Source organism: Enhydra lutris, unplaced genomic scaffold, assembly GCF_002288905.1.
Source record: "Enhydra lutris kenyoni isolate GAN:26980312 unplaced genomic scaffold, ASM228890v2 scaffoldscaffold21, whole genome shotgun sequence".
NCBI classification, from domain to species: domain Eukaryota; kingdom Metazoa; phylum Chordata; class Mammalia; order Carnivora; family Mustelidae; genus Enhydra; species Enhydra lutris.
This window is the reverse complement of record NW_019154105.1, coordinates 7,423,291-7,495,379: the sequence shown is the minus strand read 5'-3', so window position 1 is coordinate 7,495,379 and position 72,089 is coordinate 7,423,291. Positions and strand designations below refer to the sequence as shown.

General features: G+C 38.0%; 2 protein-coding genes across 8 annotated transcripts; one reads left to right on the top strand and one right to left on the bottom strand.

The window, feature by feature from the left end:
- Positions 1-29,756: 29,756 nt before the first annotated feature.
- Positions 29,757-51,077, bottom strand: LOC111148970 (ring finger and CHY zinc finger domain containing 1). 5 transcript variants are annotated; one of them, XM_022505822.1, is made up of 9 exons: positions 50,915-51,077; positions 45,454-45,573; positions 45,106-45,221; positions 36,521-36,599; positions 34,246-34,290; positions 33,384-33,442; positions 33,266-33,292; positions 32,121-32,241; positions 29,757-30,439 (listed from the first exon to the last, which is right to left on the bottom strand). In XM_022505822.1, the coding sequence occupies exons 1-9, from the start codon at positions 51,002-51,004 to the stop codon at positions 30,311-30,313; spliced, it is 786 nt and encodes a 261-aa protein (XP_022361530.1). In that variant the 5' UTR covers positions 51,005-51,077; the 3' UTR covers positions 29,757-30,310. The 5 variants fall into 5 exon arrangements, with proteins under 5 accessions (XP_022361530.1, XP_022361534.1, XP_022361532.1 ...); XM_022505826.1 differs by lacking the exon at positions 50,915-51,077 and adding an exon at positions 46,167-46,778; XM_022505824.1 differs by lacking the exon at positions 45,454-45,573.
- Positions 51,078-51,180: 103 nt separating this feature from the next.
- Positions 51,181-67,561, top strand: LOC111148972 (THAP domain containing 6). 3 transcript variants are annotated; one of them, XM_022505827.1, is made up of 5 exons: positions 51,181-51,240; positions 52,118-52,220; positions 53,380-53,587; positions 59,696-59,821; positions 66,556-67,561. In XM_022505827.1, exons 2-5 carry the CDS (start codon positions 52,141-52,143, stop codon positions 66,808-66,810), a joined length of 669 nt encoding a protein of 222 aa, XP_022361535.1. In that variant the 5' UTR covers positions 51,181-51,240; positions 52,118-52,140; the 3' UTR covers positions 66,811-67,561. The 3 variants fall into 3 exon arrangements, with proteins under 3 accessions (XP_022361535.1, XP_022361536.1, XP_022361537.1); XM_022505828.1 differs by lacking the exon at positions 51,181-51,240 and adding an exon at positions 51,609-51,661; XM_022505829.1 differs by lacking the exon at positions 51,181-51,240 and having other exon boundaries at positions 52,008-52,220.
- The last annotated feature ends 4,528 nt before the right edge of the window (positions 67,562-72,089 follow it).

Below are 72,089 nucleotides of genomic sequence, written 5' to 3'. Positions count from 1 at the left end.
AAGCGTATGGCGGCCTCGAGCAGCCGCGGAGGGAGCCCACCTGTTTCCACAGCTGCCGCGGGGGCGCCCTCCCGGAGCGTCCGCTGGGTGCCGCGGAACGTGCGCGGGCAGCCGGCTGAGGAGGACGGGCGTGCGCGGGCAGCCGGCTGAGGAGGACGGGCGTGCGCGGGCAGCCGGCTGAGGAGGACGGACGTTCGTCCCTTCCTGAGCTGCCGGAGCAGTACCTCCCTGGGCTCATCAACAGCGCTTGACTCGCCCTAAATGAAAGGCAAGTGCGGATGTTTAAAAAGCAAAAGCCTGCTCTCAATTCAAAAGGGAGGGGAGCAAAGGGAAGATAAGATTCTTGCTGTAAAGATGGGGAGGAAATCATTCGGGGATCAGCTGGGGGTGTTCCACCGCAGGGGGTTCCCCTGAGTGACAGGGTCCGGGCTCCACGACAGCAGCGATGTCACCAAGACTGAATTCCTCGTCCAGTAATCAACTCAGTGGGTCGCAACAGCGGTTTTTCAGTGCGATAATGAAAAGAGAAGACACGTGGGTCCAGCTGGCCTACGCAGGGTATTGTGTCTCGACAGTATCTTCCCTTCGTACACACGCACACCGGATTGTGAGGTCAGTTGCGCTTCCCACCGAGTAGTTGCAGGTCACGGAACCTCAAATGCCATGGTCCGGGAGGACAAAGATGGTTAAATCACCCCAAGTGACTGCAGACCCCCATGGCAAAAAAAAAAAAAAAAAAAAAAACAAAAAAAACTGGGGTTTCCTCTGAAAGCCTAGAAACTCCTTTCTGCAAAAATAATTGTCCTTTACACAACAAATAAGCATTCACAATGGGTCCCGTCCACAGGGAATTGTTCAGGCCAAAAACATTTTTAAAGCACTTAAAAAAAAAAAAAAAAAAAACTTTTAAAAAACGAAACAAAACACACATTTGAAAGTTTCCCAGTCGATCCCTGGGGCTCCTACCTGTGTCCTGGAGGAAATCAAGGCAGGTCCACATTCCCCAGAATACCCTCTTTGATCTGTGGGCCACCCATGCATCTCAGTTAATAAGGATTTACACGAAAAGCAGAACTTAAGGAAGTGTGAGAAACAGCATAAACGGTTGAGGGGTCTGGCGACAGAGTGCTCTGCTATGACAGGGATGCCAAGGTCACAAACACCGTGGATTAAAAAATACTAAGTGCAAAAACATTCGCGTTTATAGCTTAAGACTTCTCTCTCTCCTCACGAATGCAGCAAGAATACAGCTGAAAAAAGCTGGCCTTTTCATCTGTGACGATTGTGTCCCCTTTTTGCTTCCCCAAAATTAATGGGGTAGGAGTTTCCTCAAGATCTTATGAGTTCAGATTGCTTAGACTCAAAATCCTCCCTTTTGCCAAAAGGTACTCTGGTGTCGGGGTTTCTCCTTCTTTCCCTCCCACCCTTCCTGTTTTTTAAAGGAACAGGCGAACACACATAATTTACAAAGTATCAGACAGCATTCCAACCATATAAACTCATTGAATCCTTGCCACATCCCTATGAAGTAGGTGCTCTGTGCCTCCATTTTATAGATGAGAAAACTGAGGTATGAAGAAGTTCTGTGGCTTCCCAAGGATCACACAATATACATAGAATGCTTCCAGATGCCACGCTATTAACCAGGCCAGTCTGACTCTCACAGTTATGACTTGCTAATAATTGTGCCAGAACCAAAGGTCTTTTGATAAAAAAAAAAAAAAATGCATTGTTAATGTTTATTATGGGAAACATCATATATATAAAAAAGTAAATAGTATAATGAACCCCCTTGTACCCGTTTCTCCACTTCCACAATTATCAAATCATTTCCAGTCTTGTTTCATCTAGAACCTTATTAATGGATTATTCTGAAGCAAATTCCAGGCGTCATAGCATCCCATCTAAGTGGAATGATTTCCTGAGGTCAGTGCTAGCAGATCTTTTTTAATAACAGCTTTATTGAGATATAACTCACACACCATAAATTTACTCATTTTAAGTATACAATTCAATGGTTTTTAGTATATTCACGACATTGAACGATAATTACCACAACCAATTCCAAAGCACTTTCCTCACTCCAAAAAGAAGCCCCATACCCATTAGCAGTCACTGCCCATCCTCCCTCTCCCCTCCCCCAGCCTCTGGCAGACATCAGTCTCTCTGGATTTGTGTGTTCTAGATATTTCATATAAATGGAATCACATAACATGTGGTTCCCTGTGACTGGCTTCTTTCAGCTAGCAGAAGGTTTTTAAGGTTTATCCAGGTTGTAGCACAGATTAGTACTCCGTTCCTTTTTATGGCTGTGTAATATTCCATTCTAGAGTCACACCATAATTTGGTTTATCCTTTCATCAGTTGATAGACGTTCACTTTTTGGCTAATGTAAAAATGATGCTGTGAACCAGCTTGTTCAAGTTTTTATGTGGATCTGTGCTTCCATTTCTGTTGGGTAAATACCTAAGAGTGGAATTGCTGCTTAGTATAGTAACTCTATGCTCAACCTTTTCAGGAATTGCCACATGGTTTTCCAAAGTGACACCATAAGTATTCCTACCATCAGTGTATGACTGTTCTAATATCTTCACATGCTTACCAACACTTGTTCTTATCTTTTTTTTTTTTTAAGATTTTATTTATTTGACAGAGAGAGATCACAAGTGGGCAGAGAGGCAAGCAGAGAGAGAGAGAAGAGGAAACGGCTCTCTGCTCTGCAGGGAGCCCGATGTGGGACTCGATCCCAGGACCCTGAGATCATGACCTGAGCTGAAGGCAGAGGCTTAACCCACTGAGCCACCCAGGTGCCCCTCTTATCTGTCTTTTGATCATAGCCATTCTAGTGGGCGTGAAGTGGTATCCCACTGTGGTTTTGCTTCTCATGTCCCTGATAGCTATTGATGTCATGAACCTTGTTCGTGTGGCCAGCAGATTTAAACCTGCAGGCTCTCTCACTTGAGGATTCTCTCTGGAACATCTCTTTTAATTCTAAAATGTTTGTTCTCTCTTTCTTTTACCAGTGAAATGTTCATCTGCTTTGGTGTCCTACTTTCTGCCTTTTTCACCCCACTCCCCATACTGGCAACTAATCCAAATATAGTATCTAGTCAGAGACCCCCCACAAAGAACTACTTTTTCTGAGTAGCTGCTGCATGTTTTATAGTCTTTGCAGTATCTATCACTGTCTGAAATAATCTTGTTTGCCTGTTTATTGTCTGTCTTCCCATACTCTTCCCAGGAGGGAAGAGACCCTATTTTTTTACCACTGTATCCCCCGTGCCTAGAAAAAAGTCATAGCAGAAATTCAATAAATATTTGGTAATTGAATGAACAGTCTCTAGATTGTAGAGTTCGTACTTAATTTTGTTCCACTACATTATGTGTACATTTGTGTACTAATCTTTCATACCTTTTTAAAATAAGGTGCATTTCCTAAGGATTGCCTCTGAAATGCAAGAGTGAAATATGTCACTCTTCATTACAGTACATTTACAGATGAAAAGCTATCAGTAACATTCTAAATACTTAGCATCTGTAATTTAAATATTATGCAAGACAGGTAAACAGTGTTTACATAGAGATTGTAGTATACAGGGATGTGTTTGCTCTACTATATGAAAAAGAATAAGACACAAATATGTGTGTGTTAATTATGATCACAAATGCGGGGTTTTTTTAATGCTTAAAGAAGAGATTGTGAAGAAGCAAACTAAAATGTTTACAAGGTTGTCTTTGGGTGGTACAATTAAGAATCCCTGTTTATCTCTCTTCTTCTACTTTTCCACATTTTCTATCATGAACATGTGTTACTCTAATGATAAGCAAAACTAACTTTATTAAGAAAAACTAACTATAATTTGCATAGTACTCTCACCATAACTTAGAAATTGGGGTTTTTTTTCTGATTTTTACTGATTTTTATGTAATTCTAGGGCAGTAATTTACTGGGCACCTCAGTGGCTCAGTTGGTAAAGCGTCTGCCTTCGGCTCAGGTCATGATTCCAGGGTCCTGGGATCGAGTCGGCATCGGGCTCCTTGCTCAGCCGGGAGCCTGCTTCTCCCTCTCCCTCTGCCCCTGCCCTCCACTCCCAGCCCCCGCTTGTGCTCATACTCTCTCACTCGCTCTATCTCAAATAAATAAAAAAAAAATCTTTTAAAAGAAGTAATAATTTACAAAATAAAAGCATCAGACCACAATTATTATTTATATTACCAAGTTGATTAAGGGAGTTTTCTCTTTATGGAATGTTCCTGCAATAAACAAAAGATGAATAATAAAATAATCTTCAGCCCCTAATAAAGTAATGGCTCTAAGACTATGACCGTCAATGGCTACCAGTCATTATGTGTCCCCTAATGGAAGAAAACAACATAAGCTACAATTACTCTTGACAAGAGTTTATCCTAAAACTGATCCAACTTAGAGATCAAGTAATCTGTTTGCAAGAAATACAAGGACTAGAAGAATATGACAAATCATACTACAGGGATGCAAGCAGCAAAATCGAGAAAGTGAAAAACTCTATAAAACAAATAACACATTTTCTTTAACAAATAAATTAAAGGAATAAAATGAGGCAGCTCTTTCTGCCCATGGGTCCTGTCCCCATGCTTTAATAAAATAATCGTTTTACATGCGCATGCGTGTGCACACACTCACACACACACACACAAAACATAAAGGAGTAAAATGAATAGGGAGGTAGGGGGAAGGCTCTTATAGATTAAAAGTAACATAAGAGACATATCAACCAATTGTAGCAAATAGATCTCCACTGTCCAGTTTGATAGTCTCTTGCCATTTGTGGCCAGTCCAAATTGAGGTGTGTAACTCCCCAGTTTCAAACTACATTACAAAGCTATAGTAATCAAAGCATTATGGTACTGGCAACAAAACAGGCACATAGATCAATGGAATAGAAAACTCAGAAATAAGCCCATGCAGGCAGGGGTGGTCAGTACTCATGAATCAATCTACATGGGGTGGTCAGTATTCATGAATCAATCTACATGATACACCACAATAATAAAAGAAGGGAAAAGAGCAATATGATCCCATCAATATATGTAGAAAAAGCATTTTAAGAAAATACAGCATCTATTGCTTTTTTTAAAGAGTTATTTTTTAATTATTCATTTTCTTAAATCAGAGAGAGAGTGAGCACAAGCAGGGGGAGCAGCAGGCAGAAGGAGAAGCAGGCTCCCCCGCTGAGCAAGAAGCCCTACACAAGACTCGATCCCAGAACCCTAGGATCATGACCTGATTCAAAGGCAGCCACTTAACCAACTGAGCCACCCAGGTATCCCTCATTTATTTATTTTAGAGAGAGAGAATCCCAAGCAGACTCTCACTGAGCACAGAATACAGCATCCATTCTTGATTAAAAAACAAAAACAAAAAACTCAACAAAGGAACATAATTCAACATCATAATAGCCATATACAATAGACCCACAGCTAATATCATCCTCAATGGGAAAAGACTGAGACCCTTTCTCCTACAGTCAGGAACATGACAAGGATGTCCACTCTCACTATTACTATTTAACGTAGTACTAGAAGTCTTAGCCTCAGCAATCAGTCAACAAAAAGAAATAAAAGGCATCCAAATCAGCAAGGAAAATCTCAAACTTTCCCTATATGCAGGTATGATACACTGTGTAGAAAACCCAAAACTACCAAAAATCTACCAAAACACTACTAAATCTGTTGCATTTTTAAGACTTTATTTATTTGAGAGAGAGCGAGAGCATGAGAAGGAAGAAGGTCAGAGGGAAAAGCAGACTCCCCATGGAGCTGGAAGCCTGATGCGGGACTCGATGCGGGGATTCTGGGATCATGATCTGAGCCAAAAGCTTAACCAACTGAGCCACCCAGGCACCCCTGTTGCATTTTTAAAAAGATTTGTTTATTTAGTTATTTAGGGGGTTTTTTTAGTTTTATTTATTTTTTTTCAGTATTCCAGAATTCATGGTTTATGCACCACATCCGGTGCTCCATGCAATACATGCCCTCCATAATACCCACTACCAGGCTCACCCAACCCCCTACCCCTCTCCCCTCCAAACCCTCCGTTTGTTTTTCAGAGTCCACAGTCTCTCATGGTTTGTCTCCCCCTCCGATTTCCCCCAACTCACTTTTCTTCTCTATCCCCCAATATCTTCCGTGTTATTCCTTATGCTCCACAAGTAAGTGAAACCATATGATAATTGACTCTCTCTGCTTGACTTATTTCACTCAGCATAATCTCTTCCAGTCTTATCCATGTTGATACAAAAGTTGGATATTCATCCTTTCTGATGGAGGCATAATACTCCATTGTATATATGGACCATATCTTCCTTATCCATTCATCCACTGAAGGGCATCTTGGTTCTTTCCACAGTTTGGTGACTGTGGCCATTGCTGTTATGAACATTGGGGTACATATGGCCCCTCTTTTCACTACATCTGTGTCTTTGGGGTAAATACCCAGTAGTGCAATTGCAGGGTCATAGGGTAGCTCTATTTTTAATTTCTTAAGTAATCTCCACACCGTTTTCCAAAGTGGCTGCACCAACTTGCATTCCCACCAACAGTGTAAGAGGGTTCCCCTTTCTCCACATCCTCTCCAACACAAGTTGTTTACCGTCTTGATTTTGGCCATTCTAACTGGTGTAAGGTGGTATCTCAATGTTTTTGATTTTAATCTCCCTGATGGCTAATGATGATGAACAGGGTTGTGTTTATTTATTTATTTATTTATTTACTTTCTTTAGAAATAGTGCAAATGGGGAGAGATGGAGGGGGAGAGAGAGAGAGAGAATTTCAAGCAGACTCCATGCTGAGTATGAAGCCCAACACAGGGCTCGATCTCATAACCCTGAGATCATGACCTGAGCTGAACCAAGAGTTGGACACTTAACTGAATGTACCACCCAGGCACCCAATCTGTTATGTATTTATACACCAATAATGAAGCAGCAGAAAGAGAAATCAAGAAATCAATCCCATTTGCAATTGCATCAAAGCCAATAAGACACCCAGGAATAAACCTAATCAAAGAGGTAAAAGATTTGTACTCTCAAAACTATAGAACACTTATGAAAGAAATTGAAAAGGACACAAAGAAATGGAAAACAATTTCACGCTCATGGATTCCAAGAACAAATATCATTAAAATGCCTATACTACACAAAGCAATCTACACATTTAATGCAGTCCCTATCAAAACACCAGAAGAATTTTTCACAGAACTAGGACAAACAATCCTACAATTTGTATGGAACTACAAAAGACCCTGAATAGCTAAATAGCAATCTTGAAAAAGCAAAACAAAACTGGAAGCATCACGATTCCGGATGTCAAGCTGTATTACAAAGCTGTAGTCATCAAGACACTATGGCACTAGCTCAAAAACAGACACATAGATCAATGGAACAGAATAGAGAACCTAGAAATGGACCCTCAACTCTATGGCCAACTAATCTTCAACAAACCGGGAAAAAACATTCAATGGAAAAGACAGTCTCTTCAAAAAATGGTGTTCGGAAAAATGGACAGAACATGCAGAATGAAACTGGACCACTTTCTTACACCATACACAAAAATAAATTAAAATGGATGGAAGACCTAAATGTGAGACAGGAAATCACTAAAATCCTAGAGGAGAACACAGGCAGCAACGTCTTTGATCTTGGCCACAACAACCTCTTATAAGACACATCCCCAGAGGCAAGGGAAACATAGTTCAAAAATGAACTATTGGGACTTTGTCAAGATAAAAAGCAGCTGCACAGTGAAGGAAACAATTAACAAAACTAAAAGGCAGTCTAAGGAATGGGAGAAGAGATTTTCAAATGAAATATTGGATAAAACGTTAGTGTCTAAAATCTATAAAGAAATTATCAAACTCAACACTCAAAACACAGATAATCCAGTTAAGAAATGGGCAGAAGACATGAATAGACATTTTCCAAAGAAGACATCCAGATGGCTAACAAACACATGAAGAGATGCTCAACATCACTCACCACAATGAGATATCATCTCATACCTGTCAGAATGGCTAAAATTAACAACATAAGAAACAATAGGTGTCGGTGAGGATGCAGAAAGAGTGGAACACTCTTGCACTGTTGGTGGGAATGCAAACTGGTGCAGCCATGCTGGAGACCAGTATGGAGGTTCCTCAAAAAGTTAAAAATAGAACTACCCTACAATCCAGCAACTGCACTATTAGGTATGTACCCAAACGATATAAAAATACAGATTTGAAGGTGTACATACACCCTGATGTTTATAGCAGCATTATCAACAATAGTCAAACTATGGAGAGAATCCAAATGTCCATTGACTAATGAATAGATAAAGATGTGTATGCGCACACACACACACACACACACACACACACACACACACCACTAGAATATACTTAGCTATCAAAAAGAATGAAATCGGGGCGCCTGGATGGCTCAGTGGGTTAAAGCCTCTACCTTCGGCTCAGATCATGATCCCAGGGTCCTGGGATTGAGCCCTGCATTGGGCTCTCTGCTTGTTAGGGAGCCTGCTTCTCTCTCTCTCTCTCTCTCTCTCTCTCTCTCTCTGCCTACTTGTGATCTCTCTCTGTGTGTCAAATAAATAAAAATAAAATCTTTAAGAAAAAAAAAAAGAATGAAATCTTGGGGCACCTGGGTGGCTCAGTTGGTTAAGTATCTGACTTCAGCTCAGATCATGATCCCAGGGTCCCGCATTGGAATCCCTGCTCAGCAGGGCATCTGCTTCTCCCTCTTTTTCTGCCCCTCCCCCTTGCTCATGCTCTCTCTCTCAAAATAAATTAAATAAAATCTTAAAAAGAATGAGATCTTGGCATTTGCAACAATGTGGATGGAGCTAGAGTATATTATGCTAAGTGAAATAAGTCAGTCAGAGAAAGACAAATACCATATGCTCTCTCTCATATGTGGAATTTAAAAAACAAAACAGATGAACATATGGGAAGGGGTGGGGAGAGAGGGAAACAAACCATAAGAGACTCTCAATGACAGAGAGCAAACTGAGGATTGATGGAGGGAGGTGGGCAGGAAGATGGGCTAGATGGGTGATGGGCATTAAAGAGGGCACTTGTGTCAAGCACGGGATATTGTATATAAGTGATGAATCACTGAATTCTACTCCAGAAACCAATATTTTTTTATTAACATGTAATGGATTATTTACTTCAGGGGTACAGGTCTGTGAATCATCTGTCTTACACAATTCACACCACTCTCCATAGCACATACCTTCCCCAATGTCCATAACCCACCCACCCTATCCCCACCCACCCCACCCCCCAACAACCCTCAGTTTGTTTCCTGAGATTGAGTCTCTTATGGTTTGTCTCCCTTCTCAGTCCCATCTTGTTTCATTTTTTTCCCTCCCTACCCTCACAACTCCCCACCCTGCCTCTCAAATTCCTCATATCAGAGAGATCATATGATAATTGTCTTTCTCTGATTGATTTATTTCGCTTAGCATAATACCCTCTAGTTCCATCCATGTTGTTGCAAATGGCAAGATTTCAGGGGGGTTGATGGCTGCATAATATTCCATTGTGTATATATATACAATATCTTCTTTATCCATTCATCTGTTGATGGACATCGAGGTTCCTTCCATAGTTTGGCTATTGTGGACATTACTGCTATAAACATTCAGGTGCACATGCCCCTTCAGATCACTACATTTTTATCTTTAGGGTAAATACCCAGTAGTGTGATTGCTGGGTTGTAAGATAGCTCTATTTTCAACTTTTCAAGGAACCTTCATACTGTTTTCCAGAGTAGCTGCACCAGCTGGCATTCCAACCAACAGTGTAGGAGGGTTCCCCTTTCTCCGCATCCTCACTAACACCTGTCATTTCCTGACTAGTTAATTTTAGCCATTCCGACTGGTGTGAGGTTGTGTCTCACTGTGGTTTTGATTTGTATTTCCCTGATGCCGAGTGATGTTGAGCACTTTTTCATGTGTCTGTTGGCCATTTGGATGTCTTCCAGAAATCAATATTGTGCTATGTATTAACTAAGTAAAATTTAAATTAAAAAATAAGAGAAAGAAAGAAAGAAAGAAGCCCATGCATATGGTCAATTAACCTATGACGAAGGAGGCAAGTATATGCAATGTAGAAAAGATGGTCTCTTCAATACATGATATTGGGATAACCAGATTGCTACATATAAAGGAATGAAACTGGGCCACTATTTTCCATCATATACAAAAATAAATTCATAATGGATTAAAGACATGAATGTAAGACCAAAAACCATAAAACATCAAGAAGAAAACATTAGCAGTAAGCACTGCTTGGCAATATCAGTCTTGGCAATATTTTTTTGAACCTCCACAAGTAAAAGTAACAAAAACTAAATAAATGAGATTACATCCAACTAAAAAGGCCTTGCCATCAACAAGAACAGCAAAAACAGCCATCAACAAGAACAAAGGAAGCCATCAATAAAAGGACAACCTACTGAATGGGAGAAGATATTTGAAAACCATATATCCAATAAGACATTAACATCCAAAATACTAACTTACACAATTAATATTTTTAAACCCAATTAAAAAATGGGCAGAGTACTGTCATTTGCAAATATCTTCTCCCATTCCGTGGGGTGCCTCTTTGTTTTCTTGACTGTTTCTTTTGCTGTGCAGAAGCTTTTGATTTTGATGAAGTCCCAAAAGTTTATTTTCGCTTTTGTTTCTTTTGCCTTAGGAGACCTATCTTGAAAGAAGTTGCTGTGGCTGATATCGAAGAGATTACTGCCTATGTTCTCCTCTAGGATTCTGATGGATTCCTGTCTGACGTTGAGGTCTTTTATCCATTTTGAGTTTATCTTTGTGTACGGTGTAAGAGAATGGTCGAGTTTCATTCTTCTATATATAGCTGCCCAGTTTTCCCAGCACCATTTATTGAAGAGACTGTCTTTTTTCCACTGTATATTTTTTCCTGTTTTGTCGAAGATTAACTGACCATAGAGTTGAGGGTCCATATCTGGGCTCTCTACTCTGTTCCACTGGTCTATGTGTCTGTTTTTATGCCAGTACCATGCTGTCTTGGTGATTCAGGTAACGTGATGCCCCCAGTTTTATTTTTGTTTTTCAACATTTCCTTAGCGATTCGGGGTCTCTTCTGGTTCCATACAAATTTTTGGATTATTTGCTCCAGCTCTTTGAAGAATACCGGTGGAATTTTGATTGGAATGGCATTAAAAGTATAGATGGCTCTAGGCAGTATAGACATTTTTTTAACAATGACAGTACAGACAAAAGATTGATATCCAGGATCTATAAAGAACTCCTCAAACTCAACACACACAAAACAGATAATCATATCAAAAAATGGGCAGAAGATATGAACAGACACTTCTCCAATGAAGACATACAAATGGCTATCAGACACATGAAAAAATGTTCATCATCACTAGCCATCAGGGAGATTCAAATTAAAACCACATTGAGATACCACCTTACACCAGTTAGAATGGCCAAAATTAGCGAGACAGGAAACAACATGTGTTGGAGGGGATGTGGAGAAAGGGGAACCCTCTTACACTGTTGGTGGGAATGCAAGTTGGTGCAGCCACTTTGGAAAACAGTGTGGAGATTCCTCAAGAAATTAAAAATAGAACTTCCCTATGACCCTGCAATTGCACTACTGGGTATTTATCCCAAAGATACAGATGGAGTGAAAAGAAGGGCCATCTGTACCCCAATGTTTATAGCAGCAATGGCCACGGTCGCCAAGCTGTGGAAAGAACCAAGATGCCCTTCAACGGATGAATGGATAAGGAAGATGTGGTTCATATACACTATGGAGTATTATGCCTCCATCAGAAAGGATGAATACCCAACTTTTGTAGCAACATGGACGGGACTGGAAGAGATTATGCTGAGTGAAATAAGTCAAGCAGAGAGAGTCAATTATCATATGGTTTCACTTATTTGTGGAACATAACAAATAGCATGGAGGACATGGGGAGTTAGGAGAAGGGAGTTGGGGGAAATTGGAAGGGGAGGTGAACGATGAGAGACTATGGACTCTGAAAAACAATCTGAAGGATTTGAAGAGGTGGGGGGGTGGGAGGTTGGGGGAACCAGGTGGTGGGTATTAGAGAGGGCACGGATTGCATGGAGCACTGGGTGTGATACAAAAACAATACTGTTATGCTGAAAATAAATTTAAAAAATGATTATAAAAAACAAACAAAAAATGGGCAGAGTACTTGAATAGACATTTTCCAAAGAAGACATACAGACTGGCAATAGACACATGAAAAGAGGTTCAACATCAGGAAATGCAAATCAAAACCACAATGCGAAGCCACCTCACACTGGTCAGATTGACTATTATCAAAATGACCAAAAATAACAAGCGCTGGCAAAGATGTGGAGAAAAAGGAACTCTTGTGCACTGTTAGTGAGAATACAAACTGGTGTAGCCACTACTACACCAGAGGTGTAGTCCACTGGTATAGACTGTGGAAAACAGTCTGGAGGTTTCTCAAAAAATTAAAAACAGAACTATCATATAATCCAGCAATTTTCCTTCTGGGTGTAAGAAAACAAAAACACCAATTTGAAGACATACATGCACTCCTATGTTTATTGCAGCATTATTCACAATAGCCAAGATACAGAAACAACGTGTTTGTCAATAGATGAATGGATAAAGAAAATATGAGATAGATATATATATAGATATATATAGATATATAGATATATGAAATACTGCTTAGCCACAAAAAAGAATGAAATTTTGCCATTTGGGACAATATGGATGGACCTAGAGGCTATTATGGTAAGTGAAGTAAGTCAGAAAGAGAAAGATAAATCCCATATGATTTCATTTATATGTGGAGTCTAAAAAAACAAAACACCAATTCAGATACAGGAAACCAACTGTTGGTTACCAGAACAGAGAGGACTTAGGGAAATGGGCAAAATAGATGAAAGGGCTTTATGAAGTACAAACTTTCAGTTATAAAATAAGTAAGTCATGAGGATGGGGCATCTGGGTGATTCAGTCGGTTAAGCATCTGCCTTCTGCTCAGGTCATGATCCCAGGGTCCTGGGATAGAGCCCCACATCAGGCTCCTTGCTCAGTGGGAAGCCTGCTTCTCCCTCTCCCTCTGCTTGTGTTCCCTCTCTTGCAGTGTTTCTATCAAATAAATAAATAAAATATTTAAAAAATAATAACAAAATAAATCATGAGAATATTTATTTATAGCATATGGAATATAGTCAATAATATTGTAATGACTGTGTGGTAACAAATGGTAACTGAGGATCATCAAATATCATAATATAAAAATATCAAATCACTATGTACACCTGAAACTAATAGGATATTGCATGTCAATTATACTTCAACAACAAAAAATTGAAGTGTGTAAGATACATGCCAGATTTCAGATACTTAATGTGAAAAGAATGTATAATATCTGATTAAAATATTTTATACTGATAAACATAAATGATGATGATATTTTTGGCAGATTAAGTAAGATATTTCATTTCTTTTACTTTTAAAATTATCATTAGAAATTCATATATCAATTGCATTATATTTCTAAGATAATCTAGCATTATTGATATTATGCAGATTCTGACTTAAACATGAAAGTTGTTATATAAATATATAATTGTTCATTTGGTCATTGCTTTAGGTGTGATAATACTATTGTGGTTATGGTTTTGTTTTTTTTTTTAATAGTCCTTTTCTGGTAGAGCTAGATCTGAAATATGTAGGGACCTTATTATATTATGACTGGGATTTGCTTCAAAGCAATGTGAAGGGGGGAAGTGAGTAAGGGTATAGAAATAGAAGGCTGACCGTGAGTTGATCATGTTGAAACTAGGCAGTGAATATGGAGTTCAGCGCATTAGTCTCACCACTTTTGCATATGTTTGACATTTTCCATGATACAAAAAGTTAGAAGAGGCCAACGTCAGGGTGGAGCTACAACCGTGAGCTTACTTTTAAGAAGAATAAGATAAGGTGGTGGGGGGCGGGGTTACTTGGTGATGGGCATTAAGGAGGGCATGTCCTGTGGGTATTACACACAACTGATGAATCACTGAACACTACATCTAAAAGTAATGATGTACTATATGTTCGCTAATTGAATTTTAAACAAACAAATAAATAAATAAAAAGAAGAGCAAGATAGCAAGTAGTGTGCCATGTCACAGAAACCCAACCAGTCATGCTTCATTAGAGATTCCCTTAGTGGCACCCTATGCCTGATCTCAAGTCCTCCTTTTATACTCAAACTCCTTTCTGCTATTTAGCTCTTACTTTGAAAATGTGTCCTTGACTTAACTCTCTTATCCCAGATCCTCTTGATGATGGACCTTAATTTTGTAATTCAGTGACTATTGCTGGGTACTAATCACCCCAAAACTTGTTGGGTTAAAACAACAACAATCATTTTCTCATTATCTCTCATGGATTGAACAGATTGAGCTGGCAAGTTCTCAGTCTATCGCATGGCTACAGTTAGGAGGTGATGGAGCCTGGGGCCATCTGAAATGTTGGCTGTTGGCTGGGATGTCAGCTGAAGCTGTCAGCCAGCACACTGACATGCCACATGTGACCCGGCTTTCCTCATAGCATGGTGGCAAGGTTCCAAGAGCCAGCAACCTCGTAGTATCCCAGGTAGGAAGTCTATATGCTTTATGACCAAGTTTAGGAAATGACTCCAACCATAGCCAACAGACACCCACATTCAAGGGGAGAAAAATACATCCTACCTCTTGCTGGTGGAAGTGTAAAATATTAGAATATGTGCATGTAAAATGGACATCTTGTTGCAGCCATTTAGAAAATTAAGTCAGCCATGCTTCAGATTCCCTTTGGTGTATACATTTTCCCACTTAGAACTACCATCCATCTGGCCTGCTCAGCTTGCAGATTCCCCATGGCAAATCACTCTAGCACCGGTGCTGCCTGCTCCCAGACTTCTGGTTCTACCCTTTACCCCTCACCATGCCTCCCTCATCTCCAGCCCATTTCAAAATGTATAAGGACAGTGCTCGCTTTGGCAGCACATACACAAAATGTATAAGGACATAACATTAGCATATAATACTGCTCACATGGAACACTGCTCACACATTCTAGAAAATACTTCACCTTTGCAAACCTGATCCAAGAAATACAAACAGGCAGATATGAAATACGGTGGTGATAGGCATGCTTAATTAAGTTTTAAAACTATTCAATGACATGTTTGTGTCATTATTATATAATGGACAATAAAAGTCCTCAATGTCAATAATCCTACAAAAGCTCTTACTTTTAAGTACCAGGTTGAAAAAAAAAAAAAAATCATTCTGCACAGAAGATTCCTTTTACAAGAAACATTGTGGCACCCTCTGCTGTCGGGAAACAAAGTTTAAAAGTAACTAGGTTCATTTTCCCTGAAGGATTCTCCAGCGTCCTTTAACCATAGGCTGTTAATCATATCCAGATGTAAAAGCATAAATCAGAGGCAGTGGGGAATTATGGGGCTTAATTCAGGCAAGATAGTAAAGAATGAAAATCTAATCTGTGTGTAGTTTAATGGTAATAAGTAAGAGAACAGCTAGGTGAGAATCTCATGAGGTAGCAGATATCACAGACATCACAATATAGCTATCTTCGTCTAAACCTTTTACATAAATTAATCTTGACAAATTATCCATAAAAACACAGGTTAAATAAGTTGCCCAAGGTCATGCAGCAAGTGAATGGCGGAGCCAAGATACAAACCCCAGCAATCTGTCTCCAGAGCCTGTGACCTTAATCACTCTTCTCTACTGCCTAATAAACAAGGATGATTATTAATGGGGAGGGACTTCTTTAAATGTATCAAGAATTATTATTAGGTATTATTGCTCTTACCTAAAAGAAAACTGATTGCCAGGAAAATTACTTGCTTCATACTAAGCAGAGAAATTAGGAGGTAATACAAGTCTCCCATTCACAAGCCATTCTAAAGTTTGGAAGGTTCTTTTCCCTTCTAAGTATACGAACAAATTTGTTCTTTTCTTAAAAGAGCAAATGTATTACCAAAGTTACTCATTCCTGAGAACATTCTCTCAGAAAGGCAAACTGTATAGAAAAGATTAAATGTAATCCCAAAGAAAAAGAAAGTCTTGCAATTCTGGACAGAAATGATTTATAAATTCCCAGATGCGTCCACTGGGGAATCAGACAAAGTCGTGATACCCTATAGAACCATCCTGCTGAGTAAGGGGACAGGCTCCCGAGCTGGCTGAGATAATGAAGATAATCTTCCCCCATGCTGAACTTTGAACAAAATGTATTACCATGACCCCCAAGGTAATGTCCCTCATCACGACCTCACGAAAGACTGTCAGCTGCTTTCACAAAGAGAATGGATTCCTCCCACAACAAGCTCACAGCTTACACAACTGGACTGATTTATCCACCACCCAACCAGTCAGCTGAGCAGATAGTCACTCAGATCCAATGCCTGGTTCACTTGCCAAGTGAAACCTGTATGGAGGCAGGAGAGAAAAAGCCTTTCTTCATAAAGGACAGAACAATGGGTTCCTATCCTCCTCCAGGAAAAAGTGAGTCCAACAAATCTGGACCAGTATGAATCCAGGGGGTTGGAGAGCTCTGGGCTGCAGGCTGAACAGAACAGGACCAAATTCCTAGTATGGTGCTGGAAGAACCTCACAGCCCGAGGCCCTCTAGACAGAGCAAGCAGCAAGGCCATGAGTCCCTGGGCTGACTCCCAAGCCCCCTTCAGTCAGCACCCAGATGATAATGGTAGAGCCTAGACTCTGTTCCAATCTTGGAGATGGGGACACTGGTACATTTGCTGGGAGCACATGCTGCAGACCACTGAGATGCTGCAGGCATGAAGACAAGGAGCCCAGTGTCCACCGAGCACTCAATGTGCACCGGGCACTATCTAGTGCTTTATCTTACTTAAACCTCACAACACTAATCTTACACGATTGTTACTACTACCCTTATTTTAGAGAGTAAAAAGTCTGGATAGTTAAGAACTGACCCAAGGTCACAAGACACTATGTGATGTCAGACTGAAAGAATTTGTACTTCTGTCTCTCTGCCTCCAAAATCCCAAGCTACTTCTATTATACCAAGCAGTTCATGCAACAAACAATTCATAACATTGAGTAACTCTGAATGGCCCTCTCCTGACATTTTAGACTAGACCAGAATCCCAAATGTTTGGATCTACAAATACACCTGATTGCAATGCCCAGCTATGACACTGGGGAGTAGGGTTTGGAGGAGATACCTCTTCTATTTACTCCTCCAGGGTTTTCCTCCTTCCCCCATAGTCCTCATGTCTCCCTTCCCCCAACCCAGGTTATCTCTCTGGATCTTTAGGTCTTGGGTATTTGTCAAAAGGGACAACCCTATTTATTTTATCCTCAACATATTTTTGCTGAGCCTCAGGGGAAATAACGGTGCAGAAAATCAAGAGAAAATCTTCCTTTGCAGGCCTTCACAGAAAGCCTGGGTAAGGAAATTTAAGTTTTCTGGGCTTCGGTTTGAACAAGCAAAACCAGAGTGTGTTGGATTATATGGTCTTCTAGCTTCAAAGTCTGTAATTCCATTATTTTAAACAAATCTGTTAATCTTCACGAGGAAATGGCCCTAAAGAAATATATCAACTTACAAAGAAAAAGGTCAAAAGAAAGGGATAGATTAATTCTAACAAATACTGCACTTCGCCTAGGACAACATGATTTGATTAAAAAAAAAAAAAAAAAAAAGTACACAGACTTAACACCAGCCAGCACTGCTTCCCTCTCAAAATGACAGAGTGGAAGGTGGGTCTTGCTGGTGCCACAGCTCACACCATCCCTGAAGGTCAGGCCAATTTTACAGACAGAGGTTATTCATCTCATCCTCTACAAATTACATTCAGCCCACAGGGGTTACCTAGATCCAGATTATCTTCTATCCAAAGATTGCCAGGAAGTAGGGTTGCCTCAGGGTCTTCTCAGGAGGATTTCTCTATATTCTTGCAATATTTAGAATTCAGTGCTCCTCTCCCTAGGACAGAGCCTCCCCTATAGAGGGACACCTGTAGCCTGCGACCGAATGGGTAAACTCAACTGAGAACAAGGAAGAGCAAGCTCAATTCGACCTGGTTCCAAGCCATAATCCCCTTTCCAGGTTTAGCACCAATATCTGACTCCCATATTTACTTCTCAATTGATTTAAAACTTGATTCAGAACTCAAGGAATATAACCCTTTAAAACTTTAAGAGAAAGCACAGATCATATTAAGTTCAAAGTCAGACATTGTATGAGATGCTCTAAAGGAAATTAGAATTCAACAAGGGACATTAACATGTAAATAACCTAAGCAAGGCAGACTGGAAAGAAAGCCAACCAGAGATTTCAAGCAAATGTTGTTGTGATGCCAAGTGGGAGGTGGGGAGAAGGGAGTGAGAACAACAGCCCAGGGCATTCAGGGCTGGGTTTCTAAAATTCCTTTGATGGATGTTGTAACCAGGTCCTGGGAGAAGCCCCAGAACCATCCCTGCTCTTCAGAGTTCTCCAGGCCCCAGCAGGCAGGCTTAGTTCCTCAGGGTCCCTACACACTTGAGGATGAGGAGCCAATGACCACGCTCCACCTAAATCCACTCTAGTGGCAACAGCTGCAGTTCCAGGAGCCTCTAAACAGGCAAAAGAGCTGTTTACCATACTTAGCTCATTCTGAATTCTGACTCCAGAAAAACAGAACACATGCACATGAGATGAGGAAAAGGACAAAGAGTAAAAATGGGACAGAAGTTGGAAGCAGGTTGGTGAATAAGAAGTTTGACTCCAATTTGAATATATGTTGTGTCTAGAGGGAAGAAACTGCAACCAGCCTGAAGCTTTGATCTTGATCAGAGGTTTACAAGAATAGACACTTGGCATGCCTAAGCAACATCCTCCGAGCAAGGGCAATCCTTAATGAACTGAGGAATGGCAGGTGCCCCACCAGGGACCCATGGTATCATATATCACAGACTGAGCCTCTGTTAATTGACATCCATACAAACCTAAGTTTAAATGCCTATTCTAAAATAGAAGGCATACAAGTCACAGGCTTACGCACCTCCCAAAGATCCTATTTTTGTGGATCCCTGTGTGGCAGAACCAAGCCAAGAAGCTATCCTGAAACGTCTGATTCTCAAGACTCCCTCCTTATTGAGCCACTTATTAACACTAAGGTTAGAATTCAGCCAAGGCACTCCTGCAGCACATTCTGTCAGTCACACATCCATCTCCCCCAGGCTAGGAACAGTTTGAGGTCATTTCCTGTCTTGCTCATTTTTTTTATAACTAGGCTCTACGTACTGTGTCTGGCACATAACCAGCGCAAAATAACTTTTGTTGAATGAGATAAATGAACAGATGGACCTAACAACCAGATTCCAGCATGACTTGATTCTGTCTTCTAGTTTGAGAAAGGTATGATACCATCACACTTCAATCAATATGTCTGGGTGTTAAACACTTGGGGTGTGGGGAAGTCTCAACCAATTTATATATATATACGTATACACACACTTCTATCAGATTCTTATGTATGATGAAAACTTAGGAACAAGATTTTAACCTCACTAGAACTTCAACAAATTCTTATGAGCAAGATATGCGAAGAAAACTCCATCACTGTCCTTTCAGAATGTAATACTCTCTCTCACCCTAACCAGTTCATTGCTTCCTGTTTTGTCCCGCAGGAGTCAACTGCTAGAAAGCTTTCAGTAGCTTTATTTGTACCCTGACCCAGACCCAGCTTTCTCTACAAGAAGCTTTATAAACTGTTTCATAAACAATGTTGAAATGAGGGGAAAAGCAAAAATTGAACTATAATAAAGGAAATGCTAAGTACTTTAAAACTGGTAAGAGTGCTTATCATTTAGAAGAGAGATTATAAAAGAATTCTGGATATTAATTCGCATTCTTGGAAAAAGTAAACTTTGAGCTGGACTATGAAGCAGCAGCAGGCCTTTGACAACTACATTTTTCTAAGAATGACTGTTCCGAGAAGGAACTGTATGCAAAAAGGAGCAAAAATTCAGAGGCCATGTGTTTTAAATATATATATATAAATGAATAATGAAAAATAAAACTGAAAAGATAAAACTGGAACAATATTGTAAAGATCTCAAAGTAAAGAACCTGGGCTTAACCAAATGAATAAAGAAGTCTAAGCTTAGAAAAAAATCTGGCAAGATGGATAAATAAGGGGAAACAAAGTGAAAGCAGATGTAAGATAACCAGGTACATGTAAGACTACTATGGGAATGAAAAGGGGTGTGTTAGAATAAACAAAAAAGGCAGACCTGCCCAAAGGTGGCATATAATCTAAAGGATTAACTGGACAAACACAAGGGAAAGAATCCACATGAAAATGACAGTAAGAAACAAGTCCACTGAAGGAGCAAGATGGCAGAGTCGAGGAGTGTGCTCTCAGCTCGGGAGTACCTTAAACCAGGATCTAAGGCATAGTTAGTCCACTGCTCTTTAGGCAGGGACCCCTAAGTGGCAGATCTGGGGAGACTCACCTTCCTCCTATAGGAGGAGGGGTGCAGGAGCATGCAGCAGGAACCTACTGGGTTTGGAGCCTCCAAACAGGGCCGTGTGCCAGAGACAAACACTCAGTCACAGGACAGGTGAGCATGTAGAGCAGCTGGAGACCCGAGGAACAAGAGGGATTGAGTGCTTTTCTCTGAGGGCACACTGAGGAGTCTGGCCCTGAGCTCTCAGTTCCTACGGGGCCAGAGATTGGGAGGCCACCATTTTCATTCCCCTCCTCCAAAGCTGTACAGAAAGTGTTCAGAGAATAAAAGCTGCTCAAAATTGAGCAGATTACTTTGCCTGACCCCTGGCAAGGGCAGTGCAATTCCGCCTCAGGCAAAGACATTTGAGAATCACTGCAACAGGCCCCTCCCCCCAGAAGATCAGCAAAAACATCCAGCCAAGACCAAGTTCACCAATCAATAAGAACCGCAGAACTCCAGAGCAAGGGAAAAGCAACACATAGAATTCATGGCTTTTTCCCCAAGATCCTTTAGTCTTTCAAAGTTAAATTTTTTTCCAAAGACTTTATTTATCTGAGAGAGAGACCATGAGTAGGGGGAGAGGGAGAAGCAGACTCCTCACTGAGCCAGAAGCCTGATGCGGACTCAATCCCAGGACCCTGGGATCACGACCTGAGCCAAAGGCAGACACTCAACTGACTGAGCCACCCAGGAGCCCCTCAAAGTTAAATTTTTTTATTTTTTCTTATTCTTTATTTTTTTAAATTTTTCCTCTTTCCTATTTTAACATTTTTAAACTATTTTATCTAATCAATACCTTTTTAAAAATCTTTTTTAAATTTTCATTGTAATAGTCATATTTTATGCCTTCATTGTATTTAACCCTATTTCTTGTATACATATAGGTTTTTTTTTCTTTAAAATTTTGGGATACAGTTTCTTCTAATCAAAATATACCCTATATCTAGCACATAGCTTTGTTCTAGACTCCAGCCTGATCATATTCTTTTTTCAACCAACTTCTTATCAATTCCTGTTTTAGAATCTTTAATTTTCATCTTTACAGTCATATTCCATCCCTTCATCATGTTTACCCTTATTTTTGCATATATATGTTTTTCTTTCTTTAAAATTTTGGGAGATAGTTTCTTCTAACAGACCAAAATACACCAAAAATCAAGTGTGTGGCTCTGTTCTATTCGCCAGTTGAATATATATACGTATTTTTTTTTCTTTTTTTGCCCCTTTCTTCTCTCCCTGGTTTCAGGTCTCTTCTGATTTGGTTAATGTATATTTTTCTGGGGTCATTGCTACCCTTTTAGTATTTTGTTCTCTCATTCATCTATTCTTACCTGGATAAAATGATAAGGTGGGAAAACTCACCACAAAAAAAAGAACAAGACGGAGTACTGACAGCTAAGGACCTAATCAATACGGACATTAGGGAACTAGAGTTCAGAATGACGATAATCAAGGTGCTAGCTGGGCTCAAAAAAGCATAGAAGATATTAGAGAATCCCTTTCTGGAGAAATAAAAGAACTAAAATCTAAACAAGTTGAAATCAAAAAACCATTAATGAGGTACAATAAAAAATGGAGGCTCTTACTGCTAGGATAAATGAGGCAGAAGAGAGAAGTAGTGATACAGAAGACCAAATGATAGAGAATAAAGAAGCTGAGCAAAAGAGAGACAAACCACTACTTGACCGTGAGGGGAGAATTCGAGAGATGAGTGATACCATAGACAAAACAATATTAGAATAATTGGGATCTCAGAAGAAGAGGAAAGAGTGGGGCAGAGAGTATATTAAATTATAGCAGAGAATTTCCCTAACTTGGCAAAGGGAACAAGCATCAAAATCCAGGAGGCACAGAGAACCCCCTCAAAACTCAATAAAAACAGGTCCACACCCCATCATCTAAGAGTAAAACTTACTAGTCTCAGTGGCAAAGAGAAAATCCTGAAAGCAGCTCAGAACAAGAGGTCTGTAACATACAACAGTAAAAATATGAGATTGGCAACAGACCTATCCACAGAGACCTGGCAGGCCACAAAGGACTGGCATGATATATTCAGAGCACTAAATGAGAAAAATAAGCAGCCAAGAATACTATACCCAGTTGGCTGTCATTGAAAATAGAAGGACAGATAAAAAGCTTCAAGGACGGGGCGCCTGGGTGGCTCAGAAGTTAGGCGTCTGCCTCAGCTTGGGTCATGATCCTGCGGTCCTGGGATCGAGCCCCACATTTGGCTCTCTGTTCAGCAGGAAGCCTGCTTCTCCCTCTCCCACTCCCCCTGCTTGTGTTCCCTCTCTAGCTCTCTCTCTGTCAAATAAATAAATAAATAATCTTAAAAAAAAAAAAAAAAGGCTTCAAGGACAAACAAAAATTAAAAGAATCTGCAAACACCAAACCAACCCTACAGGAAATTTTGAAAAGGGTCCTCTAAGCAAAGAGAGAGCCTCAAAGTAACAGACCAGAAAGGAACAGAAAAAATATGCAGCAACAGTCACTTTACAGGCAATACAATGGCACTAAATTCATATCTCTCAATAGTTACCCTGAATGTAAATGCGCTAAATGCCCCAATCAAAAGATGCAGGGTAGCAGAATGGATAAAAAACAAGACCCATCGATAGGCTGTCTACAAGAAACTCATTTTAGACCCAAAGACACCTCCAGATTTAAAGTGAGGGTGTGGAAAACAATTTACCATACTAATGGACATCAAAAGAAAGCTGGGGTGGCAATCCTTATATCAGATAAATTAGATTTTAAGCCAAAGACTATAAGAAGAGATGAGGAAGGACACTATATCATACTTAAAGTGTCTGTCCAACAAGAAGATCTAACAATTTTAATTATCTATGTCCCTAACATGGGAGCAGCCAATTATATAAGCCAAGTAATAACAAAATCAAAGAAACATATCAACAATAACACAGTAATAGTAGGGGACTTTGACACCCCCCCCCTCACTGAAATGGACAGAGCATCTAAGCAAAAGACCAACAAGGAAATAAAGGCTTTAAATGACACACTGGACCAAAGGGACATCACAGATATATTCAGAATATTCCATCCCAAAGCTACAGAATGCACATTCTTCTCTAGTGCACATGGAACATTCTCGAGAATAGATTACAACCAGGGTAACAAATCAGTTTTCAACCGATACCTAAAGATTGGGATCATTCTCTGCATATTTCTAGACCACAATGCTTTGAAACTAGAACTCAATAACAAGAGGAAAGTTGGAAAGAACTCAAATACATAGAGGCTAAAGAGAATCCTAGTAAAAAATGAATGGGTCAACCATTAAAAAAATTAATGGAAACAAATGAAAATGAAAACACAACAGCTCAAAATAATTGTGACACAGTGAAGGCGGTCCTGAGAGGAACATATATAGCAATACAAACCTTTCTCAAGAAACAAGAAAGGCCTCAAGTACACAACCTAACCCTACACCTAAAGGAGCTGGAGAAAGAACAGAAAGGAAGGCTAAACTCGGCAGGAGAAGAGAAATCATAAAGATCAGAGCAGGAAATCAATGAAACAGAAACCAAAAGAACAGTAGAACAAATCAACAACTAGGAGCTAGTTCTTTGAAAGAATTAATAGATTGATAAAACCCTGGCCAGACTTATCAAAAAGAAAAGAGAAAGGACCCAAATAAATAAAATCATGAATGAAAGAGGAGAAATCACAACCAACACAAAAGAAATATAAACAATTATAAGAACATATTATGAACAATTGTATACCAGCAATTTGACAATCTGGAAAAAAATGGATGCATTCCTAGAGACATATAAACTACCAAAACTGAAGGAGGAAGAAATAGAAAACCTGAACAGACCCATAACCAGTAAGGAGATTGAAGCAGTAATTGAAAATCTCCCAACAAACAAGAGCCCAAGGCCAGACAGCTTCCCAGGGGAATTACACCAAACTTTTAAAGAAGAATTAATACCGTTCTCCTGAAACTGTTCCAAAAAATAGAAATGGAAGGAAAACTTCGAAACTCATTTTATGAGGCCAGCATTACCTTGATCCCAAAACCATACAAAGACCCCATGAAAAAGATGAAGTATAGACCAATATCCCTGATGAACACAGATGCAAAAATTCTTACCAAAATACTAGCCAATAGGATCCAACAGTACATTAAAAGGATTATTCACCACAAGCAAGTGGGATTTATTCCTGGGCTGCAAAGTTGGCTCAACACCCGCATATCAATGTGATACAATACATTAATAAAAGAAAGAACAAGAATGATACGATACTCTCAACCGATATTAAAAAAAACATTTGACAAAGTACAGCTTCCTTTTCGGATCAAAACTCTTCACAGTGTAGGGACAGAGGGTACATACCTCAATATCATCAAAGCCATCTATGAAAAACCCACAGTGAATATCATTCTCAATGGGGAAAAACAGAGCTTTTCCCCTAAGGTCAGGAACACGGTAGGGATGTCCACTATCACCACTGCTATTCAACATAGTACTAGAAGTCCTAGCCTTGGCAATTAGACAACAAAAAGAAATAAAAGGCATCCAAATCAGAAAAGAAGTCAAACTCTCACTATTTGCAGATGATATTGAAACCCAAAAGACCCCACTCAAAAATGCTAGGAATTCAGTAAAGCGTCAGGATATAAAATCAATGCACAGAAATCAGTTGCATTTCTATATACCAACAGCAAGACAGAAGAATGAGAAATTAAGGAGTCTATCCCATTTACAACTGCACCCAAAACCATAAGATACCTAGGAATAAACCTAACCAAAGAGGCAAAGAATCTATACTCAAAAAACTACAGAATACTCATGAAAGAAATTAAGAAAGAGACAAATGGAAAAACGTTCCATGCTCATGGATTGGAAGAACAAATATTGTGAAAATGTCTACACTACCTAAAGCAATCTACATATTTAACGCAATCCCTATCAAAATACCATCAATTTTTTTAAAAGAAATGGAACAAATAATCCTAAAATGTATATGGAACCAGGAAAGACCTAGAATAGCCACAGCAATGTTGAAAAAGATAACCAAAGTTGGTGGCATCACAATTCCAGACTTCAGGCTCTATTACAAAGCTGTCATCAACAAGACAGTATGGTATTGGCACAAAATCAGACACATAGATCAATGGAACAGAATAGAGAGCCCAGAAATGGACCCTTAACTCTACGGTCAACAATTCTTCAACAAAGCAGGAAAGAATGTCCAATGGAAAAAAAGACAGTCTCTTCAACAAATGGTGTTGGGAAAATTGGACAGTCACATGCAGAAGAATGAAACTCCTCATATCACACCCAAAAACAGACTCAAAATGGATGAAAGACCTCAAAGTGAGACAGGAATCCATCAAAATCCTTGAGGAGAACACAGGCAGCAACCTCTTTGACCTCAGCCAAAGCAACTTCTTCCTGGGAACATCGCCAAAGGCAATGGAAGCAAGGGCAAAAATGAACTACTGGGACTTCATCAAGATCAAAAGCTTTTGCACCGCAAAGGAAACAGTTAACAAAACCAAAGACAACTGACAGAATGGGAGAAGATATTTGCAAATGACATATCAGATAAAGGGTTAGTACCCAAAATCTATAAAGAACTTATCAAACTCAACACCCAAAGAATAATCCAATCAAGAAATGGGCAGAAGGCATGAACAGACATTTCTGCAATGAAGACATCCAAATGGCCAACAGACACATGAAAAAGAGCTCAACATCACTCGCATCAGGGAAATACAAATCAAAACCACAATGAGATACCATCCCACAACAGTCAGAATGGCTAAAATTAACCAGTCAGGAAACAACAAGGTCTTAGTGAGGATGCAGAGAAAGGGGAACCCTCCTATACTGTTGGTGGGAATGCAAATTGGTGCAGCCACACTGCAAAACAGTATGGAGGTTCCTCAGAAAGTTGAAAATACAGCTGCCTTCGACCCAGGAATCACACTACTGGGTATTTACCCTAAAGATAAAAATGTATTTATCTGAAGAGGCACATGCACCTGAATGTTTATAGCAGCAATGTCAAACAAGAGCCAAACTATGGAAAGAACCTCGATATCCATCAACAGATGAATGGATAAAGAAGATGTGGTAAATATATACAATGGAATACTATGCAGCCATCAAAAAATGAAATCTTGCCATTTGCAACAAGGTGGATGGAACTAAAAGGTATTATGCTAAGCGAAAGTCAGTCAGAGAAAGACATTATCATATGATCTCTCTGATATGAGGAATTTGAGAGGCAGGGTGGGGAGCTGTGGGGGGTAGGAAGAGAAAAAAATGAAACAAGATGGGACCGAGGAGGGAGACAAACCATAAGAGACTCTTAATCTCATGAAACAAACTGAAGGTTGCTGGGGGGTGCGGGGTGGGGGGTTTGGGTTATGGACATTGGGGAGGGTATGTGCTATGGCAAGTGCTGTGAAATGTGTAAGCCTGATGATTCACAGACCTGTACACTTGGGGCAAATAATATGTTAATAAAGAAAAAAGAAACAAGTCCACTTAGTAAGAAATAAATTCAGTGAATATAAGGCAAATAGCAAAAAGTTTTAAGGGAATTTAAGCAGAGATGATTAAAGAAATGGAATAAAGAATGAACAACCAGGCACCTGGGTGGCTTAGCGGGTTAAGCCTCTGCCTTCAGCTCAGGTCGTGATCTCAGGATCCTGGGATCAAGTCCCACATCGGGCTCTCTGCTTGGCAGGGAGCCTGCTTCCTCTTCTCTCTCTGCCTGCCTCTCTGCCTACTTGTGATCTCTCTCTCTCTGTCAAATAAATAAATAAATAAAATCTTTAAAAAAAAGGAATGAACAACCATTATTTTAAATTAATTAATTGATTTCAATTTAATTTATTCACTGTTGACCATCTATTAAGTGCCAGGCACTTAAAAAACAGGATCTTGGCTCCACAGTACTCACATTCATTTTTATTCATGACTAAAACTTGAAAGAAATTAAAAGAAAATTAAACATGTATACATTATAAAAAATGTTTTAGTGGAAAAAAGTTTGGTTTTAAAATCTATGATGCCATAAACATACTTCAAATATGCCCTCATTAGTACCATACAGAGCTCCCTGTACTAGTTAAGAAGACTCTAAAAGCTACAAGAGATAAAAACAACTTCATATACACTCTTGAAAGATAAAAGGAACCAAATGGGTTTCTGTACACCAAGAAATTCATAAACATATTGAATTATGGCTTTTAAAATAAGTACACACTAGATACAAATTCTGTGGCAGGGCAACCTGACGTATTTCAGAGACAAGTCTGCTATACCTTATTTCACGGACAATTCTACCCATACTTCAAATCAGAGTAAGGGTTTAACATTTCTCTATGCTTTTTTAAAGTCTCTAAATAGAAAAAGAAAAAACAATGAAGTTAAACGTTAAAATGTTAACAGTATTTACCTCTGAAAGATGAGATTTTGAGTTTTTCACCTTTTTTAACGTATTTCCTACAATAGATATTTTTGAAATCAGAAAAAGCCAAAAAATATTAAGATTACCCATCTGAAAACTGCTTCAAGCGCATGACTGGATGTAAACAAGCAATTACATATAAATTCTCCATTATTTTAGACAAACTTGGATCCTGAGTTGAAGAGCTAAGTAATTAGATTTCAAATTAAAGTATCTAAAAATGGACAGTCTATCAAATCATGAGCTCCTCTATGTAGAGGACTTAGCTATTACACAGGTAGTTGAACAAAATGGTAGTCTGAGTGAAAGGCGGTGTGCTACAGTGTTCAGGGTCACAGACCTAATGTGATTCCCAGCTCCCAACATTTAATAACTATCATTTACTCAAGCAGGTCATGTAACCTATGAACCTCAGTTTTCTCATCTATAAACTGAAGACAACACTTACCTACAAAATTATCATGATGCTCAATACTAATGCATAAGCCTGGCACACAGTAGATTCTCAAAACATGAAGCTTTGTTACCTTTATACACTCACTCCTACTCAAGATCCAGTGATTCTGTGATTAAAAGTAACAAGATTTAAAATAGTTTAACATGGTGAGATAATGGAAATAAGAAGTCGTACAACTAGAAAATTAGTCTTTCCTTAACTGTATACAGATTGGTACCACCTGGCAAGATAAGAACATTCCTTCCCCAAATCAAGATCAGCACTGCTGCTCTGCTTAGGCCAAGGAAACCAACACAGGGAGAGAACACAAGAAGAGGAGAAGACAGAAGACAGGAAGGCAGAAGAGAATAAACATCTGGGCCCAAAACTGTAAATCAATACTATTGCCTTTATCCAGGTAAAGAGACTTCAAAAGAAGAAATAAATGTACCAGAAATGTTAGGATTTCTAGTTCTAAGACTAACTTCCTTCCTAGCAGGAAAATCAACTAGCTCAAAATTAGAAAAATGGTGTTCAGTAAATACCCATCGACTGGTATCTACACATTTTACTTCCTTACCTAAAGCTCTTTATAAAACAGGCTAAGTTGGATACTGTAAAAGCTGTAGCACCATCAAAGTATTTTTGTGTATTTTGTTCTTGAATTAAGAGGTGTATTTAACTCCATTACATGAACCCAAAAAAAGTATTATAAAATCAGAGATCTTACCAGGAATATTCCATGCCCCTTCCACTCACCCATGCCTACTCCCAAGCACTTTGGGGAAAAAAGAATCCACCCACTTACACCAAAGACAACCACTTAGTGCATAAAAAAGGCAAGGAAAAGGCTAGTCATGAGGCATATGAGGAATGAGGCAAGACCATGAGGGTCTTGCCACGAGTCTCATATAGACTTTTATCTATATTGTTCACTGTTGTCTCCACAGCTATCTAGAACCTTACCCAGCACATAGTAGTTACTCACTAAATACTTGCTGACCTAATGAATTATTCCTTCAAGGAATAATTTTGGGAATAACTTTGGGAAACCAAAACAAAATTATTTTCAGTGTTGATGGTTTTTCCTAAGGCTTGGAAAAGTTCTATTATTTTATTTCCCAACTACTCTAATGGAAGAATACCTCAAAAGAAAAAAAAGAAGAGATTTCTCCATAGAAATATACACACATATATATGTATGCGTATTTGTATTTACAGAGAGAAATACATATGACTATATTGCCCAGGTTGAGCCAAAAATAGATAACCTTGGAAAAAACTTTCCATAAAACACTGTTTCAATATAATTTTATTAGCAGTTATTACATCAAAATTCACATTTACAGGATCCAAAGGACTGCCTTAGAAAATTCTAAAGTATATGTAATAAGATTTCAACAGTAAGACAGAACATCTTCTCATTATAGCACAGCCCTTAAAAAGTCAAGAATAATACTGAGAAATAAGTGCAGTTCTATGAAGAACTAGAAATGAACTCTTCGTGCATAGTGTCACTTAAAGCAAAGTTCCATGGAAGTATGATATACTTCTATGGATGTAAATTTCAGTGGCAAACATCATTGGCTTCCAAACAACTGACACTAAAGGAATCTCCAATCAAAAGACAAGCACAGTGGCTTTCATCCAATATAAAGCTATGATAATTCTATAAAGAGACCCTGAATCCTTAAGTACATGTAATATGATTTTATGCTGTGACACTAGTACAAAACACATCAACTCTAATGCATAGATCCTGACACATTATGACAACAGAATACTAAAGATAGCCTTTTTCTAATCAGAAAATGCTGAGTTTTCCAATGCAGCATACCCTGGTCATTGCTGATCTAGTGAAATTCTACATCCTCCCGCTTGAGCAGTATTGTAGGATTCACAAATATTACATTTCATGCCTAATATATGGAACTGGACTGTAGATCTCCCATTGCAATCATTGCAGAGAATCTGAAAAGTGAAGAAATGAATTCAAATTAAGCGTATTAAACCTTATAGATAGAAAATGGCACTGTCTGCTCAAAACAATTCCTCAAAAATCATACCAAAGAACTGAAACATATATAGCTAAGTCTAAACATTTCCCTAAATAGAAATGCCTTTTATTTGTTTTCTGAAAACTCTAAGAGGCTATTAAGGTAGCTCTGAATTCAGAAATGGAAGTGTAGGTTTGAGTCAAGAAGCCTTATTTTGAAACTGTTCCCAAACAGTCTAAATTTGGGAACAGTTAGTCTAAAAAATCTAACATAGGCATCATCTGACTGACACCTACACTTAGAATTCAAAATAACATACATGATTTATTTTTCCTTGACACTGTAAAATTATCTTTGTTAATAAAACAAATCTTTACAAAATTTTAGTATTTTTGCTTATTCTTTAGGTTTAATATACTAAGTTCTTAATGCCTCAAGAATGAATTAAAGTCCCAAAAAGTCGTTCCTAATTTAATAAAAAGAAGCTTTTGACATATCCCTAAAATGACAATAAGATGTCACTTGGGAATTAATCTCTTCTACTACTGAGATCCCAAAAAATAAAAAAGGTGTTAACCTGAGAATAGATCACCGCATTACTCTGTGAGAAAAGCATTAGCTTTAGAATAGTCATACCATAATAAATAGAAAACTTCCAAATTTGCTCAAAATTGTAACCTGGAAAATAATTAAGAATACAATCTGAATGTAGAAAGATTAGTGATGCCTTAGAACTAGGGGACTGGGGACTGGCTGCTAATGGGTATGGGATTTCTTCTGGGGGCAATAAAAAGACCCTAAAATTGATGATGATGATGCTTGCACAACTCCAAGAATATACTAAATAGTGCTAAATTCGGGGCACCTGGGTGGCTCAGTGGGTTAAAGCCTCTGCCTTCAGCTCAGATCATGATCCCAGGGTCCTGGGATCGAGCCCCGCATCGGGCTCCCTGCTTAGCAGGGAGCCTGCTTCCTCCTCTCTCTCTACCTGCTTCTCTGCCTACTTGTGATCTCTGTCAAATAAATAAATAAAATCTTTAAAAAAAAAATAGTGCTAAATTGCACACTTTAAATGGATGAGTTATATGGCACGTATATCTCAATAAAGCTGTTATTTGAAAAAATGATCTACATGGAACACAGCACTCTGAAACCTGCATAAAACATCACGTAATTTATTAGTATTTTAAAAGTGATCCTTCACTGACTTTACTAGCAATTCAATTATCCACATGAATAAAAAGGGTAATGAACATTAAAAAACAAAAGTAATCTTTAAAAATCAACAGATATGTATGCCTGAAATAAAATTTAAAATAATTACAAATAAAACATCATTAAAATAAAACGTAAGACCAGTAATTCACCTGTACTCAGTTACATTACTGACTGGTTCTGACGAGTAAGATGTAAATAATTCAGAATAAAGTTTTTGTCTGCCATCTAGTGTCGGGAAGAATTGCATAAAGGTATTCTTAGTATTTTTTTGGTCTGGTCTTTTGAATTCAAAGGAACTAAAATCTATCATTTGGTCCTTTCATCACATTGGTGTCTATGCCAAAGCAGTATTTTTGAGACAGATTTGAGCAAAACGGCAAAAAAAACAAGAACATCAACCAGCAATCTCAAAAGTTCTAAGCATTGATTCTGCTCACATCCACAGTCATGTTCTGGTATTCTGACGGCATGGGAGTCTGTGCCACCTCATCATCCAGCTGTCTCCAGTACCGAGTCATATCTAAAGCAGAGTGCATACATAATGGACATCTGTAGCCTCTAGAAGAGACAGAAAGGTTATTTTCCAAACATTAAACAAGGACTATATCAACTCGGCTATACAAGTAACGCATGTTAACCGGTACACAAACCATCCAAACAGAGCATTATTCTGTATTTCAAGATCACCTGTTACAAACCTGGGAACCTTTCACTGTAGTTTTTAATTAAATCCTGTAACCTATGGTATTTTTTAGACCTTCTTTATCCTCAACTCTCTAAAGTGGGAAGGAATTAGTCTGTATTCTCTGTAGAATATATTTAATACATTTTTTATATAAAGCTTTTTATTTAAGTAATCTCTACACTCAACACGGGGCTCGATCTCACAACCCAAGACCAAGAGTCATATGCTCTTCCAAATGAGTGAACCAGGCACTCCTATATTTAACACATTTTTAAAAACCTGTTCAGTTGCTTTTTTTGGCTAAATAACCTCAATTTCTTAATATATTCAGACTGTATCATATTCTTTCTAAAAATTCTGAAGAATTCACTTCCACCTGGCTCTTAAATTACAAGTTCTGCTTATGAATTTGCAGGACCAAAATACATTCACACAGTCTCTTCTCTCCTAACTGTTCTCACTTCATTTTAACATCCTTCCCCCACAATAAAGTCTCTGCTTTAGATAATCTTGTTACCAGCTTTCTTTGCAGATGATTATCCTGGGCCAATATAATGACTTAACAGAATTTTGAACGACATGCCTCAGCACTTTTACAGTTCTATGGATTGCCTTTGGCAGAGCCTGTGCCCCCTCAAAAAAGAGTAAGTAGCTCTTGCAAGTTGCAGGATGAGATCAGGCATAACACAAGCATGGGGACAAAGATGTACTCCTATATCCACAAGATGCTTTGTCCTATTTAACACTATTGATTTACCCTGTCCGTCTCAAGATATCTGCCACGCCAATAAGGTGTAAGTAGCAGCAACATTTGCCCACTTCCACATCCCAGCACAAGTTAAAAAAAAATCAGACATCTTACAACTACAACTTCTAAAAATTCCATCAAACACTCACTCTTTCAACATTTCTTCATAACACGTTCTGAAAAAAAAAAAAATGACACTATTTTAGTAAAGCAAAAAGCATCTCCACTATTTTCAAACATTTTCTGAGGGAAAAAAAATGATTTTACCTATGTAAAAGATGTCCACATGGCAAGACATGAGCAACAACACGGGATGTGTGAATGTCCTATAAAGGAAATAAATGTTAGTGTTTGCATGAAGACAGTATAAACATTCCACTACTTTAAATTCAAGAGGGACTATTTCCAAAAAAATAAAACCTTGCCATTTGCAATGATGTGGATGGAACTAGAGGGTATTATGCTAAGCGAAGTAAGTCAACCAGAAAAAGACAACTATCATATGATCTCACTGATATGTGAAATTTAAGAAACAAGGCAGAGGATCATAGGGGAAAAGATGAAAAAAATGAAATAAGATGAAACCAGAGAGGGATAAGAAATTCAATCATAGGAAACAAACTGAGGGTTGGTGGAGGGCAGAAGGGTAGAGAGACGGGTAACTGGGTGATGGACACTGGGGAGGGTATGTGATGTAATGAGCACCAGGTATTATATAAGACTGGGTATTATATAAGATGAATCACAGATCTGTACCCCAAAACAAATAATACACTATATGTTAATTAACTGAATTTAAATTTTAAAAAATTTCATCTTAAAAGACGGAGTATCTTTTAAAGTTAATAACACCTCACAAATTTGCTACTCCCGAATTTACTATAATTTTTTTATGTAGGCTCCACGCCCAACATGGGGCTTAAACTCGTGACCCTGATATCAAGATTTGCATCTCCACAGACTGAGCCAGCCAGGCACCCCTTTATTACAAATTCAACATGACATTTGTTAAGAGAATGTTATTTCTCTCTCTTTAGATGTCCTCGGGTTTTCTGGAGAGTAAACTGAATGTAATTTAAAAAAAAGAAAAGAGGGAATATTTCCAAAGCAAGTAATATTTTAAGCTTACCTCCAAACATATTGGACAATTCTGCCTGGAAACATTTTCAATACACTGTTTAAAAGAGAAACTCAAATTACTAAAATCTTAACTAGATGGAAATAACAAGTGTACATATTAATAAAAACTAATGATAAAACAATGATACTAACTTACTAAAGCTAATAATTAATATTAACGCGTGTCTCTTCTATGTCAGACAAGAACTGAACAGTTAACTCATACAGCTATTTCAGGCTTTGCATATTACCTAAAACAATGAAATTACTCAATACATCTTAATTGTTCAAATTATCTTCATTTTACAAATAAGGAAAATCAGTGAATCAAGATTTACCAAAAACACAGAGATAATGTTTGGAATCTACATGTACTTCCAAAGCTACTTAAGGGCACTGACAATGGTAACAGTTCACATTACTGAAATTTATTACATGCCATATACTAAGTACACTACCTGTATTAGCTCAACCATGTCTCACAGTCTACCTGCTACAAATGCAGGCACAATTATTACCCTCACATACCAATTATTATGAGGTATGTGAGGCGTAGAAAAGGCTCAGTAACTTCCAAAGTCACATACTAATAAGATGTGGAACTGCATTTGAGCTCCAAGAGGCTTGGCCAGTACCAGAACTCTTCACTTGGTAAGACAGGATAAATAAAGGCGAGAAGGTTAAGGGGAAGCACCACGCCATGGAAGATGCCCAGGTTTTTTAAGTGAGCACTTGAGTATATGATAGGACCATTTACTAAAATACAGACAATAAAAAAATAACTGACAAACAAATAAAGATACCATAAGAGAAAACATACATATAGTTTTGGAAGACCACACAGCTACCATCCCCCAACTCAAGTTTATAAAACCAAACTAAATCTTTCAATTCCAGCAAATTCAGTCTATTAATCAAATACATTAAAACAAGGGCTTAAAAACCTTACGAGTCATCTTTACTCAGCCCCATTCTTTTTCCCTTATACCTTGTCACCATATCTCAAATACTCATTTTTCATTTCAATTTCTCTTAACACCTGACAATTTGAGGCCTGCATCTATTTAAAAATCCTCATTAATGTTAACTATATCGAATTAAAATAAAAACCTTAATTGAAAAAAATCCTCATTAGTCTCTCTAATCTCTGATTTTTTAAAGATTTTTTCTAAATAATGAAAAATCATTTTCTGGTATCATGGTATAATTAATAGAGCCAAAGTTAAAAATATTTCTAACTACAAAAGGAAATATAAAAATATTTTCTGAATTTTCTTGAAATGCTGTTACATTGTTATTGCTTCTTTACTATGCAATTTTAGTTATTCTTTTTTTTTTAAGATTTCTTATTTATTTATTTGACAGAGAGCAAAAGAGCACAAGCAGGGGGAGTGGCAGAAGGAGAGGGAGAAGCCGTCTCCCCGCTGAGCAAGCAGCCCAATGCAGTGCTCAATCACAGGACCCTGGGATGATGACCTGAGCTGAAGGCGGATGCTTAACCAAATGAGCCACCCAGGCGCCTCTCATTTTTAGTTATTCTTTTTTTTTTTTTTTTTTTTTAAAGTTTTTTTTTTTTTATTTGTCAGAGAGAGAGGGAGAGAGAGCGAGCACAGGCAGACAGAATGGCAGGCAGAGGCAGAGGGAGAAGCAGGCTCCCCGCAGAGCAAGGAGCCCGATGCGGGACTCAATCCCAGGACGCTGGGATCATGACCTGAGCCGAAGGCAGCTGCTCAACCAACTGAGCCACCTAGGCGTCCCGATTTTTAGTTATTCTTAACACCAGTACCAATGAGACGAATCCATAAACTCACTTAGAAGTTGTCAACATTATGCTAGTAACTGATAAAAGTATTCTTACACACTATAGGGAGCCTGGGTGGCTCACTTAAGCACCCAACTCCTGATTTTGGTTCAGGTCATGATCTCAGGGTTCTGGGATCAAGCCTGGAATTGAGCCCCATGTCGAGCCCTGTGCTTAGCACAGAGTCTACTTGAGATTCTTCCCCCTCCCTCTACCCCTCCCTCTGCTCATGTGCTCTCTTAAAATAAATAAATATATCTTAAATACACACACACACACACACAATACAGAAGAAAAAGAATTGTAGATCAGATATTCTGAGGCACAGGTCTTAGAACACCTACTTAATACTGCTCAAAAATAAAAAGCAACATAGTTGTACTTGGTAATATCTGAAAATTAGCATGCTTCCAAACATTAGGATTTAAGCTGGTTTTCAAACACAATATAATACTTTTTAAATTATGCAAACTTAAGTATATACCTTGTGCTTTCCTTGGAGATTCATAGCTAGGCATAAGTTACATTTCACACAGTGGAAAAAGTCTTCCTTTGGACCAATCCTAAAAATTATGTAAAAGCCAAAAAAATTAGGTTCATTTTTACTACAATGGTAATTTACTCATTTTTACATAAGTTTAATTTCACTATAAAGTTAGTTCAATTCACAATGAAGAACATGGGGTAAACCCCCACCTCCCCAACACCTGTAATGTAACTCCCCAACTCCCCAAATGTAAGCACTATAAACAGAATGGTATCTACCCAGGTTTTTTCTATAAAAGTGTATACACAACACACACACACACACACACACACACACACACACACACACCCTTTGGGTTTTATTTTTTATATAAATGGATTCTTTCTATACATTCTGTTCTGCGACTTTTTTCCACTGAACATATCCTAAAGATTATTCTGTCTAGACCACTTCATTCCTCTTCAGAATTACATAGTATTACATGGTATGGATAAATCATAATTTGTGAAAGTATTCCCATATATAATTTACTACCTTGAATTAATATAATGACATAAAATAAATGTGCTTATACAGTGATGCCTGGGTGGCTCACTCAGTTAAGTCTGCCTTCAGCTCAGGTCAAGATCCCAGCATTCTGGGATTGAGTCCCACATCGGGCTCCCTGCCCAGTAGGGAGCCTGCTTCTCCCTCTCCCTCTGCCCCTGCTTGTGCTCTCTCTCTCTCTGACAAATAAAAATAAAATCAAGCAAGCAAGCAATATGCTTACACAGACGTCACTTAGTCATCTGTTGAAAATTTTTACAAGATTTCTAAAACTGAAACTATGGGGTCAGAGGGTGTTACATCACTGGTCTTGATACCGACAAACTGACCTCCAAAGAGAATACTGAAGTGTGCTCCCACCAACAACGTGTGACCACACCTGTGCTCCCCACACCCTAGTGAGCACTGCTTACCTAGATGACAGACAAATAAAAGACATTTTAATTTGCACTTCTTAGGTTATGAGACAGGAAATACATTTTATTTTTTTTAAGATTTTATTTATTTATTTGACATTAAGAGACACAGTGAGAGAGAGAAATCACAGGCAGGGAGAGTGGGAGAAGGAGAGGCAAGCTCCCTGCATTCATTATTTAAAGTGTGTAAAACCAGGGCCCCTGGGTGACTCAGTTAAGTGCCTTCAGCACAGCCATGATCCCAGGGTCCTGGGATCAAGCTCCACATGAAGCTCCCTGCTCAGAGGAGAATATGCTTCTCCCTCTCACCACTCGTGCATGCGTGCATGCACTCTATCTTTCTCAAATAAAATCTTAAAAAAAAAATGTGTAAAACCCAGAAGAACATGAACCAACAAATATACCAAAAAATAACAAACATCAATTATGATACCGCCACTCATAGGTAACTACAGCTAATATTTTGGTATGTATGATATCCTGACAGACATTTTGTACAAATCATTCTCCCAATCCCTAAATATTATTCAAGAACTTACTTTTAATATGGGCTTGCAAATTTTACAATCTTCCAACATACAGGTTGGTTCTCAATTTTCATTATTATATTTTTGTTATATATTTACTGGTACAAGACATATTCTACACATAATTCTTGGTACATAACTCTATTTCCTTGGGATAATCTAAAAATGGAATTATAGGGGCACCTGGGTGGCTCAGTGGGTTAAAGCCTCTGCCTTCAGCTCAGGTCATGATCCCAGGGTCCTGGGATCGAGCCCCACATCGGGCTCTCTGCTCAGCGGGGAGCCTGCTTCCTTCTCTCTCTGACTTCCTCTCTGCCTACTTGTAATCTCTGTCTGTCAAATAAATAAATAAAATCTTTAAAAAAAATAAATAAATAAAAATAAAAATGGAATTATACAGTCAAAGGGCTGAAACATTTTTTAAGAGAAGAAATGAGAACACCAAAACCACATTTGCCATATCATACTCTCATGGTAAGTATCCTGGCGCTTATTTAATAACAATAAGAAATTATATTTCCCCATTTAAAAAAAAAAAAAAAAAGAAAGAAAACAAGCTCATTCTAGCACACTTCAGTAAGGATATATGCACCCATTGCCAAAAAATTCAGTGTTGGATGTCTGCCTCTAATTAAGGAAAAAGTGAAACCCTGTTTTTAGGGCATGTCACTCTTTGAGAGAATAACCGCCACAGTCAAAAGATTATCTAACTATGATGGAGCTATTTTAAAATATAAAATCAGGATTAATATTCTTACTAAACTCGTAAGAAGCACTGATTTCCTTACAGTGATTATTGCATTAAGACAATAATTTTCAAGCCCAGAGACCAGAGTCAAGCTTAGCGGTGTTGTAAGTACCAAGCACCAGCAGGAGAAATCTGATCACCTTTACTTTGCAGATTTCTTAAATGGACTAAAAGCAATAACTACGTTTCATAATATACTTAAGACAAAAAAGTTGTCGTTAATATCCAAAAGGGGACTCGTTGTAAAAGAATATCAAAGAAGGTTCAACTATAAAATAAAAAAGACTGATATTTAAGCAAAAATTTAATAATTCATACACTCAAATGACATTTTTTTTAAATGTCATCATGAAAGGGTAAAGAGTTTCCAATGACACTGCTATTGCAGAAACATTTTTGAATTGTCTTTTGATATTTATTGTTTAAAAAAATTAACATTTTCTAATGGCTATGTCATTTCTGACTAAACAGTGTTTGCCAATCTTATTTAATAGATTTTGCTCCCAGTATCTTTTTCAGAGAGGGAGAGGGAATGGGGGAGTGGCAGAAGGAGAAAGAGAATTTTAAGCAGGCTCCACACCCAGCAGGGAGTCTGACACAGGGCTTGATCTCATAGCTCTGACAGCACGACCTGAGCCGAAATCGAGAGGTGGATGCTTAACCGACTGAGCCACCCAGGCACCCCTACCCCCCGGTATCTTTTAGCAAGCTTTAAAAAAATAATAATAAATGAATACCTCTGAAAATCCCCAAGGGGAGTGAATTTTCAGTGTGCCATAGGCACTCTGAAAGAACTGTACAAAGATGGGGGCGCCTGGGTGGCTCAGTGGTTAAAGCCTCTGCCTTCGGCTCAGGTCACGATCTCAGGGTCCTGGGATCAAGTCCCGCATCGGGCTCTCTGCTCAGCGGGGAGCCTGCCTCCTCCTCTCTCTCTGCCTGCCTCTCTGCCTACTCGTGATCTGTCTGTCAAATAAATAAATAAAAAAAAATCTTTAAAAAAAAAAAAAGAACTGTACAAAGATGTTCCAAGGATTTCTGAACAATGACAACAGACACAATGCCACCTAAAATACCTACCTGAAGTGATCATAATCATGTCTGTAACACATACTAGATGAACGGCCTCACAAGAAAATGAATGAACAATGTTTGTTTTTAAGATTTATTTTTATTTTAGAGAGAGAGTGAGAAGTGACTGAGTATAGGGGGAGAGGCAAAGGAAGAGGGAGAGAAAGAATCTCCAGCAGACTCCTGCTGAGCATGGAGCCTGACGCGGGACTCAATCTCACGACCCCGAAATCATGACCTGAGCCAAAATCAAGAGTTGGATGTTCAACCAACTGAGCCAACCAGGTGCCCCTGAACAATGTACTTCTAAGGGGAAAAAAAAAAAAATGGATTCCTCACCTGGTCATTCACTAGGAGGGACTTCAATTCACAGTATTTTGTTACATGAAACTAGACCATCCCATTTTGCTAAAAGGTTGTAACAGCACTCTTCCATCTTTTATAAAGTTTATACCCCAAAATTTACGTGGTATGGCTCCTAAATGGAGAAATGTTGAAAGGGAAGTATGTGTATAAAGTATGTGGAAGGGAGGTGCCTGGGTGGCTCAGTCCTTTAAGCTCCTGCCTTCAGCTCAGGTCATGGTCCTGGGATCCTTCGATCAAGCCCCTCAGTGGGCTCCGGGCTCATCTAGGAATCAGCTTCTCCCTCTCCCGATGCCCCTCTCCCCATGTGTGCGCGCTCTCTCTCTCTTGCTCTCTCCCTCTCAAATAAAAATCTTAAAAAAAAAAAAAGTATCTTGAAGAAAACAGATGATGTAAAAAGTGAAAAAAATTACAAGATTGATCATCCTAAATAAGGTGTTTATAAATCTAAAAGTAAATAAAATTTTGTTATATTGAAACTAAAAAGATAGTCACCTTTTTTTTTTTTTTTTTTAAATTCAGGAGCATTTTATTTAATGTAATGAGTATGCTATCTTTATGAGTTCATTCCAGTCTGGATAGTCACCTTTAGATATAATTATGAGCTTTCAAAGGCTTCAAAAACACTGAATTTGACAATGCATAAACAGAAGTAATGATAAGCCAGAACCTATTAGTAGTGTACTTGAGATCTGCAATCAATATCTTTTGATGGTATGAGTGCAGGACGTGAAAAAATTTACAAGCCTGTAAATTAAAGTAATTACAAACTAGAGCCTACTAGAATTGTATCTAAAACCTATCAGTTATTACAAGAAGGACATGTGTCAGATTTATGCATGACAAATGACCAGGAAATAGCTACATTCAAAGGTATTGCCAAATTTAGTACATATCCCTTCAGAACTAGAAAAATATGGAATCAAAATTTAGATTTGCAACATTTAAATTCTTACTAAAATTTCTAATGAAGCTGTTTTTCACTACCTTTGTCATTCATAATAAATATATAAATTATACAAACAATAAAAAATATTCTGTTATTTGTAGAAGGATTTAAAAATATATTTAGATGCTAAATGTTGATGACAAATTTTCCTCATAAACAGATTGAAATCATAACACTAAAAATATTTTGCTGAAGATACACAACCTACACATTACTAAACACCTACTATATACATGGCACTCCCAGGTATACAAATTTAAAGTCTGAAAATACCTTGATCTCATAAATCTCAATATTTACCAGGTATAGGAATTTAGAATTTGAAAACATCTTAATTTCATAAAGCTTAATATATATAGGGTAAGAAGAGATGTCTACCTATTCTGCAGTCTCAACTACTTGAAAGTCAATAAATTAACCATAAAATGTGTTGATTCCTTTAATAGTGGTAATTAAAAACTGTGCAGATCTGACATACAAAATAACTCAATATAACAGTAAAAATGAACTGGAGCTCATGAATCAAACAGGATGAACCCTAGAAACAAGGTTTTGTTTAAAAAAAAAAAAAAAGCCACAGAAGAATAAATAGAATGTGAGTTTAAAAATAAGCAAACCTAAACATATATTGTAAACTTCCACTCCACAAAGATAAAAGTAGCCTGTATAGGACCAAAACTCCCACTGACAACTACAGAGGCTAGATTCAAAGAAAACAAACAAGCCCTTTAATAGCAGTAAAGAACAACTAAGGGCTTAAAGGGTCAACATCCCAGAGAGAAGGAAATACCTTGAGGCAAAGCCTGCTTCTTCCTTGGGGAACTTGGAGTCCACACTAGTCTATTAGAAGCTAAGGAGCCAAGCAGCAAGCAGTAGGTAAAGGGGTAGGAAACCAAGTAAACCCTCTGGCAATCTCTCTGCTAGGGAGGCAAACATCTGGAGACCAGGTCCCACCCACCACCAGAGATGCCTTGGTAACCAACCCTGGCTTTAAGTCAAGTCCCATGAGGAACCATGTGCTAGGAGCCTGAGTATTAGGGAAAACAAAATCGAACAGGACTAATCATCTCAATCTTTAATTGGATAAATGGAATCTGTCTCTAATTAACTGCTTGCCAAAAGAAAATTCTCTTTGGAAAAAAAGCATACGGAGCTTATACAATTTTGTCCAACAACCAACTAAAAAAAGTGTCAAGCATGCCAAAAGGCAGGACTAAAGAACCAAACACCAAAGGAAGAAAAACAGAAATCAGAACTGACCCACAGGTAATCAAGACAGTGGATTTCTCAGACAACTGCCATTCAATTACCAGTGAGTAATATGTTGAAGGGAAAAAAAGGTGAAGAATTTCATCTGAAAAATGGAAGGTACAGAGGATGGGGGAGAATTAAACATAAATTCTATAATTTTAAGAAGAAAAATAAAGCCTAAAATGAAAAACTCAATAGATTCCATATTAGATTCAACACAGTACAACAGAGACCTGGAATATAAATCAGTAGGAACTATGCAATTTAAGCGTGAAAGGAAAGAAAAAGATAAATACAGGAAAAGAAATTTAAGAGACGTATGGGACATAGTGAAAAGGTCTAAACCTAGAGTCTCAGGAGAGGCAAGAGCAGGGGGCAGAAACATTATCTGAAGAGACACTGGCCAAGAATATTTCAAAACTGACCGAAGACATCAAGCCACAGATTCAAGAAACTCTACAAACTGCAAGCCGGATAAATATTTTACAAACCTGGACACATCATGGAAAAACTGCTAAAAACCAATGACTTGAAAACATCGAGAGAGGGATAAAGGACAGATTATCCTCAAAGAAGCAATAATAATCCTGTTAGGTGACTCTGAAACAGAAACCATGGCACCCGAGTATCTTTAACAGGCTGAAAGAAAGTAATTCTACAACCCTCCCCCCCCAAAATCTTACAAATGAAGGCAAAACAAAGACATTTTCAAAGAGACAAAAAACTGACAATATGTCACCACCAGAGCCTCACTAAAAGTAATAATGAAAACAATTCTTGAAACTGAAGGAAAATAATCCTGAAGACAAAGGAGATGCAGGAAGGCAAGAAGAGCAAAAGAAATGGTAAATATGTAGGTAAACCTAAGAAAATATCAGCTGTTCAAAACAATGTCTATAGAGTTTTAAATATACACACTAAAAACATGACAACTGCACGTAAATCCTCTTAGTTAAGGTTCTTGCACTGCCCAGAAATGATAAATGCATTTCGCTAGTAAAACACGGATGTAACTTAAAATTTCTAAAAAAACTGCTAAGAGAATAATAGAAGAATGTATCTCTAACAAATTTACATTGCTGATTAATCCAAGAGAAGGCAAACAAAGAGGGAAAAAAAGGACAAACAAATACTAAGGGAATAAAAAAAATACTAAAATTGTAGACTGAATTGGAAAATTGTACATTGTAGATTTATATGTACATTTAAACAATTATATTAATAAGTAGAATCAATGTCCTAATTAAAAGAGTTTTCATCAAACTCCGTAAAAAAATAAAATTCAACTATATTCTGCTTACAAGATACATGCCTTAAATAGAAGTATACAGAATGTTTGGAATAAAAAAAGAAAAGGAATGGATACACATGTAAAAACCAATCAATGAAAGGTGATCTAGATATAGTAGCTCTTAAGGCAGGAAATATTGCTAAAGATAAAAAGAGACACTATATAAGGGCAAATGGGTCAATCATAAAGGAAAATAGAACAAATCTATGTAAACACTGAATGATATTGCCTTAAAATATATAAAAACGCAAAAAAGCAAATACCACATGATTCCATTTACAAAATTCAGTAGAGTGGTTACCTTTGCACGAGTATACTGACTTGAAGGGGGCATAAGAGAGGCTGCTACATTGCTATGAACATACACCACTTTTTGATCTGGGTGGTGATTAAAAAAAGAACGTTTTCCTAAATAAACTCCTAAGGTTGCTTGTTTATGATTTCTGCATCTTTTGGTATGTTTGTTATACATCCTTAAAAACAAACTACATAAAAGCTAGAAAGTGATTTAAAATATTCAAGACAGTGGTTATCTCCAATGGGAAAGAGGAGAAAAGACTAACGTGGAACACTTGGAGCTTCAACAGTATTGGTAACATTCTATTTCTTAAAATGAGTGACTTTCTGTATCAGTATACTTTATAACACATGTTATGCATGTGCTTTTGTATGTATCTAATATTTCAGGGTTTTTAGAAAGAAAAACTCCTACATACAGCATGTTAATAGTAGCTTATCAGTGAGAGACTAGACTGTAGGTTTCTTTTTTTTTTTTTTTATAATTTTTTTTTTAATTTATTTATTTGACAGACAGAGATCACAAGCAGGCAGAGAGGCAGGCAGAGAGAGAGGAGGAAGCAGGCTCCTTGCCAAGCAGAGAGCCCGATGCGGGGCTCGATCCCAGGACCCTGAGATCATGACCTGAGCCGAAGGCAGCGGCTTAACCCACTGCGCCACCCAGGCGCCCCTAGACTGTAGGTTTCTTTTGTTCTTTCCACTTTTTCATGTTTTCCAAATTTTATAAAATCAGCCTATACTTTGAAAATGTTTTTAAAAACTGATTTTTAAAAAAGTAAAGTCCACCCTAATTTTCTACTTCAGTTGCCTACAAAACACTTCATATAAAAGCATGCTTTATATCCAAAGTTAAATTTTTAAATAGCCACACAATAACTGTTGGGCTAATTAAATTATTACTACAAAAGAGGCATGAAAAATTTTTTTAGAATAGCAGAAATGTTTTTAATGTTTACCGTGTTGGTAGTAACATGGTTATATTTATTTGTCACACTTACTGAACTGAAAACTTAAAATGAATGCATTTTATTAGATGCAAATTATACACCAACAAAACAGATTTTAAAAACTATTATTGCTCAGGTACATTAAAAATAATCAGAAAAGAACATTTTACATACAGTACCTACAAATTCCACAGTTTTCACAATGATACTGTTTCTTGTCTTTGTCAAAGAGATGGCATATACTGCAATAATATTCCCCAAACAATGTGCTACATTCTTCGCAAGTCTGTTGGGCCTAAAACAGACACATGTAATTAACAATTAAATTAAATTTTCCAAAACATTTTCTATAATTATTTGAATATCCACAATTTGTTACAATATACGCAGATTCTTACAAGGTCTTAAACATTTAAACCAATGATACTGCTTAGAGTTAAAGAAGTCTTATCTGCATACTCTTGATCAGTTTTGTAAATCATCTTAACATTTTTTAAAAAGAAAACGGAAATATGATAAAATCTTACGTGCTGAATTTTTTCACAGTTTATGCACTGCACTTCCTTTACTTTAAAGCGATCTAGCTGATGATCTTCATTGCTATCATGACACAACCGACAAGTATAAAGTCTGTCACAGCAAGGTGCCTAATGCCCAGGGGGAAAAAGAGGTATAAGAAAAGATAAGTTTACAATGCAAAAAAAATTTTTCTTCCTCCTCCTGGAATAAAGTCAAAGAATACAACCAATCAATCGGTTTGTAAACTGATCCTCAACATAACTTTTCACTATTTCTTAGCATATTTTAACTATTCCCCCTCAACATCTATGTCTATCTACCTCAAGTTTAACATAATCTGGTCCTTAAATACTAAAGAATTATGAAGAATGGACACCCACAGACAGAACTAATCACACAACACCCTAAACTCATCCTCAGCCTAAACGGCAGGCAGGCAACTTCTTCTGAGACATTTCCAGATAAAGTCATTTACCTACTTCAACCTTTAAACATTAACTATAATAAAGATTATATTTTAATTCACTCGTGTTTATTAATCATCAGCTATATCCTTGATATTTTAGAAGGCAGAATAAATTTAAGGGATAGCCCTTGTTTTCAAGAGTGGCAGACTGCCAAAATCTTTTCTCTCCTTCTTCTTGGACACATGATTGCCCAGCTATACTACAGTTCCCAGACTTCTTTGATTTCAGCTGTGGTCAAATGACTAAGTTCTTACCAAAAGGAAATGAGCAGAAGAAATCAGTGCCACTCCTGGGCCTGAGTATTAAGAAACTGGGCACGCCTCCTCCTCCATGCTCCCTTTCCCTTTTCCATCAGATGAAACCTGGACATGACAGCAACCCAGCTGATGACTGTATGCCCTAAAACATGGCAAAATAATACAATGGGAAAAACTTGTCCCTGGAGTGATGATGTGGATCAGTCTCATCGCCAAACTGGATAATTCACCTTGAAACTGTTAGGTTACCCTTAGTAGCTTAGCTTTATTCTAACTAGTACCTCAAGAAGTTTCTAAGCAGTAAGTTAACCCAGTACTTTCCAGTATACTGTGACCTTCCAAATTCACTCATTTCTGAAGATTTCTTATGATGATTTAGCACAACAGAGTTCATTCCTTAAAGATTTTAACACTCAACTAGTACCCTTTCTCTCCCAACACTATTCTCATCCTAAATCTTAGTGATCTGCACAACCACCCTCAATTCCTTGACTTTCTCACTTCCAATGGCCTCGTCCTTCAACCCTACTCAGCCAAATATTCTCACAGTCATACCACAGAATAGGGGTTCCCAAATGTTTTGGTCTCAGGACCCTTTTACACTCTTAAACATTGTTGAGGAGGTGCGCCTGGGTGGCTCAGTGGGTTAAGCCTCTGCCTTCAGCTCAGGTCATGATCTCAGGGTCCTGGGATAGAGTCCCGTGTCGGGCTCTCTGCTCAGTAGGGAGCCTGCTTACTCCTCTCTCTCTGCCTGCCTCTCTGCCTACTTGTGATCTCTGTCTGCCAAATAAATTAAAAAAAAAAAAAATTGTTGAGGATCTCAAAGAGCTTCTGATTATGTGAATTATCTCTGACACCATAATATAAAATAAAACTGAAAAGGTTTTTAAAATATTACTTCTTTTAAAAATAGTAACAAACCGGGGCACCTGGGTGGCTCAGTGGGTTGAAACCTCTGCCTTTGGCTCAGGTCACGATCTCAGGGTCCTGGGATCCAGCCCCGCATCAGGCTCTCTGCTCAGCGGGGAGCCTGCTTCCCCCTCTCTCTCTGCCTGCCTCTCTGCCTACTTGTGATCTCTGTCTGTCAAATAAATAAATATTAAAAAAAAAAAATAGTAACAAACCCATTACATGTTAATGTAAATGACATATTTTAATGAAAAATAGCTAGTTTCCCCCAAAATAGCTGGATTCTCATTTCTGCTTCAACTTCCGTATTCAATTGGTTTAGATGAAGTATATGAAGAAAGTTTGGACTCCCACAAATATATAGTTGGAAAAGGGAGGAGTATTTTGATAGACTTTACAGAGAATTATGGATACTCTTCTCTGATACTACACCAAAACTTGACAAGTTTTAAAAATGATCAGTTGTAACATGGGCTCTGAAATTGTACTGATGAACTTTTCTCCCTCTGTTGCATCAAAATCCTCTGATCTATCCTGCACTTTGAATCAACCTTTTACCCACCCATTAGTCATTAGGAAAATATCAGTGCACTGAGTTCTACAGGTATTCCAAATGTTCACACATTTTCCATGCAATATAAAAAAAAAAAAAAAAATCATTATTTGTTAACATCACTACCAATCTCATCAGCAAAGTCTTTAGGTATTGGGACACTTTTAAGCTTACAGAAGCTCATACAAGTGTTTCAAAATTCTAATTTTTATGTGAAAGGTTGAATTTTACCACCGTCAATTGTTTTCCTTGTAATGACAGTTTCTTTTCAATGGTTCACTTTTCAAGAAAGTGCCCACCAAATACTCAAGTCTAAATAACAAGATTTCAAGTAAAAACTGTTACATGAGAAACTAGTTCAGTTCACAATCCAACTGCATAAGAACTTTCCTCACAACAACCATCTAATTTTAGTATGCAGAAGTGCTTGATGAAAACATTCCATTTCATCAAACATGTAAAAAGACATATTTGAGAGCTGAGATTTTTACAAAATTAGTAACTTTATTGCTTTAGTTTTATCAATGACAGCCTTAAGTGAAACTTCTTTTTTAAACTATAGGTATAGTACAGGTCAGATGCCAGCAGTTTTAATAACTGCTTTTGCACACACTGAAAAAGACAAAATCTTAGTATTAGAAAGTAGTTTTGACCCCAAGGATCCCCTGAAAGTGCCTCAGGAATCACGGGGGGGGGGGGTGTCCATTCACCACACTTTGAGAACCATGCTCTAAAACAAGAACTAAATCTTGTTTGTATCGTAAGTTCAAGTATGAAATCCTCTAACCACTACCCCCCCCCTCTTTCCAACTCACTTCAATGCTTCCCTTGCACATATTCTAATTCTTTCCTTCTCTCTTCCTCTACAATACTCTCCCAACCAAAACCCCAAGTCTGGTTAAATCCAATTCTCTCCTGTATAGGAATAGGCAGACACAGCTGAATAAGAATTTTCACACTAGTCTCATTTTTAAGTCATGATCACTAATTAAAAAGTGAGTTTTGGGGCGCCTGGGTGGCTCAGTGGGTTAAAACCTCTGCCTTCGGCTCAGGTCATGATCCCAGGGTCCTGGGATCGAGCCCCGCATCAGGCTCTCCACTCGGTGAGAAGTCTAATTCCCCCTCTCTTTCTGCCTATCTCTCTGCCTACTTGTGATCTCTATCTGTCAAATAAATAAATAAAAATCTTTAAAAAAAAAAAAAAGTGGGTTTTTATTATATTGCCCTAGTCGATTCCCTCATTTTTCTACAGTCTAGGACCTAAAATCTAAATGATTATTTCACATCTTCTCTCTTTAAACCTTTCCTCCACCCTTACACTCTGCTCATTATCTTATTAAACAGAAAAAATCAAAGAAAACATTTTCTCACAAACTCTATCAACCTACTTGCAAATGTACCTAGTACTCCATCTTCCTTTCTGTTATATATTTTTCTCTAAGGCCAACTCCTCCACTTCTACACTGGATCCCATCTTTTCTTTGATTACGTAAGAGCAGCAAATGCTTCTACAGTTTTTTCTTTCCCTCCTGCATTATAAAATGTTCTCACTTCATGGGACACCTGAGTGGCTCAGTCAGTTAAGTGCCTGTCTTCGGCTCAGACAATGATCCCAGGGTCCTCCAATGGAGTGCTGCAGAAGGCTCCTTGCTCAGCGGGAAGCTTCTTCCTCTGCCTGCACCTCCTCCTGCTTGTGCACTTGCACTCTCTCTTATAAATAAACAAAATCTTTAAAAAAAAAAAAAATTCTCACTGGGTTATTTCCAATATGCGAACATGCTGTAATACCTCCAATTTTAAAGGGAAAAAAATCTCATGATCCCACATCTCTCAGCAACTAGACTTTTTTTTTTTTTTTGCTCTCTTTTACAGCAAAACTCCACGACTTGTCTATGAAGGCTACTTGCAGTTCCACTACTCTCAATCTCTCTCAAATCCACTCCCATCAGGCTTTGTCCCAATCTCTCCACTGAAACGTCTCTTGTCAAGATCACCAGTGACCTCCTTGCCAAATGTAAAGGTCAATTTTCACTTCTTATCTTACTCAAACTGCAGCATTTGATTTAGTTGATTACTTCCTCCTTAAAACTCTTCATTTGGCTTCTGGTATTCAAGGAAGAAGGAGGGGGAAGGCAAAAAAGTATTTGATACTCAGGGTCAAATATCTCAGCACTATGAAACACAGACACATTTATGTGGTTTCCTGGGGGAAAGGGCCAACGTGTTGAATTCAGCTCCTGTTATTGAGTTTCAAAGAGTAACAAAACATATCAGTGGAAATGGAATCGTAAGGACAGCATTCAGTTTGCTTACACAACACTTGGGGAACCCCTAACCTTGAAAGAGCTTCACCCAGTGCAGTGGAGGAATGTTCACCAAGGCTGGCCTAAAAAGAAGGCTCTAAGTGTCCTTACAGGCCTCATCCTTTTTTGTTGTTGTTTTTCTTTCTTTCTTTCTTTCTTTTTAAATGAAACAGGAACTTCTGTCACCCCTACTTCACAAATGGAGCACTTGCTCAAAAGCACTGACCTATCAAGGGTCAGAGCTAGATGTGGGGATAGGGCTGTGGGACTCCAAAGCTCAAACCCTCTAAGTAAAATCTTTAAATTGCTTCTTGCAGCAACAACAAAATCAGGAAACTTTAACTGAACGGGTGGCAAGTTACAATGCTCTAGACTGACTAGCAATTTTCCTCAAAGTAAACAGCAAAAATAACAATATATGCATACTGGGCACTTTGCTACACATAATCTATCTAGTGGCAATTCCATGGCGGTCTTCCTAGTCCACAGAAACATTCTCCTGGCGGGCTTCGACATACTCATTGACTCTAAAATGCAGCTGGCGAGCTGTACAACTTACTCACTAAGGAGCTGAAATCCTATTCCGATTCTCCACTCACTTCTCCGTCTTCCATTACTTCATCGCACACCTGAAAGTCACCCTGGCCGGAAGCCAGCCCAGGCCCGGGGCTGCCTCAGTCTACTTACCGTAGCAAAACACTACAGAAACGCACTGATGAAGTGAGCGATGTGCAAGCCCACGTTCTTCCCCGAGCAGAGAGCTTTGCTCACGAAGTGTAAAGCAGGGGGAAAGGTGGGGACCTGCGGTCGCCTTGCCAAAACATTCTCCACAGCAAGAACCCAACTCGAGGTGGAGAAGGTAGACCGACAAACAGCTTAGCCTCTAACTTAAGCCCAAGCCTAACCGCCTTGCCCACTCCGCTCCCTCCCCACCCGGTCCCGCGGAAGCTTGTAAGGGAAGAGCCCACTGAAGTAGTCACCTTCAGGAGACATCCTCTGTCATAGTGCTCGCAGCCCCGTCGCCCTTGCTTTGGGCCGCGGGCGCCATCTTCCCGCGCCGAGGCCGCCATCTCTGCCACCTCCCCTCAAACTCCACGAACCCTCTCCGCAGGACGAAAACCACGCCCAGAGAAGTAGCGTCACGAGCACACCGCCCCCTACCGACCGCAGCGGCCAGCCGAGCCAATATGGCGGCCGAGCACGTGACGCGGGGCAGCCGGATTTCCGGTTCCCGGGACGACGGGGCGGAAGTGAAGGGAAGCGCAATCTTTGTCGTCGACGTTAGTCGCTGACTTCGCCGCTAACGGTAATAACTCTTAGGTTGCTTCTTCTCCCCCTCCCACCCTCGATCGCCACTCGCCCAAACCTTGGGCGTGGTTCGGGGCGAGGTGGACCGTAGCGGCGCGGAGACGCCCGGTAGCCCCCTGAAAAAAGGGACGCTCTCCGGCCGCCTCCGCACTTGTGACAGGGCGGCCCCTCCCTTTCTCCCTGCGGCGGCCCGGAGCCTCGAGAAAGGGGCGGAGCTCCGCAGGCCCCTGGGCTCTGGGCGGGCACCTGCGCAGGCTGTCGCTGCTCGCCGGCCCTCGACCTGTTGCTGCTTTTACTCGTCCTTCATTCCTTCAAACTATGCGTTGACGTTTACTGTTTACCAGTTACCAGTTAAGCATGGGGCCAAAAAGTGAGAAAAAACACACGCCCCACCATGCCCTCCTGGAACTCACGGGCTGGTGAAGGAGAGAGACATTAATCAGAGAATCACTGTAGCAAGATTGCGACTTTGAGAAGTGCCGGGAAGAAGTGTTTGTTCGAGGAGAGCTAGTGCTAGATGGGCTCTGATTTCATCTGAGCGTCAAGGAAGGCTTCCCTGGGGAAGCAACACGAAGCCAAAAGATGAGGAGGAGTGAGTGAGTGTGCAAAGGCCTTGTGACCTGGTGCCTGCAAGAAGCCACGAAAGGGAAATGTACAAGACCGCGCGGGATAGAGCCAGACCCCTCGGAGGGCGGAGTGCGATACGCTTTGCCTTATAAAGGGCCAAGCCCCTGGAAAATTTTTAAAGCTGCCAGAAAATATTTGGCTTTGGCTTTCTAGCGAGATTTCACAGTACCTAACACATGCTGGGAAAAGTAAATATGTTGCCCTTAGCTTGGAAGTTACTAACTCTTACCGTTTTAATTTTCTTTCAGTTCTGTTATGAGTTGCTAAAATCATGGTGAAATGTTGCTCGGCCATTGGATGTGCTTCGCGCTGTTTGCCCAATTCCAAGTTAAAAGGACTGACATTTCACGTGTAAGATTTTGCTGTAGTTAAGCCAAGTACTTTTGACGGTTATAAAAAGCCAATGACAGTTCCACTTAAATCTTCAGCTTTGATCTGTAGTTCCCAAATCTGTAAATCGCTTTTTTAGCTAAGTTTGAAGTGACAGGGATCTATTTACATTTTTATAATTTAGTTGAAAAGTTTAAGATACCTGCCAAGGTATCTCATTCTTGCTAATGTTATTACTTTGCATTTTAACATACCTTCAAAGAAATTCAGTTTTGTTTACATGGAGTTTACAGTCTGTAGGAAGAAAGGATCTTTGCCCAAATATGTCCTGTCCTTTCTGTTTAGAAGTAGATCTAAAATATAAATTACAAGCTCAGACCAAGGGTTCTTTAGCAGTACTACAGATAAATCAAGATGATCCAGATTTTCTATTTTAAGCCATTCTTCTGACAGCAAAGGAAAGGAATAATAAGGTTTAACAATTATTCATTTGCTAAAGGTTTATTTTGCTGCTTTTGTGTGAGGCACTGTGCTACGTATTAGAGAAAGATCTGTTAACTACTTTGCAAGGTATGAAGAAACAAAAAATGAGTATGTGTACCCTACGTTTTCTAAAAAAGATTTGAATCGGCTTGGAAAACTGAAAAGATACGGTTATTGATTTCCAGATCTCAAAATAGTTCTTATCTCTGGAATTCCAAACAGCAGCAGTTCGTCGCCTCGTTCACTAAGCATTGATAGACCTGTTGTGTATTAAATGCTATACTAAACAACTTTCTGATGCTAACAGAAGAATGAAAATACAAAGTACTCCATTCATCTGGGATAAATTCTGGATATCACTTCACATGGGAAAAGGCACAAGTGGTATTATCATGTATAGATGAAGAAAAACCTCCAGTCATGGGTCTTCCCATATAAGACTGAAATATTCATTGAAACTTTTCTTCTTTATAATATGAAGAAAATTGAAATAGGGGCCATATGTCTGCAGCATGATTAATAGAAAAATCTATTAAAACTGAAAGTTCTGAAAGCATGATTCATAAGGGCTTCCTGAATATTCCATTTCTCAAGAATAATAACAAACTCTTCAATGAGCCAATTTAGTCACAGCCTTAATTCAAGTATCTATCAGTAGTGTTCCAATTTTAAAATACTTGCTGTATTTTTTTTCTAGATTCCCCACAGATGAAAACGTCAAAAGAAAATGGGTATTAGCAATGAAAAGGCTTGATGTAAATGCTGCAGGCATTTGGGAGCCTAAAAAAGGAGATGTGTTGTGTTCAAGGCACTTTAAGAAGACAGATTTTGACAGAAGTGCTCCAAATATTAAACTGAAACCTGGAGTCATACCTTCTATCTTTGATTCCCCGTCTCACTTACAGGTTTGTTTATGAGACACTGCTTACCATCATTACTCATTTTTTATGGTACTATTGAAGAACCTTTACTACTGAGGCTAAGATTTTTAATTGTTTGCTTGTTCCTCTGAAGTCCATTTTTGAGTTTTTACTGCTTCAGCTTTTATAACATATAGTAGGAATATTTTACCAGTAGCCACTCAGAAATATTTGTATGTTCCTAAGATCTGGTGAAGGAGACTGACTTAGGAGTTAACATAATTCAGGATTTGTATCTAAACAATGGAGGAAAATAAGAGGGTTGAACTGAAGTTCCAAGTTGCCAGTCCTCCTCACACTGGAGCAAAAGTCAAGAGCAGAGCCACTAACAGGACCAAAGTATACTTTTAGAGCCACATACATTCAAGCTTAAAGCCTAGGTAGAACTAAAAAGAAGAAGAGCAAAAGAGATGAGAACAGGAGAATGAAAGGAGAGAAAAGGTAAGAAAAAGAAAATAAAAGGATTGTATAAGTAAAATCTAGTTGAATTTTGTGTTTTTTCTCAGTGGTATTAGTGTTATAGATTGACTGCCTTGCCTTCAGTATCTCTCTTAATATGTGGTAAAGTGGTTCTAGAAACCATAGAGTAACTGATTCCAGCGTAGAAAATTCAGGGAGAGCCTGTGGGTCCTGGAACAACAGTAATGAACTTCCATCGAAATTACCTCCTTCCCAAAACATGGAAACAGGAAGTACAGATGGTCTTTGTCTTACAATTTTTCCACTTTATGATGATGCAAAAGCAGTATCCATTCAGTAGAAACCATACTTTGAATTTTTAATTTTCATCTTTTTCCGGGCTAATGATATGCAGTATACACTACCATACTCCTATGATGCTGGGCAGGGGGAATGAGCTGCAGCCACGTGGCCACAAGGGTAAACAACCAATACACTAACAACTGTTCTGTACCTCTACAACCAGTCTGTTTTCCAGTTTCAGTACAGTATTCAGTAATCACATGAGATATCAACACTTCATTATAAAATAGGCTTGGGACACCTAGGGGCTCAGTTGGTTAAGTGTCCAACTCTTCTGCTCATGTCATGATCTCAGGGTCTTGAGATCGAGCCGTGTGTTAGACTCCATGCTGGGCATGGAGCCTGCTTAAGAGTCTCCTCCTCCCTCTCCCCTTCCTCTCTGCTCTCACTCTTGCTCTCTCTCTCTAAAAAAACATAAAATAAAAAATAAAAGAGTCTTTGTGTTAGATCACTTTGCTCAACTGAAGGCTACTGTAAGTGTTGTGAGCATATGTTTATGGTAAGTGAGGCTAACTATTATATTCAGTAGGTTAGGTGTATCAAATGCCTTTTCAATTTACAATATTTTAAATTTCCATAACCCCATCATAAGGTAAGGAAGATCTATAATGCACAAGTATGCCTGCTCCTATATGGTGTTGACCACTATACCCGTCTTTACTGGGTCATCTTCCAGTGCTTGCGTGATCAAGTAGAGACTGCCTCACTCTCTCCCGTGTTGACACCTGTACAATATCATGTGTACAATTTGTTGGCACGGTTTTTCTTGCTTTTCTAGCTTTAATGTTGAGAATCTTAAGAAATGCATAATCAAATAAACCATAATACTAACTTCCAAAAACTATATCCTTATAACAAAGTTTTTCATTATGGGAAATTAAATGATGCAAGCAAAAAGACAATAGAAATTAACAATCATCGGGGCACCCAACTGGCTTAGTTGGTAGAGCATGTGACTCTTAATCTCAGGGTCCTGAGTTCAAGGCCCATATTGGGCGTGGAACCTACTGTTTAAAAAAAAAAGTACAAAAAAATTAACAATAGTCATATAATCCAGAGGTAATAACTTTTAACACTTCAATGTGTATCTTTCCAGTCATTTGTTTATGTATGTTTGTATATAAATTCATCTATATATATTCTTACAAAAATATAATTACACTATAGGTTTGAACCTGGAACAACAGAGTTTGAATGCATGGGTCCCCTTATACACAGATTTTTTTTTCAATAAATAAATACAGTACTATAAATGTATTTTTTTCTTCCTTAGGATTTTAATAACATTTTCTCTAGTTTACTTTATGGTAAGAATACAGCATAGAAGACATATGCAAAATATGTGTTAGTCAAGTATTTGTGTTGTCAGTAAGGCTTCCAGTCTACAAACTAGTAGGTAGTTAAGTTTTGGGAGAGTCAAAAATTATACACAGATTTTCAACTATGCGGGGGAGTTGGTGCCCTTAACCCTGCATTGTTCGAGAATCAACTGTATATCCTTTTCTTAATTTGCTTCCATCTGTCTGTCTCTCTCTCTCTCTCTTTTTCATCCCAGCATTTATATAGTGTTTACTATGTGCCAAGCACTATTCTAAGCACCTTATTTGTAAACTCATTTAGTCCTCTTAACAACCATGTGAAATAAATACTATTATTATTCTCATTGTACTACTTGAAGAAACATAGGTCCAGAGAGCTGAAATACTTTCCCCAGGGTTACATAGCTATTAAATGGCAGAGGCTGGATTAGAACCCAGTCATTTTGGCTCCAGAGTCCACTGTGAACTACTGCTTTCCATGATACTAAATATTTTTCCATAACAATGGCTTTCAGACTTTAGTCTACATAAGAATTATCCAAGGAGCTTGTTTAAAATGGGAAACCGGGGCATCTGCATGGCTCAGTATACTGAGCAACCTACTCCTGGTTTTGGCTCAGGTCATGATCTCTGGGTCATGAGATCGAGCCCTGCGTAGGGCTCCATGCTCAGCAAAGAGTCTACTTGAAGATTCTCTCCCTCTGCCACTCCCCCTGCTCACACTCTCTCCCTCTAAAATACATAAATCTTTAAAAAATAAAGTGGACAATCCTGTTGCCCAGAGAATTCGATTCACTAAGTTTGGGCTAGAGTCCAGAAAGCTGCACATTTTAACAAGCATCCCACTCAATTGTGTTGCACATCTACAGATGATAACTTTTAACAGAAACATAGAGACCTCAGTTTTTTGTTTTGTTTTTTTAAGATTTTATTTGTTTATTTGACAGAGATCACAAGTAGGCTGAGAGGCAGGCAGAGAGAAAGGGGGAAGCAGGCTCCCCAGGTGGGACTCGATCCCAGGACCCTGGGATCATGACCTGAGCTGAAGTCAGAGGCTTTAACCCACTGAGTCACCCAGGCGCCCCTAGACATCAGTTTTTTAAACTAAACTTTATACTAAAATAGACATATGGAAAGTGCACACATCATAAGTGTACCTAGCAATAAGTTGTCATAAAGTGAATTAAATCCCTTTAAACCAAGATATAAAATATTAACCATCACCCCAGAAGCCTCCTTCATGCTCTTTTCCAGTCACTATACCTCCAAAGGTAAATAGTATCCTGACTTTTATCACTGTTATATAAAGTCAATATGTCCTCTGACTTCTTTAGCTCAACATTTTGTATGTGTGATTCATCCATGTTTAGTATGTGATAGTAGTCCATTTATTTTTTTGCCATATAGTATTCTATTATCTAAATAAACTATAATTATGCCTTTCTACTGTTGATAAACATTTAGGTTGTTCTCACTTTAGGTCTGTTATGAATGATGCAGCTATGAGTGTTTTTGTCCATGCCCTTGGGTACATGTAGTTTCACATTTCTGCAAAGTGTACATACAATTTTCTTAGAAATGCAACTGCTGGGTCCTAGGGATCTGTATGTTCAGCTCGAGCAGATACTGCCATCGTTTTCCAAAGTGGTTTTGCCAATTTGTAGTCTCACCATCTGCATATAAATGTTCTCTGGTTCTATATCCCTGTCAGTACCTGGTGGTATCAGTTTTACGAAACATATTTAGTGACCATGTAGCAATTGATTTATGTGTGAACAATAGTTTATGGAACCAATTACTATTGTATGTAGGTTATCATCACTTACTATTCTAAACAGTGCTGTGATAAACATTATTCTAGCCAAATCTTTTTACATATCCTTATTGTCTCAAACTAAATTCCCAGAAATAAAATTTTGCATCAAAGGTTACACACATTCTAAAACACTTTGCTTTTGATACAGATCCCCACCGGCCCACCAGAAAGCTTGTACCAATCTATTCCCTAATTACCTTTGCATGAAAGTATCCATCCACCCTAGTCCTCAGAGTAAGTTGTGTTTTTAACCTTTGCTAAAATTGATTGGCAAAAATGACATTTTGTTGTAATTTATTTTTGGATCTTGGTCTCTGCATTTATTAGACATTTCTATTTTTTAATTTGTGAGTTACTTATTGAGGACCTTTTCTATTTTCATCTTTTTCTAAATTACGTGTAAAAACACTACATATTGAAGATACAGATTATTTAACTGACCTCTGAGTTGCAGTTACTTTTTGTTGTTTTTAGTACAATTATCAGGTTGGTTTGGGTTTTTTGTTTTGTTTAAAATTCAGATGTCTCTTTTAAATAGTCAATTCTATATTTTCTATTGAATTTTCAGCCTCTAGCCTTCCCCACCTTAAGATAATATAAATATTCCCTATTTTTTTCTACTGCCTAAGGATTTTCATTTTTACATAAATTTTCAGTGCTAGAATTTCAACATGACTTATTTTATAGAAAGGATATAACTTTTTCTTAATTAGTTCATTTTTACATGATTTAGAGCTTTTGTTTAGTTTTTTTTTAAGATTTTATTTATTTATTTGAGAGAGAAAGAGGGAGAACACAGAGAGTGAGAGGGAGAAGCAGACTCCCTGCCAAGCACAGAGCCCAATGTAGGGCTTGATCCCAGGATCCCGAGATCATGACATGAACCAAAGGCAGATGCTTAAGCAACTGAGCCACCCAGGCACCCCGATAGCCTTTCTTCACTTATTTTTTTTTTTTTTGAAGATTTTATTTGAGAAGAGAAAGAGAATGGGTGCGCATGCACACGCATGAGAGGTGGGGGGAGGGGCAGAGAGAGAGAGAAGCAGACTCCCTGCTGAGCACAGAGCCAGAGGCTCTCAACCTCACAACTCAGAGGTTGTGATCTCACAACCCTGAGATCATGACCTGAGCTAAAACCAAAAGCTGGATGCTTAACCAACTGAGCCACCCAGGTGCCCCAGGTTTTCTCCACTTATTTAGACTGCCTTTTTTTTCCTAAAACCTTTTACCCACCTGATCTATTTCTAGATTTTTCTGTCTCATCTTTGAGAGAGTAGCACACTATATTAACTGTTATTAATGAGTAATATATCTTTAAGAAGTGATAGGACATATTCTTTCTCAACAGCACTCTTATTTTTTTAGGAAAATTTGTTTCTAGGTGAACTAAAGTTCACCCCTAAAAGGTTATTTTCAGGAAGTTCCTTTGAACTAATCCCAGAGATTAAACTCATACTTTGTTGCTGTGTTATATGTAGACCAGTATTGCCTGTAAAAAGATTTTATATATATTTTTAAAAGGCAGTATTGGTCTATGCACTACAGAATACCATATAATGCATCCTAGTTCGTATGCTAGAATACCAGCTCTAGTCTCCTAGTGGCCTATAAGAAGAATAGAATACATTGGGTCACCGGGATTGCACTGTCAATATGTTTTCTTAAAATTCATGCTCTCTGTTAAGGAGAAGCAAAACTTTTTTCAGCAATAGCTATGAAAAGAATGTTTCTCTTGAGACCTCTTAAAGGAGACATTGCCTGACTTAGTGGACAAGACTTCAGTAACATCCTTAAAACAAACATGAGAGCCATTTCATATTAAAAATGCTGTCTTTTATATAAGCTGAGTTCATACTATCAGAAAACAATTTAAAATAAAATTTGAGAGTGAACTTAAGCACTTAAGACCAAATCTGCCTCTCCGTACCTGCCTCTCTCTTGACCTGGGGTTGGGGATGGGGAGAGGGGTTATCTAGGTTATTTGGAGGATTGTATGAATGGCAAATTATTTTTTAATAAACAGTAGTTTGTATTTTAAAAAAAAACTAATCTCAAAGGAATTTAAAATTTACTGAGTTTTCCAAGCAGTTTCCATGAAAAGAAATATTGTATTCCACTACACAAAGTTAAGAAGGAATAAAAATTTTAAAAAGGACAGAAGTATCTACAATGATTTTTATTAACTCTACTTAACAGGAGAAAAGAGAAAAACTTCATTGTAGAAAAAACTTCACCCTCAAAACCCTTCCAGTCACAAACCACAATCACCAGCTTGTTGGTGCTTCCTCATGTACTGAAGAATTCCAATCCCAGTTCATTTTTGTAAGTAAATTACTTACTGACCTAATGCTGATATTTTTAATATGTCTTCTCCATTAGGATTAGAGTAGAAATGTAGGTGTTTGAAATATAGATATAAATACAGATATGATGTCCAAAAATAATGCTTCCCAGGGCCATTATAATTTTTATATATGATGTAGTAATAATATAGAAGTAGTTAATCCTTTGGTTACACTTTAGTTGAAAGAATGCCTTCACAGAGCTTTATTTACCAAGAAAAACGCAATAATTAATTTCTCCCTTTAGGTACTGTACCTTCTAAATGGAAATATCTAATGACCTCTTTAGGTTTTCTTAGAAAAGTCCTACACATACAGAGTTTTCAGGCTTGCATTACTATTCATCTCATTGAGTATTCATGTTAGAGCCAGACCTAGAGCCCAGATCTGTAACTTTATAATAATTCTTGAAATCAGATAGTGTTTGTCTTCCAACTTTGTTATTTTTTCAAAGTTGTTTTGAATATTCTGGATCTTTTGCATTTTCATGTGAATTTTAAAATCGTTTTGTAACGAGTTCTACAAAAATTTCTGCTGGAATTTTAACTAGGATTCCATTTGGAAAGAATTGACATCTTAATGAAACTATTTTAAGTCCTTGAATCTGTGAACTCATTGTATCTCTACAGTTATTTAGGTCTTTAACTTCTCTCTGCAATATTTTGTAGTTTTCTACATACCCATCTTTCACTTTATCAGATTTATCCCTAATGTTGTATGCAGTTGGATGCTATTATAAATGGTGTTTTGTTTTGTTTTTACTGATAGTATATGATAGTTGATTTTTGTACATGGATCTTCTATTTGGCAAACTTGCTAAGCTCATATATTAATTATAAAAGCTTTTTTATAGAGGCTGTTAGATTTTCTACATAATCATCTTGTCTGTCATTGAAGTTTTAATTCTTCCTTTCCAAAACAGTGGTCTTTTCTTTTTCTTGCTTTATTGCACTGCTTTGAACTTCCAGAGCTATGCCGAATAGAAGTATTGAGAGCTGTTCTCCAGGCTTTGCCCCTGATTTTAGAAGGCAGGCATTCAGTCTTTTGCCACTAAATATGATGTTAACTGTAGGTTTTTTATAAATGCCTTTTATCAGGTTGAGGAAGTGCCTTTCTATTCCTAGTTTGGTGAGAATTTTTATCAGAAGTGAATATTAGTTTTGTCAAATGCTTTTTCTATATCTATTTAGATTATGTGGCTTTCTTTTATAGTTTTTTAATATGATTAGTTATATCAATTCATGTTTGAATATTAAACCAGCCTCAGATTAAACCTTACCTCATGGTGTGTTACCACTTTTATATATTGTTGGATTAGATTTATTAAAATTTTGTTCAGAATCTTTCTGTGTATGTATAGTCGGGATATTGCCTATAGTTTTCTTTCTATGTAATGTCTTTGTCTGGTTTTAGAATCAGAATAATGCTGACCTCAGTGAATAAGTTATAAAATATTGCCTGCTTTTTTTATTTTTCTAGATGATTTGGTAAAGATTTGTTATTATTTCTTCCATAAGTATTTGATAGAATACCCTAGTAAAACTATCTGGGCCTGAAGTGGGAAAATTTTTTTGGTAGCTTGTGTCTTCCAAGGGCTTTGTCCATTTTATCTCAGTTGTCAAGTTTATTATTTTAAAATTGTTCATAATATTTGCTTATTATCCTTTTATCATATGTAGAATCTGTAGTGATATTATCTGTCCCATTTCTGATATTGGCAATTTGTTTCTGTTCTCTTTTATTGCTGATCAGTCTGCCTAGAGATTTATCAGTTTTATTGTCCTGGGGCACCTGGGTGGCTCAGTCAGTTAAGCATCTGCCTTTGGTTCAGGTCATGATCCCAGGGTCCTGGGATCAAAGCCCACATCCATCAGGCTCCCTGCTTAGAGGAAAACCTGCTTCTCCCTCTCCCACTCCCACTGCTTGTATTCCCTCTCTCAATGTCTCTCTCTCTCTGTCAAATAAATAAATAAAAATCTTTAAAAATAAAATCTTTTTTATTGATCTTATCAAAGAACTAGGTTTCATTAATATTCTTGCTTTTTTGTTTTTGTTTTTTACTTCAATGATTTCCATTCATCTTTATTATTTTCTTTTTTCTACTTCCATAAAACTTGTTCATCTTTTTCTAGTTTCTTAAAATGAAAGTTAAGGTCATTGAGTTGAGGCTTGTTTCTTTGTAATATAGGCATTTAGTGATATTAATTTCTTCCTAAGTATTGCTTTAGAAACCCTCCAGAAATTAAATGTGTTCATTTTCATTTAGTTCAGAATACTTCTGAATTCCATTTTGATTTGTTCTTTGACCCATGAATTATTTAGAGGTGTGTGCCATATGGTTTCCAAAAATTGGGGAATTTTCCACATATCTTTCTATTAATTTCTAATTTAATTCTATTCTAGTTAGAGAATATATGTTGTATGGCTTGAAATCCTTTTCAATTTATTGAGACTTATATTCTAGAATATGGTCTAATGTTCTGTGTGCATTTGCAAAGAATGTACATTCTGCTGATGTTGGCCAAAATGTTTTAGAAATGTCCATTAAGTCAAACTGTTTATAGTGTTATTCAAGAGTTTTCATCCCTACTAAACTTCTGTTTGTTCTGTTTTTGAGAGAGGAATGTAATCTTCTGGTAATGTTCTAATTCTCCTTGAAGTTGTCAGTTTTTACTTGTTATGTTTTATAGCACTGTTATTGGGTACTAAATATTTAGGATTATTATGTCTGGATAATTTAACCCCTTTATTATTAGGAAATAACTTTCTTTATCCCTTATAATGTTCTTTTGCTCTGAAATCTATTTTATCTGATAGCAGTATACCCACTTTCATTTTCTTTATCATCAGTGTTATATATTGGTATACAGATCGTTCCCAACTTATGATGGTTCGACGCATGATTTTTCAACTTTACAATGATGCAAAATCAATAGACATTTAATAGAAACCATATTTCAAGGTTTTTTTTTTTCAATTTAACTAGATTGTATTTTAAAATGTCAGACAAGAATTACTCATAAACAATGAAAAGACAACTACTTGCCTCTTACAAAGCATACATTGATTCATATTATATCTTTAATAAACTATAAACATTTTTTTAAAATATTTTATTTATTTATTTGACAGAGAGAGATCACAAGTAGACAGAGAGGCAGTCAGAGAGAGAGAGAGATGGGAAAGCAGGATCCCCACTGAGCAGAGAGCCGGATGTGGGGCTCGATCCCAGGACCCTGGGATCATGACCTGAGCCAAAGGCAGAGGCTTTAACCTACTGAGCCACCCAGGTGCCCCTAAACTATAAACATTTTGATGTTAGGAATCATTTCATATGCAGTGGTGCTAAATAAATAATTAAGTTCTTTTTAACTTAACTTGAATATTATTACCAGAAAAGGATTGTAAATAACTGTATTCTTTAGAAAATATATGTGAAAGATTATCTTATTTATTTCAAAATATAAATCTAAATTATGCAACAATTGAAACAAATTACACCATGATCCATTGTTGTAGTTAATGAAATGACATTCTTTAGTGAATATGGGTCTCTCATATTGACAGTACACTTACTATTTCAAGTTTTTAATTTTCATCTTTTTCTGGGCCAGCGATATGTGGTATATATACTCTTATGATGTTGGGCAATGGCAGCAAGTCACACAGCTTCCAATCAGCTACATGATCACAGGGGTGAACAATCAAGACACTTAGAACCATTCTGTGCCCATACAACCATTGTTTTTCACTTCCAATAACAGTATTCAGTAAGTTACATGAGATATTCAACACTTTATTATAAAATAGGCCTTGTGAAACCCATCATAAGTGGAGGTAGATCTGTATCTTTTTCTGCTCTTTTACTTTGAACCTATTTGGTGTGTTTGGACTGCATATTTTTTTAGGTAAGTTATATTTTTGGGTCTTGATTTTTTTTTTTTTACTCTAATCTGATAATTTCAGCCTTTTACTTGGGTTATTTAGACCATTTACACCTAATGTGTTTATTGATATTATTTGGTTTAATTAAATCTGTTGTCTTATTTGTCTCTTACTTGTTCCATTTGCTCTTTGTTCCCATTTTCTTCTTTTTCAGCCTTTTTTTGGGTTAATTGAATTTTTTTGGTTCCATTTTATATTCTTTTTTTTTTTTTTGACTCATTAGCTGTAACTTTTTGTTTTGTTTTAGTGGTTGCTTTTGAGTCTATAGCATTCATCTTTAAAATATCAAAGGCTATATCCAACTGATATTTCACTTAACACATATTATAAGAATCTTAAAATAGTCACTTTCATTTCCCTTCTCCCAATATTTGTGTTACTGCTATCATACATTTCACTTTTATATAGACTATAAACCCCACACTGCATTGTTCTAATTTTTGTTTTAACAATAAATTATCTTTTAAAGAGATATAAAATAATAAGAAAAAAATCTTATACCTTACCCATGTAGCGGCCATTGCCAGGGCTTTTCATTCCTATATTTCCCTGTGGTTCCATTCTGTCTGAAAGACTTTAACATTTGGTGATGAATTCTTTCAGCTTTTATATTTCTGAAAAAAATCATTATTTAGTCTCTGTTTTTGAAAGATCTTTTCATTAGGTATAAAATCCTAGGTTGATAGTTTTGGAGATTCTTTTGTTTGTTTTTAGTTCTTCAGAGATGTTGCTCCACTGTATCCTCACAAGCTTTGTTTTTAATGCAAAATCTGTCATCTTTATCCTCTATATATCTAATGTTTCTTTTTTTCTTTGCTTTTAAGGTTTTTTCTTTCCCAGTGGTTTGAATAATTTGATTATGATGTACCTTAGTTTAGTTTTCTTCATATTTCTCATGCTTGGGATGAGAAATGTGCTTGAGCTTCTTTATCTGTGGGTTTATAGTTTTCATCAGACTTGGAGAAATTTTGGCCAAGATTTCTTCAGATATTTCATTCTACCTCAACCTTTCTTTTCATTCCTTCAGGGATTCTGACTGCATGTATATTAGGCTATATGAGTCACACTACCACTTACTAATGCTGTCCTAATTTTTTTTTTTTTTTCTGGTTCTGTTTTTCAGTATTCCCTTTTCTCTCTGCAGTCTATTCTGGATAGTTCATATTGCTGAATCCTCACCTTCACTAATCTGCCCTTAATTCCCTCCAATGTATTTTTCACCTCACACATTGTTGATTTTATCTCTAGATGTTCTATTTCATTCCTTTTTATATCTTATGTGTCTCAAAAATAACTTTTTGAATATACAGAATACAATTTTAATAACTTTCTTAATTCCCTTATCTGCTAATTCCAACATCGTGGCAATTCTGGGTTAGTTTCCATTGACTGGTTTATTTCTTATTATGGCTTATGTTCTCCTATTTCTATGCTTACCTGATAAATGTTGTGTGCTGCACATTGTGGATTTTACTTTGCTGGATGCTGGATATTTTTGTACCCTGTGTTCTTGAGCTTTGTTCTGGGATACCACAAAGTTATTTGTAAACAGTTTGATCTTCTCAGGTTTTGTTTGTTAGGCAGGACTAGAAGAGTGTTCCATCTAGGGCTATTTGTTCTCCACCACTGCGGCAAGACCCTTCTGTATACTCTACTCAGTGCCCCATGAATCCTGAAATTTTCTAATCTGGTAGGAGTGGGAATAGCGGCAATGCCCTCTGAACACAGGGTCCTTTCTGGTCATTTTTTCCTCATCCTTGAGCGGTTTTCTACCTGTGTGCACTGAATACTAGAAGGGGAGCCTGTAAGGATCTTCAGAGTTCCCTCTCCTCACTAGTACTTTGTCCTGTGAATGGTAACCACTGTGGTCTTTCTGGATGCTTTGCAAATCTTCTCAGCCTACCGAGCTCCACGGCATTAAAGCTCTCCCAAGGCAGTAAGCTTGGGTGGTCAGCCAGAGGGCTTACCTCTTAGTTTCCCATCCCTCCAGGATTGCTGCCTTCCTTGCCTGATGTCAGTTATCTTTGTAACATTTTTTATGCCTTTTAGCCATATGTGGGGTTTTTTAGATAGGAGTCAATCCAGTCTGTTATTTCATCTTGGCTAGAAGCAAAAGTCCTCTTTACTAATTTTAATATTAAATAAAAACTTTTCAAAATTATTTTATAGTGCCTTTTTAAGATATGTTAGTGTTACTTTCCCTATTTTCAAATGAAAAAAAAGTATACCCAGCAAACATAAACATAGCCATAATAAATATTGAGAGAGCCTAAATTCTCTCTCTTAAAACCCCAAACCAGAGTTCTCTCTAAATATATAACCCTCAGCCCGAGGACCTGCTCCAGTGCTCCTTTTCTGTCATTTCCTTTAACATGAATATCAATATAAAATAAAATAGTTAAAAGTGTAAGAGTTGAAGATTTGTTGGTAGGTAAAACATAAACATAGCAGCACCACAGCTAGGGAACAAAAGCTGGGTAGTCATTACAAGTGTCATGTTCATAGCAGATACTTACCCCCAATGAGCAGTGCTTCCCCTCCATAGATTCTCTACCCCCATGTCACACCTAGCCTTAGATAAAGGAGGGCGGCTCTGGGCACCCAGAATACCGCTTCTACCCGCATCTTCTTCCTGTGTTCTTTAAACCGCTAAGTATCACCAACTTAAAGATATCTAAGCATTGTAAATGGAAAACAGCTGAGACCTAGCTAAGCTTTTACGTAACTACTTGTCTCTCTGGTTTAATAACTTGGTGTTTATGTTTTTAGGAACATAGCTACAGTGTAATGGACAGTCCAAAGAAACTTAAGCATAAATTAGATCATGTGATCAGCGAGCTAGAGGATACCAAGAAAAGTCTGCGGAATGTTTTAGACCGAGAAAAACGTTTCCAAAAATCATTGAGGAAGACAATCAGGGAATTAAAAGATGAATGTCTCATCAGCCAAGAAACAGCAAATAGACTGGAAGCTTTCTGTTGGGAGTGTTGTCAGGAGAGCATAGAAAGAGACTATATTTCATGAAATAATTCCATGTTCTGTTCTACCTAAAATTAATATTGGTACAGCTTTTTAGAAAATAGTTCTCATTTACCATCATTAAATATTATCCATTATTTAGAGTGCTTCTTTGGCTCTCCCATAGCATAATGCATTTAGTTGTTATCCAAAGGGTTTTTTTGAAGACGTACAGAAATGTGTGCTAGTTATCATGTTTTTGTATGATTTGTGACAATTATGTTTTTATAGACCTAAACTAGTGCCAGGTCACTATCGTAAGATGTTAAGAGATCCACAAGTTTCAACAGGACTTAGGAAATTATATCAAATTAGCCACATTAAGCCATGGTTTTAGGAACTGGACTCTGCTTCAACAGCATCAGATTTTTGGCTTCAAAGGAGTACCTTGACTTATATATGCTTTATGGTAAGTACGTTGAATTACACTTTAAATGTATTTTACTATAAAGCAGAATTCATTTATAACACAAGGCTATCTTGGATCTGATCCAAGTTGCTTTTGTTACTAGTAATACCAAAAGTTGTTGTTGTTGTTGTTTTTTTTTTACATAGCATCCCATAGTCCTGACCCTGAGAATAGCAATGGTACAGATCTGTTGGCTTTTAAAGTTGTTCAGAGCCAGGTTGAGAAGACCTCTGACGAGGTCTCAGTTTTTCAGTATGGTACATCATTCCTCCCTTCTAAGTAGAAATTGATACAAATGTGCATAGGTTTAAAAAGCAAAAAAAAAAAAAAAAAAAAGGTCCTAAATCTGATTTTTAAAGTTTGGTCGTGGACAGTTGTTCTGAACATTTTGTTTCATTATAAAGGAGTGTCTTCAAACTCTAGATGCTAGAACTACGTGGACATTTTTAATGCTCCTTTGTATTTTACAGAAAGTAACATTGCTGACATTTCTAAAATACAAAATATAGATGAAATCATTAAAAAATAATGATTGTGGCTCTTCCAGTTGCAATAGGATTTGGAGAAAGGGTTAGAATATTTTCCTGTAATTAGGAGAGTCTACTGTCCAAAGACTTTTATTGAAAGCAGCTTTACTTTCTTTACTTTACTTTACTTTAGCAGTAGCTTCTTACTGACTATACAAAAGAAGAACCCTTAGCTATTTTTTGATCCAAGTATCAGAAATTTAGCTTTCCTCCTAATTTCTTATTAAGAACAACTGAAATTAAGAGTCATAAATACTGTGGATTAGATTAAAAATTACCAGCCCAAAGCCAAATTCCACTTTGAAACACATGTACATATTCAAACCTCGTTCAGATGTCTATGCTGTAGTAGTTAGAATTTGAGTATCATTTGTTTCATTGTGTTAACTGGAAATGAATTGCATTTTGTGCTGAAATGTTCATGGAAATTTTATTTGTGTTATATTAATATCAGTAAGGATATGGTCACTTGAATTTTCTCTGTAGTCAAGAATTTTCTGTGTGTTAATGCATGTTATATTTTTATGTAGGATTCCATCTAAATGGGAACCTTCCCACATTTCAGAGGTCAACATTATGCTAAGAAGAAACACCAAGGTCATGTCTTTTTACTACCTAGAAAAAAATCTCATTAGCTCCCCACTATTTATTTTAGTTACTTAATTTTGAATTCATAATGGACATTTGAAGGGGAAGTTTGGATACGATCTTAGATTTTATAGAGATACTGTGATAGAAATGGAGACTATTTTTGAGTATGAAAATTAAAGTCAGTGGACAGTGGAGAAAAGTAGGATCAATCCAAACACAGTATGTCCAAATTTGGCTCTCTACCGGCTGCTCAGAATGACTCCAGCCTATGAGACCTCTCCAAGAGTCAAAGCCCAATTTGTGCCTCAATCACAGTCAGTCACCACAGTCACTTTTACCACTTGTGTTCACAGTGAACTTGGCCCTTTTCTTCTTTGTCATTGGGCTTAGTATTTTACTGAGAGATAGGGAACTGAGAACAAAATCTCAGTATCATTAAGGACCCAGAGCTACCCATTTTTGCTCTTTATTCTTATGGAGAGATGATTACCAATAGAAATCTGACATAAGAAGTAGGGTTCTCCTCACCTGCCACCCCAAACAAATAGACACAGTAAATACCTCAGTACTCTGTTCCAGATATTCCAGCCCAGACCAGGGAGAAACTGTCCCGTGCAGAGCCAACCAGTCACCCCCATCCAGAGGGGCCTCAAGCAGCCGAGGCCAGCCTAAGGTTTCACTTTGCTTTAAAGCTTGGAGTAGCCTCTGGATCCTGGAACAAACCAATACACCAGTTCAACCTCAGCACCAAATCAGGTACAAAGGACTTGACATGGCATTTTTCTCCATATCAAGTTCAAATCGCTGGAAATAGACTTTGGTTGCTAAAGATAATCAAAATTATACCACAGTCTTTGAGAAAAGGTGAAATGTATTAAAATATATATTTAGTTTTGAAAAAGGGTAAAATATTACAGAAATAATTGAGGAGTGAAGAATCCATTATTCATTTGAAAAATAAAATAAAATATTTTCTCTGGTAATGTATCTGGTTTTTATACAGTTACTCAATAAAATGAGCAGAGAAAAATAGAGTATATGTACTGTGGTTTTGCTTTCATTTCTTCTGCATTTTTCCCTCCACCAATAACTCTGATATCATAGGGTCTGCTACATTAGATGACCCAAGTGGCAGACTGGCTTTTGCCAAAATTTGGATGTTTCCTGCTTGGGCGTCACTCAAAACTGGCAGCCTTTCATGTCACTCAGTGTAAAAGCTGAGAGGAGGAGTATTAAGTGTGAAATGGGCTTCCTTCTTCATAGTGGGAGATGCAGGTTGTAATAATTTTTCTTTTACTTCAGAGGGGATATGCTAGCATGCCCCTGCTCCCTGGATACTCCTCCCCCCAAATTTTACTGATACGGTAGGCTCTGAGGGGCATGGGTTTTATCTCACCCTCTAGAGCACATGTACAAATCACATCTTGCTCATGCCATTGGATTAACATAATCCATCAGTCTGGTGACCTAAGTGACTTTCTGTAGAATGTCTACCTGGTTTATGTCTCTTTTGATTATATTAATGGAAGCCAGAGAGTTACATGGCCTGTTATTTCTTCCATGTGAGGGTGAACTGTTTGTGATCCTGTTTTAATAGGGATGGAAAAACATTGCCCACCGGACAGGTAGCCACATACCATGTACCCATAGCCTTGTTAACCTGCTCCAGCAGAGATGTCACATCTGGCACAGCATCTATAGTCAGGGTTCCTTCGTTGAATCTGCCTTAGTCTGCTATCATCCTGTAGACTCTGTCTAAATTTTGTGGAATAAATAGAGCTCTCATGAAGACTACCACTGCTGCATCTGGTATGTAGGGCTGTGAAGGTGGCACCTTAGCCAACCCCACAGAAAAATCTGAAGCTGTGCTAGTGTGGAGAAGGAGTTGACACAGCAGACCTGAGACCACTGTCCTTATAAAGGCCTGCCTACGGGGTTGGCTTTTGGCTGGCATTCGGTGACTTTGACTTTGAGAGGATTCCCACTCTTCCAAACCTGAGACCATGACCTGATTCACATGACCTCATTCACAGTGTGACTAAATTGTTGGTAGAAACGCTATGGTTATAGTGAACACCTGCTTTCCTTCAGGGAGTCTGGAATTTGGGAATGTGTCAAACAAGGCCCTGCCTGTATGACCAGCCACCAATAAAACCTTAGACACTGAATCTTTAAGAGCTTCCCTGGTGGACCACATGTCATACCTGTTGTCCAATTCAGTGCTTGTTGAGGGCCTGATTCTGTGCCCAAAGAAAGAACTGCTCTATCTGTAGGAAGATCAAAGGTATAATTGGCTCCTGCATAGGAGTAATGGGAATGTGATATACAGTAGTCTGAGAGGAGCCAGGTTCCAGCTCCCGGAGGCAAGCCTGGGTGGGCATGAGCTGTCTGTACCCATTGCCTGCCTTCTGCATAAGCCTCACGGTCTTTCTTTCATATCACTGCCTCGTACTTCACCACAGTTCTAATAATTGTCACATCTCTCACCTTCCTCCCTGCTGTGCTGCTTCTGGTCATAGAATTGGGCCTGACCCAAAGCCAGAGTGGGCAGAGATAGAAAAAGAAGAAAAGGTGTTAGATCAAGACCAGGAAATCCAGGAGCAGAAGAAATTACACTTTGTAATGGAAGAACCACGTGGGAACAAATAGCACTAGCACCAGCAGTTTAAGAGCCAGTGCTGAGAACTGAGCACATTCAGTAATTCTACACACTTTTCAAGTGCCACGAACTGTGTGTCAGGGACTGTGCTGGGCACTGGAGAAACAACAAAAGACCCAGTTCCCATTCTAAAAAGGGTTACAGATAGTAACAAGTTCCAAACACCGTAATTCAGGGACAGCATGGAGTACATCTCAGGAGAAGAATGAGCTGTCTGATGCCTTTCCTACCCACTGTGCACTGCTTTGGGGGCCCAGGCACATGCTCAGCTTCACATCACAACATCTTACAGCGTCAGTCTAGGGGTCTCATTCATTCTCAGTCATCTAATATTTGTCTTTGGCACATAGAGAAGTTTATGGACTAATTCAAAGCAACAACCCATCGTATGCATGGCTTTTAAAGCCCCATACCCTATTGTGAAGGATACAAAAATGATAAGATGAAGATATTTACAACCTACAGGGACACACAAGTATCCAACAAATGCCAATGTGAAGTGGCAAAGAGAAGTGGCCAATGTGGCAGGACCGTGGCAATTAAACAAGGTGGCAGGACTGGGAGACTAATGGAACCTCAAAGTTCCAAAATGGAACATCAGTGTGTCAGTGTGGGCATTTTTCAAGTTGTGCCCCAGGACCTGGATTCCTTTATTTATTACTTTTTTTTTCCTTAGATTTTATTTATTGTCAGAGACCAAGAGCACAAGCAGGGGGAGCAGCAGGCAGAGGGAGAAGCAGGCTCCCCATTGAGCAGGGAGCCTGATGCGGGGCTCAATCCCAGGACCCCAGGATCATGATCTGAGCCAAAGGCAGATGCTTAACTGACTAAGACACCCAGGCGTCCTGGACCTGGATTCCCTTCATACCTCCTCGGATATGAGAGTAAAAGACCAAACCATCTGGGAGAGAACCAAACAGACCTAGGTTCAAGCCTACCACTTTATTACGTGTAGGACCAAGTTACTGAGCCTCTCTGAGCATTTACAAAGTAGGAATACACCCAGTTGTGAAAATTGTATTTAATTGTGCGTAAAACATAAAACATACAATGAACTCTCATATATTGTTTTTCTTTCTTTAAACCCCATGCCAAAAGC

Excerpts from the sequence above, each read along its gene's own strand:
- LOC111148970 (XM_022505822.1), bottom strand. The coding sequence starts at position 51,004 with ATGGCGGCCTCGGCGCGGGAAGATGGCGCCCGCGGCCCAAAGCAAGGG. Across the intron at positions 45,574-50,914 it reads ACAGAGGATGTCTCCTGAAG|GCACCTTGCTGTGACAGACT; the intron begins GTGACTACTTCA and ends CCTGGGCATTAG. Across the intron at positions 33,293-33,383 it reads TGTGGACATCTTTTACATAG|AACGTGTTATGAAGAAATGT; the intron begins GTAAAATCATTT and ends TTTTTTTTTCAG.
- LOC111148972 (XM_022505827.1), top strand. The coding sequence starts at position 52,141 with ATGGTGAAATGTTGCTCGGCCATTGGATGTGCTTCGCGCTGTTTGCCC. Across the intron at positions 52,221-53,379 it reads AAAGGACTGACATTTCACGT|ATTCCCCACAGATGAAAACG; the intron begins GTAAGATTTTGC and ends TTTTTTTTCTAG. Across the intron at positions 59,822-66,555 it reads TCCAATCCCAGTTCATTTTT|GAACATAGCTACAGTGTAAT; the intron begins GTAAGTAAATTA and ends TTATGTTTTTAG.